Below are 64,306 nucleotides of genomic sequence, written 5' to 3'. Positions count from 1 at the left end.
AGTCAGAATGAAATTGTATACTATGTGTATGCTATTTAACCCATGTTTCAATAAATTTATCTAATTTTCCACAGGTGTGCAGTCTAATGTTGAACTCACCCAGCCAGGTTCCTTGACTGTAAAGCCAGGACAGTCTCTGACCATCTCCTGTAAAGTCTCTGGGTATTCCCTGACTGATAGCAGCTATGCTACAGACTGGATTCAACAGCCTGCAGTGAAAGCACTGGAGTGGATTGGAGCAATATGGAGTGGTGGAAGCACTGCTTACAAAGATTCCCTTAAGAACAAGTTCAGTATCTCCAGAGAGACCTCCAGCAGCACAGTGTCTTTACAAGGACACAGTTTACAGACTGGAGACACAGCTGTGTATTACTGTGGCCGACACACACAGCGTATTAAAGCTACAGCAGGCCTGTACAAAAACCCAACCTGATTAGTATAGCAGTTGAACACAAAAACAATGTTCCCCATACTGTCGCCCCCATTGACTAAATGTGCTGACATGAAGGATTAACTGTACAATGAACTAACATGTACCACAGAACCTCCTGACGAATACATTAAAAACATAATTCAAGACACTGAAATAGTCATCCCAAAACTGGAAAAAAGCTTTAAATGTGAAAAATATGGAAACTTTTGTCTTCAGATGTCAGATATATACATAGATATATACAGATATTTACCAAATAAACAGGAAAATACTGACCCTTCTGAAATAAATTTTAGTCCATTGAACATTCTAACAAGAGGGAAACTAATAGGTCTGTGATGGAGACTCCAGAAGTCCTTAACTGTCCACTCTATTTAAAACCCTTCGTAGATGTACAGTTCTCTCAATGTGATTAACATTAAGTTCCTTAGGGCTGAAGTTTGTAAAATGAATTGAGATAGATTTGGTGGATCACATGAAGGTGACAGATTAATATTACCTTATCCATATTTCAGAAACTGGGAACCAGCCATTACACATCTTCTGAAAGTTATAAGAATTAACTTAGTGTTACTTTTTGATTTTTAAGGCTAAAAGATGAGGTGAAATTTGAAAGAGACCAAATAAAAAAGTCTTCAACTAAGAGGGAAGGTCACTTTATGGTGCCAATAAGACCTCCATAATACTTACATAATGCATTTAATCTCTAATAATCATCTCACAGTAGCAAGTGCAATTCAGTCCTTGTATAATCAGGCGTATTAGAAGACCTGAACATACAGGACACATTGAAAGGGACGGACTTTCCAGTGTCATTAATGTTTGGCTCCACATCACTGATTGAGATCACTGAGGGTGGATGGATGGGGTTGTTGATTGTAATTTCATATGAACACATCCCTCCCCCTGACTCCTCTATTTAAGCCCTGTGTAATCCACCCTCCCAATGAGGAGGAGCTAATGCAAACTCTGAGCTCTTCCTTCTGCATTTATCTCACAGCACTGAGGGAGGAGGGACTTCTCTTGCACACTTCAAGGTGACGTGTTAACAGAGATCACAGCTAATACAACAATGAGTTTACTAACAGGACTGCTTCTACTGACAATATGCTTAGCAGGTGAACATTTTTACTATTTCACTTTAATTTGATGATCACTGGGCAAAGCCTTGAAGTCCAAATGTTTGTTCTTTATTTTTACAGGCGTTCAGAGTCAAACACTAATTGAACACTGACTGAGTCTGAACCAGCAGTTAAAAAGCCTGGACAATCCCATAAACTGACCTGTCCAGCCTCTGGGTTCACATTCAACAGCTACTGGATGAACTGGGTCAGACAGGCATCTGGGAAGGGACTGGAGTGGGTGGCCACCATTAATGGTGATGGTAGCAGCACATGGCATGCTCAGGCTGTCAAGGGAAGATTCACCATCTCCAGAGACAACAGCAAGAGTCAGCTGTATTTACAGATGAACAGCCTGAGAGCTGAAGACACTGCTGTGTATTACTGTTCCAGACACTCACAGTGACAGAGAGTGAGGGGAAAGCCATATGAAAACCTCTTCCTATTCATCAGGCACAGATAAACACATTAAACTGTAGGGTCTTGAATTAAAAGCTGTTGTAAAAACAGAAACATCATTTCCACAGAGCACACAAGTAGGAACTTCAAAGTACATTTCAAAGCTCCATATTGGATTCTACATGTGGGGTGGTGGGAAAAGATTCACTGACTGTAGGACTGTCATAAAAGACAATCAACAATTTGTATGTTATAACTAGATTGTTTCTGCTGCCAGTATGCTTGACAAGTATAAGTCATTTATTTTATATTTGTTGAACTTTTATTTGTATTGACTGTGAGTTAAAACGTTGTTTTCACAGGCATTAAAAATCAGACTCTGACCGTGTCTGAACCAGCAGTAAAAAAGCTTAGAGAATCCCACATACTGACCTGTATAGCCTTTGGGTTCACATTCAGCAGCTATGCAATGAACCGGGTCAGACAGGCTCCTGGGAAGGGACTTGAGTGGATTACTTATATTAGATATTATGAGGTCACCACATACTACTCCCAGTCAGTTAAGGAAAGATTCACCATCTCCAGAGACAACAGCAAGAGCCAGCTGTATTTATACATGAACAGCCTGAGAGCTGAAGACACTGCTGTGTATTACTTGTGCCAGAGAGTCACAATGAGAGAGAGTGAGGGGGGAGCCATACAAAAACTTGTTCCCCTTCATCACACACAGCTACTGTACACAGCCCTGACATAATAGATGAATAAATGCATGAGTAAATGAATAAATACAACTTGTACTTTCTCATCCCAATTAGGGAAATCATCAGATAAGTAATACATACTGTTCAATTGTTACAAAAAACACTGTCCTTTGAAACCATGCACTCTTGTTTACTGTTTTTCCCTGTGTTCCAGCCCTGCCCTGTTCTCCACCCTGTCTCCGTCCAGCTGATTACCTGATCGTCTACACCTGCTTGCCAGCACACCTGCATCCCATCTCCTCATCAGCCTTGCCCTATATCTTCCCTGCTTGTTTCTTGTCTCGTTGCTAGTTCGTCTTAGCTCTCCTGTTTCACTACCAGCCGTGTTTGTCCTGTTCAGCCTGCCTGTTTTTCCGATCTCACCTGTTCCTCTTGACTTCGTTTTTTTTGGATCTGTTTTTGATATTGTTCGCCATGTTTCCCTGGTGTTTGACTTTGCCTGTTTTGACCTCGTTTTCTGGATTCCGATTTGGATTTAATAAACATCCGTTGTGCATCCTGCCTCCCTGTCTGCGCCTGAGCCTTGACAATATTATATAATACATTGATATGTTTTACTGTAAATGAGGTGCAGATAAATATTTCACACTGTAGTCAATCTAAACAAAAAGCAAAACAAAAATTTTAAATATCAATGAGTTCTGTATAATCAACTCATGAATACTTTGAGCTGGTTCTGATCTACCATTATGTATCAGATCTTACAAATGGTTTAGCTTTAGGTTTAGCATACAGTTGGGCAGAATGAACAATTCAAGTAAATACACATAGCAAGAGGCACAGGAGTTCATTTCTTCCATGTCAAATATAGGTGTACAGAGATACAATATAAAACATAAAACAGTTAAAATATAACATATAAAACAGTATAAAAAAGTTACTCCTTTCTCTGAATCCGTCATCAGCGCTGCACTGCTACACTTTGTGTCCAGGATATTACAAATGACTGCAACACAACCGCATCACTGCCTTTTTATCTTCACCAACAGCTCTTCTGACAACAGAACATAGTCTCTGATGAGGAAGAGTCCCAATAAAGGCACTGAACACACACTTCCTGCATTGAAACTCCAGATATATTCAGTTCAACGGGGAACATTCATACTCATCAAACCACCCTATGAGAGTAACAGCTTAAGAAGGAGTCAGTCCTCACTTTAAAGTCTGGATCCAATTCAGTTCTTTGAACATCATACCTGTTACTGTTCTTTTTCTCTAAAGACAGACCTGGCATAACCAACCATGACTGGGGACAGCCTTCAGTTTAAAATTACATACAAATTTTCATCCTCCCAGACAGTGTCATATTGCACTGCAGAGAATTGTTCATACACCAAAAAGACAACATGATCATAACATATAAAAAATGATCATCACTATCACTGTTACCAATGTAATGCTATTTTTCATGTATTACACAATACATACGTTGCTAGCAGGAACTTTTGTTCCATGTCCTGGAACACATACTGTTAATATGAGGTGCTATGAAAAGAGTTCGTTGTAAGAAAACTATAAAATAAAACTGCACTAACTGCCTGACATACGTATATTAGTCTACTACTTTAGTTCACGTACCTATATTACTTTAATGATATTCTAAAAGACACTGAACTCTTAGGCTCTTTATATTCCAAGGCAGACTTCATCTACAACTTTACAGTTATAAGAATTTCATTTTGATATTCACTGTGTAGGTGAAGATTACCATTCTTACTGTCACAATATAGCTAAAAAATCTCCAGACAGGGGTTTAAAACTGTTAGCTGAAAGTCTCTCTCTTTAACAAAATGAAATGTTATCATAATCACCATAACTTTCAGAGGGAAAGGACTGAATTCACACTTTGTTACCTTGTTCCATTACTTGCATCTGATAAACTGCATCAACACTTCAAATTTTCTCATACATCCCAGTAAACCCTTCTTAACACTGAGTGTTTTTACATTGTCTACCACATGCTTTTCCAGGCCAGGAAATTATTCTATTCAAATTCCCCTAGTGGGGAGGGCCATTGCTGATTATTATGGAAATATGATGATTGTACAATTTTACAAAAATATACAATCTTGCATTTTAATTTTCATTTTACTATGCTATTCTATAAGAATCCACGGATTTCCCCTTTTTAAATAGTCACTTTGTATGACTCTTTTGTTAAAAGAGCTGACAGACTGAGAGAAGGCCAATGTCAAATAAGTAAGTACGAAAGCAAAGAATTTGCTGTTGATGTTGTTTATAATCCTGTCCAAATATAAATAAGAGGATGACAACCATAATTGTTGAGAATATTCTCACCTCAGAGTGGATACTTTGCCCAGTGCAGTACAGAGCAGCTCCACTCCTGAACTTCCCATCTGACAGAAGCTCAGATCCAGAGTCTGCAGTTTACAGTTTGGACTCATCAGTGCAGCACTCAGCAGCTTCCCTCCTGATTCTCCCAGGTCATTCTTGCTGAGGTCCAGCTCTCTCAGGGGTGAGGTGTCTGACTGGAGAGCTGAGGCCACAATTTCAAATGACGTCTGTGTAAGGTTACAGTCACTGAGTCTGAAAAGACAAAAGCACAAAAAAGCATTAATGATCAAATATTCACTACAACAAAAGCATTTCTACTTCAAAATGTGTCTGAGAGAAAAGTAACACCCTGATCATGTACATTTGCATGGGAAAGCCCTGAAAACCTCTTACAGATTTAACAATTTTTTTATTAAACTTTTTTTAAAAAATGTATTAATAGCATGCTATTCTTTTATATCCTATTGATGCCGTTGATTTTAATGACTTTTACAGCAGTGACAATCCCACCACAGACTGTGGTGTCGTGTCAGTGGAAGTGTTGGTCCTCCTCCTAGGACTAAATCCTCCATCACTGCTACTGCGCCTGCCTGCAGTGCTGCTGCTGTGAGACTCTCTGCTACTCCTCAGGTTCCTGATAACCCAGCCACCTGCTGCTGCTGCTTCCATTCCCACAGCCTTGCCTTCCCGTTAGAGAGATCGCCACCACATTCTCACTAGCTCGAATCGGCCTGTCAGTGTGGTGACAGACTCTCAGATCACCTGCTCATCTTCGACTCCAAGGTTAGAGCCCAATTATGACATTGTCAAGGAAACAGCAGGATGTTTCTCTGTGGGAGTAATGGTGGTCAATCACCTTTCATCATAGACAAGGAGAGTGATGGTATTTACAAAGATGTGTCAATCTTCTGACACATTTTTACTTCTCATTACTCTCGAAAGACTAACTGGCCTTTAAGCACAGGACTTCATACATGACACATTTTTATACACCACGAGAATGTTACTGTCTCAAAAACATGAGTAAATGATTATCCATTTCATAAATGGATAAAACTAATGAAATTGTTGGCATAATCTTTAGGAACAATAGTTACAAGAACTCAGCTAAAGATACATCACAAGTTAATGTTAAGGCCAGGATAAACCTACTTTCCGAACAAGTCTACAACACCATTGTCCATAACAAGAAATTAACATTAGCTCTATAACTACACAAAATGTTTATATATGATTTTATATTTTGTGATTTTACAATAGTTTTAGCAGTAAAAAGAGAATTGACTGTTAACATGCCTCTATGGTATGTCTACATGTGCTGTATCACATTCTAACATACATGTTCTCAGAATGGCCATGATAGATTAGAGTGACACTCATGTTAATACTCACAGAGCCTTTCTGCAGCACCTCACAGCTGGAACCAGTCTCCTGCGCCCCTCGTCTGAGGTGTTGTATTTCCTCAGGTCAAACTCATCCAGCACCTCCTCTGACATCAGGAGAATATAGGCCAGGGCAGAGCAGTGTGCAGCTGAGATCCTTTCATGACTTTCTGAGCTCAGGTACTTTTGGACCTCCTTCATAAGTGAATAATCATTCAGTTCAGCCAGACAGTGGAGCAGATTGATGCACCTCTCTGGGGAGGGATCCTCCCTCTTCATCTCCTTGATGTATGTGACTGTTTTCTTGATGCTCTCTGAGTTACTTCCTATCTCTGTCAGAATGCCTTTGAGAATGTTCTGATTGGAATCCAGTGAGAGGCCGAGAAGGAATCGCAGGAAAAGGTCCAGGTGTCCATTCTTACTCTCCAAGGCCTTGTCAACAGCTCCCTTGTGTAAGTAATACAGTGAATTGTCGGTGAATAAAAAAATTCGACTTAAAAATCTTCTCAATGTCGTTATCATGTTGCTTGCATATGAGTGAAACACATACAAAGCAGCCAGATACTCCTGGATGCTCAGATGCACAAAGCAGTACACTTTCTTCTGATACAGCACAGACTCCTCTTTAAAGATTTCTGTGCACACCCCAGAATACACTGACGCTTCAGTGACATCAATGCCACACTTTCTCAGGTCCTCTTCATAGAACATGAGAGTGTCATTTTCCAGGTGTTGGAAAGCCAGCTTCCCCAATTTCAGAATCATGTCTTTATCCAGCCCCAGAAGCTTTTGTGGATCTGTCTCATTTCCTCGATGATACTTCTGATTCTTGATGTTGGACTGAATGAGCAGGAAGCGGGTGTACATTCCAGTCAGAGTTTTAGGGATTTCTCCACAGTCAGTTTCACCCAACAGTCGCTCCAGAACAGTTGCAGAAATCCAACAGAAGACTGGTATGTGACACATGATGTACAGACTCCTGGATAACTGTATGTGAGTTATAATTCTGCTGGCCTGGTTCTCATCACTGAATCTCTTCCTGAAGTACTCCTCCTTCTGTGAGTCATTGAACCCTTGTATTTCTGTCAGTCGATGGATGTATTCAGGAGAGATCTGATTGGCTGCTGCTGGTCGGGAGGTGATCCAGAGGAGAGTAGAGGGAAGCAGATTCCCCTTAATGAGGTTTGTCAGCAGCACATCCACTGAGGATGTCTCTGTTACATCAGACAGTATCTCGCTGTGTTGGAAATTTAAGGGAAGTTTGCTTTCATCCAGACCATCAAAGATGAACAAAACCTTGTCAACATCAGACTCAAGGTTTTCAATCCCTCTTGTTACAGGGTGGAAGACATGCAGAAGCTCAAGCAGACTGTATTGTTCATCATTAATCAAGTTCAGCTCCCGAAAAGGAAGAACAAATACGAAATGAATATCCTGATTGGCCTTTCCTTCTGCCCAGTCGAGAATGAACTTCTGCACAGAGACTGTTTTTCCAATGCCAGCGATCCCCTTCGTCAGCACAGTTCTGATGGCTTTGTCTTGTCCAGGTAAGAGCTTAAAGATGTCATTGTAGTTGATTGCAGTGTCTTGTGTGGTCCGTTTCCTGGATACTGTCTCAATCTGCCACACTTCATGTTCATTATTGACCCTCTCACTGTCACCGTCTATGATATAGAGCTCTGTGTAAATATTGTTGAGGAGGCTGTGTTTTCCTGATGTCGCAACCCCTTCAAATATGGACTCAAACCTCTTCTTCAGACTGGACTTCAGTTTCTCTTGGACTGTTTGTGAACATTTCTCTGTAAAAATGGAGGCATTTTCAGAACAGACTGTTGTTGAAGAGTATAAGAGTATTATGTGTTATTAAACAGCAGTAGTGTGTCTGCTGCTGTGAGCCTGTGCATGCATACCTGTGAGCCGGTGCACGCATACATCAGGGTCCGAGGGCATTATGCGGTTCTCATGGGCAGCCACATGGACCGGGGGCCGAAGCAGCTTCCTGCATAAGCGGTAAATGAAGAGCAGCAGGAGGAAGACGGCAAGACCCGGGGCCAGGAGGCGCACAGTGTTCCATCGATCAGCTTCATTTAATCTGGAGAGACACGGCAACACAGCAAAGGAGACATTTACTGGGTATGTTTTTGGGCAGTAACATTGGACAGTGTAGTATAGTGTAATACTTTATTGTGCTGTGTAAATGTAATTTTGTTAAGGATTGTATTGTTAGGTGACGCAACATTTTCTTCATCATATTTTAATTATAAGAGGCAAAAATAATTTATGTAATATGTGACAAAATGTTATGTTGCCTTACACTCATTAGGCTATAGATTAGTTAGTTTTACTGAATCTCTGGTTGAGTATAGCCAGGCTAAGAATTATAAAGGTGTAAGATAAATATCCATGTTTACTCAAAATCAATGTAGAAACATGCTCTCAACTGGTACGCGGCATCATATTAAAACACATTAAAGAGTCATACCTAACAATCCCGCAATGGTAGAGGACATCCTCCCAAAAACCACTAACTGTAAGAGAGGGCATGACTCCTGAAGACCCGTGAAAGGCGGCGTTCTTAGTGTGCACGTGGGCAAAGCCACACTGCAGGGCCAGAAACATGATGCTCATGCAGCAGATAAACAGCATAAACTTGCCGGTTTTCCCTTGGTAAACAGGTAAAATGCAGACACTGGGATAAGGAAAGGACATATTGATGTTCACTAAAGTGAAAAAGCCTGTATATGTTACAAATATGCTCTCCATACAATGTGGAGTGAGGCCAAGTGATAGATTGAAGACACAGCGCTTCTGCGCTCACCTGATCACCTGAAACACTATCACCTAAAGCGCTCTTATGTTTTAAACTTTGTTTTCCTTTTAAAAATTTAAATCTAATGGTTTAATGCACTCATGTCTCTAAAAGCTAGCTTGTATCTTGTGTGGCCAAATATTGAAACTCGATAAATTGGTGAAATGACTCTATTCAGATGACCCTTTTTGATTTGTAATAATAATAATAAAGTTAAAAGCATCTTACTATTTTCTGCTCCCAGGTCCTGATCACTGGAACACAGGGGTGAAGCATCTACAATCATGGACTGCAGAGAAATAAAGACATCAGTTAAACCAGAGCTTAAGAATAAAGAATGAAAAAGATTACATGAAAACTAAGAAATAACTGTAGAAAATGCAATTCAGCATATTAGCAGGAGAAACATTAAAGCTTTTTTCAATGATGTCAGATGAATGAATGAACAAAGGAATGAGTATAAAATATGCAGAGTATGAATGAGTGAGTATGTGAGACAGACAGGTGAATGGCTTTATACTTGACAGAAAAATGAATGAGGGGTTAAAGGACACACTGTCCAGCCAGTCAGTGAATAAGAGGATTACGCAGTCAAATGAATGAGTGAAACCATGTCAGATTCAGGTGAATGAATTAATCCAGGTGCATCACGTTGATGAGTGACTCCAGGTGCAGGTAGATTCAAGTGAATGAGTGAGAACAGGAGCAGATAGATTGAGGTGAATGAGTGACTCCAGCTACATGCAGACTCAGGTGAATGAGTGACTCCAGGAGCAGATTGAGGTGAATGAGTGAAGTCCTTTACCTGCTGGCAGAGTCTCTGCTGGCCCACCTGCTCACACACTGCAGAGCTGGACAGGAGCTCTGGCAGCTCACTGCAGACACAGGAATACATACACAACCAGAGCCCAGTTTGCAAGATGAAAAGGAGAACCAACCTCAAAATATTATTATATGATTAGACACCTGCTCAAAAACATCATGGAGTTTCATTATTTTACCAGAAGGGAAGCTGGTTTGACTCCACAAATAGTCACTGACCTCCTACTGGGATGTAGGATTTAAGGACAAATGTAGCAGACAGAGCAAACAGAAGGGTCTTTATGTTCCAGTGTTTCCTGGCAGAAATGACCTCTATTGCCTTTCATTTATGCACATTTATCTGATCACCTCACCAGCTCATTTAATCATCATGAAGAGCACATGGTTACAGTCTGATTCTGCCCCAGTGCGACTGGGTTGTAAAGTGAGGAAGAGCAGCGATGTGTTGGACAGGGACCACACATGGATAACACAAACACAGTGCTGCCCCCCATACAGGGCCCTCACCCAGCCTACAGCCCCTCTGCTAGTGCTCTCTTATGAGTCCCCCCTGAGGAGCGGGACCATTCGTTTGGGAAAGAACAATTAGGGAATCAGTTCTGCATTTGTTACTCATATCTAAAGTGGAAGCACATTTAGGGGCTCAGTTATTTGTGTTATTCATGTCTAAAAATGAACCTTTTTGACACAATGAATCATTTGAAGCAGTTGTTTCAAAATAGATTCACTGTTTCGAGTTGTTCAAACCTTCCACACTACCACAAGACTCACTGTTACATGGAAGTCAGGGCTAACCAGCCCTCTTATTCAGACCATGCTGAATGTCTATGGTTATATAACTCCAGAACTGGTGAAGATGAGTGTGTCCTTCACTTAATAAATGTAATCTTCACTATTGTGGAGACTCTAAGATGGCACCACATGAGTGGCAGCCTGTTTTAGCAGCTCTTGCTCACTGTGTAGCTTTTCTTTTACATTTAACTACTTTTAGCTTTTTAGCTTTCGCTTACATGAAATTACTTTTTAACTTATCCATGCACTATGGATACTAAATTAGCTGTGTCTGCCTTGGTCTCTCTACTGGTTTGTGCATTGTTTACAACTGTGTGCGGGGATCCTGTGCATAGCCATGGTCCCATTATCTACTCTGGGGATCAGCCAAGAGCGCTCCGGGACACAGTGATACCCCCCAGGGAGAGACCTGATGTTCCCTGCGAGCTGAGGAGGAGGAGACGGGGATGCTGCTGGAGCTGAGCGCCACGCTAGGAAGAGATGTTACAAACCTGTTCTTCCCTTGATCATCATGGGGAACGTGAGATCTCTCCCCAATAAGACGGACAAGTTAGTGGCGCTGACCCGGCACCAAAAGGAATGTGGGGAGTGCAGCATTATGGTATTTACGGAGACATGGCTAACTGCGCTAACTCTGGACACGAATGCTGCATTGGATGGTTTTCAGATGTTGCGGGTGGATAGGACAAAGGAGAGTGGTAAGAGGAAAGGAGGAGGGCTGGCAGTAGGGGTGCAACGAATAATCAATGTAGTCAACTAAAATCAATGACCAAATTAGTTGCCAACGAATTTAATTGTTGATCAGTTGGTGATGTCATCACGCGTGTTTTTCGTGCTGACTCGGAATGCTTAGACATGTAGCCTAAGCTATGTTGCTTTACTTGAGTGAACCATAGAGATGACAACATCTTCACGACCAAAGGCCTCAAAAGTGTGACAGCATTTCAGTCTTAACCCTTGCACACGTAACTTATTTTTATGCTATGTAGCGGCGTGCTACATGGCTCCTTATGTTTTCATTAGCGTTATTAAGCTTCTCATAGTTTTCAGTTAGCATTTGCTATATTTTTTAATGTTAAATCGCTGTTTCCTCAAAGCTAAAATTAGCTAGAATTTTTCCAGTCTAGTTTTCTAATCGTAACGGTTTTAGCATACACACTAATTGGCTAATCACACCGGTGTGACCGTACGCGCAAGAGTGAAGAGTTCAAGTTCAAAGTTCAAAGTTTATTGTCATATGCACAGTAAAGAAACAAGTTCCCTGTACAATGAAGTCCTTCCTTTGCCTTCCACTTATGAATGCCATTAAGAGTTAGAAGTACAATTAAGTAAGAAAATACAAAAATTTAAGAAAGAAAATATATAAAAAGTGTAAGAAAAATAAATAAACTAAATCATATATATATATTATATGTGCAAAAAGGAAATCAGTGCAGTGTAGGATGTGCAATGTTGATGCCAAGTGTGCAATGTCAGTTCCATATACATTAATAATGTACAATATCAGTTCCAAGTATACAGTGTGCAGCAGGAGTAGTAGTGCAATAACCAGTGGTGCAGGTTTATAGTCCTGTCAACAGTTCTGTGCAAAATGCACATTGCGTGCAGTTGGTTGCGGTGTGGGTGTGTGTGAATGTATGCATGGGCTAGGCCGGGGAGGTGTGTATTTGTGTATTTGACCCATTCAAGAGTCTGATGGCTGTTGGATAGAAGCTGTTCCTTAGGCTGGATGTTCTGCATTTCACACTTCTGTACCTCCTGCCAGAGGGTAGAAATGTGAACAGTTCGCACTGGGGGTGGGTGTAGTCCCTGACAATGGAGCAGGCTCTTTTGTGGACTCTTTGATGATAGATGTCCTGCAGAGAGGGTAATGGTGTCTTAACGATCCTTTCAGCAGTCTTTATTACTCTCTGCAGACGCTTATGGTCCATTTCAGTGGTACTCCCGTACTACACCGTGATGCAGCTGGTCAAGATGCTTTCAATGATGCAGCTGTAGAAGTTGCTGAGGATCTGTGGTGACATCCCAAAGGTCCTCAGCCTCCTCAGGAAATACAGCCGCTGTGCCTTTTTGACCAGCTGGGTCGTGTTAAGTGTCCAAGTAACGTCATCACAGATGTAGACGCCCAGGAATTTGAAACAGCTCACCCTCTCCACCTCAAGCCCATGGATGATCAGTGGCTGATGAGTTTTCTTCTCCTTTCTCATGTCCACGATCATTTCCTTGGTCTTGTCTGTGTTGAGGGTGAGATTGTTCTCCTCACACCATGTCACCAGATTTGCCACCTTGTCCCTGTACGCTGTTTCGTCACCGCCAGTAATGAGTCAGATGACAGTGGTGTCGTCAGCAAATTTCAGGATGGTGTTGTCCTTGTGAGAGGCGACACAGTTGTGTGTGAACAGTGTGTAGAACATGGGGCTGAGGACGCATCCTTGCGGGGTGCCGGTGTTCATCACGATGCTGCTAGATGTTGTATTTCCTATTCTGACAGCCTGTGGCCTGCTAGTGAGGAAATCTTAACATCCAGTCGCAGAGTGTGGGGCTGAGACCAAGGTGCAACAGTTGGCTGGTGAGCTTGTATGGGATGACTGTATTAAAAGCAGAGCTGTAGTCAATGAAGAGCATCCTGACATAGGCATCTTTGTTTTCCAGATGGGAAAGTGCTATGTGAATGGCTGCAGAGATGGTGTCCGAGGTAGATCTGTTAGAGCAGTAGGCGTACTGCAGGGGGTCCACTGTTCCAGGTATGCTGCTCTGAATGTGGGCCAGAACCACTGTCTCAAAACACTTTGTGATGATTGGAGTGAGTGCAACTGGCCTGTAGTCATTCAGGCAAGTCACTAGGCTCCTCTTGGGAACTGGGATGATGGTGGTGGTTTTGAAACACTTGGGGACTGTGGCTTGTGAGAGGGACAGGTTGAAGACGGAGGCCAGAACATCAGCCAGCTCTGTGGCACATGCTTTGAGAGCCCTCCCAGGTATGTTATCTGGGCCTTCTGCCTTGCGGGGGTTGATTCTTCTCAGGACTCTGTGTACATCAGTTGGTGAGACAGTGGGGGGGTTGCATGCTCTGGGTGTTGGAGCGCCTCTTCTGAGTATTGCTGCTGGAGATCTCAAAGCGGACATAAAATTGGTTTAGTTGTTCTGGCAGGGTGGGGGGGGGCAGTTGGTGATCTCTTTGGTGGTGCCTTTGTAGTCTGTAATGTGCTGCAGGCCTTGCCACATCCGTCCAGCATCAGCAGTAGAGTAGAAGCCGTCCATTCTCTCTGTACTGCTTTTTAGCCTCCTTGATGGTTTTCCTCAGTCTGTACTTTGCTGTCTTGTACTCCTCCTCGTCACCTGATCTGAATGCAAGGGATCGAGCATGCAGCATGTGGCATACCTGACTGTCAATCCAAGGCTTCTGGTTTGGAAACTTCTTGATTTGTATAGTGGGTACAATGTGGTCAACACAGGTGCTGATGTACCCAGTCACATACTCAGCATGCTCATTTATGTCAATAGAAGAATCCTCCAGTGTGGCTGCAGCTCTAAACACATCCCAGTCTGTCTGTGCAAAACAGTCCTGTAAGATGCTCTCAGTCTCTGGAGACCAGCGTTTCACCTGTTGGGTTGGAACCCGCTGGGTTCGTTTGCTTGAGTCTTTGTCTGTAGGCCGGGTACAAGAACAGGGAGATGTGGTCTGAAGTGGGGGCGGGGGGCAGCTTTGTATGCCTCACGAATGTTGCTGTAAAAATGATCCAACGTGTTCTGATCTCGTGTGGGAATCTTTACATGTTGGAAATATTTTGGAAGCACAGTCCATAGATTGCAGTGGTTGAAGTCTCCCGCAATGATGAAAACAGTGTCAGGGTGAGCTGTTTCCAGCGCCCTGATAGCGTTGTGGAGTTTACCGAGTGCTGCTGATGAGTTCACGGAGGGATGTAAACAGCGGCCAAAAACACAGCGCTGAATTCCCTCGGTAGATAGTAGGGTCGGCATTTCAACAACAGCATCTCTACGTCTGGCGAACAGTGTTTGTGGATAGTTTGTACATCTCCACACCACAAGTTGTTTACGTATACACACACACCACCTCCTTTAGCCTTACTGGAGGCATCAGTGCGGTCTTCTCGGTAAACAGAGTGCGTCTGTAGCTGCACGGCAGAGCAGAACGAGCAAACACGTCTGCCACGGAGGGCGCCATGATGAGCATCATCAGTGGCACGTTGGTTCTCTGGATGATGAAGACTCGCCTTGTTAAGTTAATTAGCTGGCTAGCATAGCCAATGTTAATGTTAAAAGCCATATTACTTCATGTTATGAGCTGCAATGTTTTCTATTTTTAAATACATTTTCTCTTCATCAATAAATTATTAATGACGTTCAAAATACAGTGTAGCAAATAATAACCTATTGTTCACAACAATCCTGTTCACATTCCAAATGTGCCCTGGACATTGACAGTCTCACACACTGTATTATGGACTATATCAACTTCTGTGTGCAGAATGCTGTACCCACCAGGACTGTATGGTGTTTTTCCAACAATAAACCCTGGATTACTCCTGACATAAAGGCTCTCCTGAAGGAGAAACGCAGTGCCTTTAGGTCTGGAAACAGGGAGGAACTGAAAAATGTGCAGAGGGAGCTGAGGAGGAGGATCAGGGGTGGGAAAACCGGCTACAGGAGGAAGGAGGATCAGTTGCAGCAGAACAATGCCTGCAGAGTCTGGAGGGGCCTTAAAACCATCTCTGGTTACAAAGAACCCAACTAGCAGCCTGTGAGGGGCTCGAAAGTGGGTGAATGATCTGAATATTTGCTCTAATAGTCATCTGCCTCTCTCCCTGTCCAGTCCTTCTGGCTGCAACCCCCATTGCTTGCACCCCCTGTATATTTCCCCACCCCACCTCCACCCCCCTTCCCACAACATTCAGGTCACAGCCATTCTGCATATCCACTACATTTCCTGTCCAATGCACTACCCTCCCACATCCTCTAGCATACAGTCCCCCTGCCCCAACCTGTCCCTCACAACAAACCAGGTGGGGAAGGAGCTCAGGAGGCTTAAGGTGAGAAAGGCTGCGGGTCCGGATGGCATCAGTCCAAGGCTCCTCAAGTCCTGTGCAGATCAGCTATGCGGGATAGCTGGGCACATTTTCAACCTGAGCCCGAAGCTGCGGAGAGCGCCACAGCTGTGGAAAACATCCTGCGTGGTACCAGCGCCAAACACTCCGCACCCCAAGGACCTTAACAGCTACATGCCGGTGGCACTGACAGCTGTATCGCACCTGATGAAGACCCTGGAAAGGCTGGTCTTTGTCCATCTCTGCTACCTGGTGATCCTATCAATGGACCCACTACAGTTTGCCTATCAACCTGGCACTGGGGTGGAGGACGCTATCATCTATCTCCTACATACAGTAGATCCCTCTCTCACCTGGAAAAGGCTGGGAGCACTGTGAGAAACATTTTTTTTGGCTTCTTCAATACCATACCGCCCTCGCTCCTGAGGGAAAAGTTGGAGTGCACAGGGGTTGATCACCACCTTACAGCATGGATTCTGGACTACCTCACCAATCGACCACAGTATGTGAGAATACGGGACTTCAAGTCTGACATGGTTGTCTGTAGTATGGGAGCCCCGCAGGGAACAGTCCTGGCTCCCTTCCTCTTCATCCTCTACACTGCAGATTTCATGCATAACTCAGCTAACTGCCACCTGCAAAAGTTCTCTGAAGACTTTGCAATTGTTGGCCTAATTACAGATGGAGACGACAGAGAGTACAGAGAACGGACCCAGAGCTTTGTGGATTGGTGCCCGCGGAACCTCCTCCAGATCAGTGCAGGGAAAACCAAAGAGATGGTGGTGGATTTCCGCAGGTGCAAACACTCTCCTCCTACGCAAATGAATATCCAGGGAATGGACATTGAGATGGTAAAATCTTACAAGTAGCTGGGAGTTCACCTGAATAATAAGTTGGACTGACAATACAAATGCACTATACAAGAAAGAACAGAGCAGACTCTATCTGCTGAGGAGACTCGGGTCTTTTGGAGTGCACGGAGCACTCCTGAGGACTTTTTTTGACTCTGCGGTGGCATCTGCCATTTTCTATGGAGTGGTTTACTGGGGCAGCAGCATCTCGACTGCTGACAGGAAGAGACTTCAGAGACTGGTTAAGAAGGCCAGCTCTGTCCTGGGATGCCCCCTCAACCCAGTGAAGGTGATGGGAGAGAGGAGAATGAGGGCTAAGGTATCTTCCCTGATGGAGAACACGTCCCACCCCATGCAGGATACTCTGATAGTACTGGGCAGCTCCTTCAGTGACAGGCTGCTTCACCCACGGTGTGTGAATGAGAGATACCGTGGGTCCTTTCTTCCTGCTGCTGTCAGACTTTACAATAACACTATACAATCAACACTGCTCCTAGCAGACCACACACATCAAAACTGATAATTCATTCAGAATCAGAATAGACTTTATTGTCGTTGCACGGTGGGGGTGCAACGAAATTGTGGGTGGTCTGCAACAACAGCGCACTGAGGAACATTTATGTAAAAACAATACAAATAAGACACACGACATAGAAAAAAAATATATACAAAATATACAATAAAATACAATAAATACAGTAAAATACAAATTTAAAAAGAAGACACATTGTAAATAAAAAGAAATATAAAGAAAATCTTGTGCATTAATATGGCCTTTTAAAAACTACTTAAAGTGCACAGTGGAATTGCACAGTTGTATTGAGGTAGAGGGTTGGGGGGGGGTGTCAGTGCAATATTAGTGTTTAATGTCTATTAAACTGTGTACTGTCTATTTTTATTTATTTACTACTTACTACTATTATATCTTGTTTGATTACTTATTTTTATTATATCTTGCTCTTTTTTTTTAATGTTGCGCTATCCCCTATGCTGCTGTAACACTGCAAATTTCCCCATTGTGGGACAAATGAAGGATTATCTTATCTTACACAGTAGCACAATGTGGTCACATATGTTTGTGCTCCTTGCAGAGCATAAAGATGATGGTATAATTCTGACACTCTCCACGTATAATCACAATTGAGTGGTTTCAAAATACAAATCTTAATGAGCATAACCCTTTTTACATCATCATTATAAGTTTACTTGTTTAGCATATTGCATTTAATGCAGTTAGCATTGTGTTTATGCTGACTGCATTAAACACAAAGAATGAATTAGTCCTGAGGTAATAGAATAATCACCTATCAGAGATATCAGCTCAAAATTACAAATCTCTACATCAAATAATATCATTAACAATCAGTTAGCATTCTGAACACCCTTAAACAATCAGTGACCTTCTACAGGGATTTAGGCTTTACATTCAAATGTAGAAATTTAAATGACATTTACATTTAGTCATTTAGCAGACACTCTTATCCAAATGTAGAAGACAGAACAATCATAACGCTCTTTATGTTCCACAATATTTCTTTGGTGGGGATTTAAGTCAGTGTTGGTGTATTAACATTAGCTTTGGGCTATTGCTCCATAACAGCAGGCAATGAAAATATAAACCTGCATGAAATATGGATACAGACATGTGTTTTATTATTAAATAGTTATTAAATTTAATTAAAAATGAATTTTTCTTAAGTTACAATGTAATTTCATATACTGCAATTGTGACTAGTAGGAATCAACAGACAAAAGAAGTCCTAGAAAGTATTGGTAAGTTTCTCTGGATAAGAGCATCTGCTACATGACTAACATTATCCCAATAGCTAGATAGGGGGCCCACTTTTGAAAGATCTTTATTTATTTGATATTAAACTTACAGAGTAAATTTCAATTTCTGGCTTACTGCAAGAGCTCATTGTCTTTGTTGTAAACATTAATTTGTGTCCGAGGTGCAACGGAGAGTGTGCAAATTTTTTTTCTTCAGCCAGACAACATGCTGCTCTCAAGGTACGGTTGCCAATAGGGCTGGGTGATATGGCAAAAAATATGATCATGACATTTTTTTTCCATATTGATATTTATCACGATATATATGGCTTAAAGATTTCCGACCCCACGCCAGAAATCCGGCATGCAGAGATTTTATATCATGTAATAAATTATTACTAGCTTATATGGGCTCTGATATTACCAGACTAGAATGCAATTTTATTAAAACCAATCACTGTCGTGGTGTTTTTTTCGGATGAGTTTTAACCAATGGTAGCCTGTTTAGGTGACGAGAGCACTGTTTTATCTAGTTGGCAACTAGTTTCAGCTTTCTGGTAGGTGGTGTCAGGAAGTATTTGCGTGGATTATACCAGTTGATTACTGCACAATAGGCTAGCATGCATTCAGATAGATGGAGCATGGAAGCGAAACTTGTGAAGGTTGGCACAGACACAAGCACAATAGAACGGGGGATGAAAAATAAATGGCGATAGGCTTGGTTAGATGAAAACGGTAATGACGGACAAATGTTCAGTGTATTTTGTGACAAATCAAATGAGCCCGGGAGCTGCTTTGCTCCGTGCGTTCTAAAAACAGTATGGGACAAGCGGCAAAAGGTATTGTCTCGGCATGATACAGATTCGTCACACAAATGAGCTGTTTGGGCTTTTCGTTATACGTCAACATTGATGGGAGGTGTGGCCACTGTAACTGCTGCCGCTTCATCCATCCAAGACCGAACAATCATAAAGTCCGCATTTATAGAACATGACTTGTCTTTCAGGATAGCACCAGTGCTAGCTGACCTGTGCAAAACATCACAGGACAGAACTGCATTCTCCAAACTTAGCGTGTCAAATAAGCAGGCCAGCTACCCATCCACTCACGATGTCAATAAGTTCATGAACATGTCTATCAAGATGGTTTAAAACACTTTATTAACACAAAAAACTCTTTTAGCCAAATATTCTGAAGACCTGAAATATTTTCCAATGCATTTATTGGCCAGCAGGCAAACCAGACCAGGTATCTACAAATGGTGCGTTTCCACCAGGCAGTACAGTACAGTTCGGTTAGTTACGTAACGGTTTGGTAAGGTAAACCCTGGTACGGCTTGTGTCTCCACTGCCAACTGTACCCTACTTAATAGGCGGGGCGTATGCTGGATGGCGATTGCTGTGTCAGCTAGGTAAGTAGCGTGACATCATAAAAACGCGCGAAGAACGTAACACAGCAGAGACGGTTGATGAACTTTTGTCTTTGTATTAGTGTTACAACCCAAGACCCAAGGGCAGAAAATACACAGGCCTAGACGGACTCTTGCTAGCCTGCACTCCGTTAGTCTAGGGGATTCGGTAGCCGCCCTACCTGAGCTTTGGTTGTAACCTAAGCTAATGTGTGCTTTAACGTGGACGTCAGTATGTACGAATCTAATGTTGAAGGTGTAGCACTGAGGGGAAAAGGTGAGCTTACCTCCACCTGGGCAGACGCCAGAGTCGGCCAGCCCTTTTTATGGGTCATTCAGGTTTTTTATTTTATTTATTTATTATTATTAATATTATTATTATTATTAAGGTCAGTTAGCCGAGAGTCCAATCACGGTGACACAACACTGTGATTGGACACGGAAACAAAACAAACGGGTCAAACAACTGAGGAGTCCTTCGCCCGCACTCCCATCTCAGCTTCTCCTTGGGACTCCACCCCCTTTGCCCTTTGACACCACTACCCTCTTTATCCATTTCCTTCCAAGAGGCAAACTTCACCCTGCCCCCCCAGTGCTGAGGTGTGATACTGGAAGTGTGGTGTCTAAGCTAAGGTGCATCCCTATCCGTAATAATTAGGGCTGTCAACGTTAACGCACTAACCCTTCGGTTAAAAAGGGTTAAAATTTCGTTTTAACCCTTTCGCATGTAACTTATTTGTTATGGTATGTAGCGTGCATTACCTTATATGGTCCGTTATGTTTTCATTTCTGTTTCAATTTCTGCCTGTATGCTTCAGGCACCAGCTCGTACGGTGCTAACGCTGCTCGTACGCTGCTAACATGCACTTCCCGTCCCATAATCGGCTGCCTGCGATCCTTCCAGACCAGCATAGGCTACTTGAGCTTTTACAAGAAATACACTCTGGACGAGAATCGCATGGTATATAGCGTACATGGTACGCTATATACCATGCATGGTAGAATACATGGTATGTAGCGCGCGTTACCTTATATGGTCCGTTATGTTTTCATTTGCGTTATTAAGTTTCTTATAGATTTATAGATTATCGCACCAGTTTTAGCATATGCGCTAAACAGCTAATCACAGCAGTGTGACCGTGCGCGCAAAAGGGTTAAAACGAAATTTGCCGTTCAGCACATCTGCGTTTGCCACGCCTTTCAGTAATTCAGCCAGGTAAATATCCGCGTTGGAATTAAGGAAGGGAGTTGCGGTCAAACTTGATAATATGATTAATTTGCGTTGAAACATTAATGCGTTAAAGTTTCCAGATTAATCGTGAACGAGCTAACGCGTTAACGTTGACAGCCCTAGTTTGTATTCACGTTGTCGCACGGAAGTGTCGACCAATCAACGGACAGCAGTGGGTGTAGCTCCATCCTTTACAAGAAGGGTAACAGAAGGGTACCAAAAACCAGTACAGTACGGTATGCTTATTTTGGTATGGTTCACAACTTTTGATGATGGAAACACAAATAACTGCGTACCGTACTGTACAGAACTGTACTGTACTGCTTGGTGGAAACGCACCAAGCAGTTCACACCAGGGTATACTCGCTAACTAATGCTCATTCAAAGTTAAAATACAGTTATGGACCAGTAAGTTCAACAGATAACTAGGCAAATCTAAGTGATTTTACAGCACTCATGGTGATATGGCAGTATCTACATTAATGACAGTAGCCCTGGTAGAGACTTTGTGGTATACGATTCTCTCAGTGAGGCACTCTGGAATAGAAATCAGGAATCTAAGGCCAATGTGTCTGAACACCAATCGAGACACCTTTACTCAGTTTTGTTAACGTAGTGAAAAATATTTTTGAGGCATGCTTGTTGAACTTGGTTTTACAGTGTGGACAGAAATTGCAAGTTGCTAGTAAAACACTAAGAATGTAGAAAAAGTTGTGATGTGTCCTTAAACAAGTCTTAATGCTGCAAAAAAATGTACATTTTAACCATGTTCTTTGTTTTGTTCAGCGAGATCTGGTCAGATCGTATCAGAAAGAAGTTGTTTCGTGGATTTGTTGGGACAGTTCTGGTCCACATGGGCCAGATTCTGTTTGAAATTAAAACAACAAAAACGGACCCATACAGGACTCAAAACTGATACAGATCAGAACCACTCAAGAATCCTTTCACCAGTCTCACTGAAAACCCACTTAACCACTTAAGGTTGATTGTGAACTTGGGTTATGAAAATTGGTTGGACATGGTGAGGCTTCTGCTCTGGACAGTGTGACCTCACCTTAGAGGAGGGGCAGGCTCTCCACCAGCAAAGCCAATAGGATGCTCCATGGACCCGTCACTCTTCACAGACTGACAGCTGGGCACTGGGGACTCTGCTCTCTGTGCAGTGACACTGGTAACAGCACACAGAGAGAGCACGTCATCAAACTCCGCTCAGAACAGTTGCTCTCATCAGTAACATGCCTGTTCTTCAGAAACATGATGTGTTAGTGAATGGGGAAGTGTGTGACATGCTAAGCACATGTGATCCAAACGTGCTGAATGTCCTTCAGGAACACTGTATATGAGACACATAGCACTGAGCACCGTATCAGAGGTACGACTTTAGATATTACCTTACAGCCGTTAGTTCCCGTCCCTCAGGGTAGACACAAAAATACGTGTATTTTTGGAAAATGCCTCGACTAACACATCCATGGAGCTATTGTGAGAATGTTCTACACTTCATACAACTAAAAATATTGCTTCCTGCTTTGCACTAATGAGCCTGTTCCCTAAAAACCAGCAGAGAGTGACAGAAACACTGTGGTCCTACTCAGACTCATGTTTCATCACTGTCTTAAGGGTTCGAGCACTGTTCTGAACACTGATTTGGATTAAATGCATACTGAATATAACTCATAGTCATGTTTACCAACAGGTTCGTGAACATGTTTATCAAGATGGTTTACAACACTTCTTTAACACAAAAGAACTCTTTTAGCAAAATATCCAAAATATCCACTGGTCTCACTGAAAACCCACTTAAGCTTGATTGTGAACTTGATTGTGGGTTATGAAAATTGGTTGGACATGGTGAGGCTTCTGCTCTGGACAGTGTGACCTCACCTTAGAGGAGGGGCAGGCTCTCCACCAGCAAAGCCAATAGGACGCTCCATGGACCCGTCACTCTTCACAGACTGACAGCTGGGCACTGGGGACTCTGCTCTCTGTGCAGTGACACTGGTAACAGCACACAGAGACAGCACGTCATCAAACTCTGCTCAGAACAGTTGCTCTCATCAGGAACTTTAAAATGGCTTAGAGTGTAAAGCTTTGTAGATTCTATGAGTGTAATCATACACTAACGAGTTGGGTCAATACAGAGCACTGGATATTTTGAATAACACTTGAATGGAACGAAACTCTGACTGTGCAAGATTCCTTGTTGATTTCTGAGGTAAAAATGTACGAACCCTATTCATTCATTTCCGGTTTCTCCCTGCCACTATACCGCCATTTTTAAAGTGCTTGTATCGGAGTTGTTTTCCACGTGATAACCATGGATCAAGTTGAGGAGCGTTTAACTGAAGAAGTACGAAAATACAAGCACCTCTACAATTCCTCTTCTCCGAATTATAAAGACTGCCAAATGACGAACAACTCGTAGAAGGAAATTTCACAAAATATTGGACTGGAGGTGACGGAGTGTATGAAGAGGTGGAAGAACCTGAGGGGCAAATATGTTCGTCTCCGAAAAAAGCTGGCATCGAGGAAGCGGTGATCCAGGCGGCAAAAAAGTGCCAGCGTTTTATCATTTTCTGTCCTGGCTGGCACCACATATCAAGCACCGGGAAACGGAGTCATTCAACAACAGCGTTTACTCTAGGTCACTATATCAGTTTACTGCATAGTTTAAGATGGCATGTTTTAGATGGCGCCAAATGGTTGAAAAAAAAAACTATTAGATGATTTTTTTTGCCTATGAAGGAGAGCCCTGTTTATCAAATAATTGAAATCACAAGAGTAATGATAATTGGTATATCATTATTATTATCATTAGTAGTAGTAGCAGTAATAAAGGTTCTTTTCGGAATGAATATCGGCCGATATGTCATTATCGGATTTTCAAGTTCATGAACATGTCAATAACTTCATGAACATGTCTATCAAGATGGTTTACAACACTTTATTAACACAAAAACTCTTTCAGCCAAATATTCTGAAGACCTGAAATATCTTGCAAAGCATTTATTGGCCAGCAGGCAAACCAGACCAGGTATCTACTAATGGTGCATTTCCACCAAGCAGTACAGTACAGTTCGGTTCGTTACGTAACGGTTTGGTACGGTAAACCCTGGTACGGCTTGTGTCTCCACTGCCAACTGTACCCTACTTAATGGGCGGGGCGTATGCTGGCTGGCGATTGCTGCATCAGCTAGGTAAGTAGCGTGACATCATAAAAGCGCGCGAAGAATGCAACACAGCAGAGACGGTTGATGAACTTTTGCCTTTGTATTAGGGCTGTTAACGTTAACGCGTTAACCCTCGTGCGCGATTAATCTGGAAACTTTAACGCGTTAATGTTTTAACGCAAATTAATCATGTTATCAAGTTTTACCGCAACTTCCTTCCGTAGTTCCAGCAGAGATATTTACCTGGTTGAATTACTGAAAGGCGTGGCAAACGCAGATGTGTTGAACGGCAAATTTCGTTTTAACCCTTTCGCATGTAACTTATTTGTTATGGTATGTAGCGCGCGTTACCATATGGCCCGTTATGTTTTCATTTGCGTTATTAAGTTTCTTATAGATTTTAGTTAGCATTTGCTATATATTTTTAGAGTTAAATAGTTGTTTCCTCAAAGCCAACATTTTAAAAAAAGGGTTAAAACGAAATTCGCTGTTCAGCACATCTGCGTTTGCCACGCCTTTCAGTAATTCAGCCAGGTAAATATCCGCGTTGGAATTAAGGAAGAGAGTTGCGGTCAAACTTGATAATATGATTAATTTGCGTTGAAACATTAACGCGTTAAAGTTTCCAGATTAATCGCGAACGAGCTAACGCGTTAACGTTGACAGCCCTAGTTTGTATTCACGTTGTCGCACGGAAGTGTCGACCAATCAACGGACAGCAGTGGGTGTAGCTCCATCCTGTACAAACCATACCACCGTGCTTGGTACCCCAAAAGAAGGGTACCAAAAACCAGTACGGTACGGTATGCTTATTTTGGTACGGTTCACAACTTTTGATGATGGAAACACAAATAACTGCGTACCGTACTGTACAGAACTGTACTGTACTGCTTGGTGGAAACGCACCGTTAGTTCACACCAGGGTACACCAGCTAACTAATACTCATTCAAAGTTAAAATACAGATATGGACCAGTAAGTTCAACAGATAACTAGGCAAATCTAAGTGATTTTACAGCACTCATGGTGATATGGCAGTATCTACATTAATGACAGTAGCCCTGGTAGAGACTTTGTGGTATACGATTCTCTCAGTGAGGCACTCTGGAATAGAAATCAGAGGAATCTAAGGCCAATGTGTCTGAACACCAATCGAGACACCTTTACTCAGTTTTGTTAACGTAGTGAAAAATATTTTTGAGGCATGCTTGTTGAACTTGGTTTTACAGTGTGGACAGAAATTGCAAGTTGCTAGTAAAACATTAAGAATGTAGAAAAAGTTGTGATGTGTCCTTAAACAAGTCTTAATGCTGCAAAAAAATGTACATTTTAACCATGTTCTTTGTTTTGTTCAGCGAGATCTGGTCAGATCGTATCAGAAAGAAGTTGTTTCGTGGATTTGTTGGGACAGTTCTGGTCCACATGGGCCAGATTCTGTTTGAAATTAAAACAACAAAAACGGACCCATACAGGACTCAAAACTGATACAGATCAGAACCACTAAAGAATCCTTTCACCAGTCTCACTGAAAACCCACTTAACCACTTAAGGTTGATTGTGAACTTGGGTTATGAAAATTGGTTGGACATGGTGAGGCTTCTGCTCTGGACAGTGTGACCTCACCTTAGAGGAGGGGCAGGCTCTCCACCAGCAAAGCCAATAGGACGCTCCATGGACCCGTCACTCTTCACAGACTGACAGCTGGGCACTGGGGACTCTGCTCTCTGTGCAGTGACACTGGTAACAGCACACAGAGACAGCACGTCATCAAACTCTGCTCAGAACAGTTGCTCTCATCAGGAACTTTAAAATGGCTTAGAGTGTAAAGCTTTGTAGATTCTATGAGTGTAATCATACACTAACGAGTTGGGTCAATACAGAGCACTGGATATTTTGAATAACACTTGAATGGAACGAAACTCTGACTGTGCAAGATTCCTTGTTGATTTCTGAGGTAAAAATGTACGAACCCTATTCATTCATTTCCGGTTTCTCCCTGCCACTATACCACCATTTTTAAAGTGCTTGTATCGGAGTTGTTTTCCACGTGATAACCATGGATCAAGTTGAGGAGCGTTTAACTGAAGAAGTACGAAAATACAAGCACCTCTACAATTCCTCTTCTCCGAATTATAAAGACTGCCAAATGACGAACAACTCGTAGAAGGAAATTTCACAAAATATTGGACTGGAGGTGACGGAGTGTATGAAGAGGTGGAAGAACCTGAGGGGCAAATATGTTCGTCTCCGAAAAAAGCTGGCATCGAGGAAGCGGTGATCCAGGCGGCAAAAAAGTGCCAGCGTTTTATCATTTTCTGTCCTGGCTGGCACCACATATCAAGCACCGGGAAACGGAGTCATTCAACAACAGCGTTTACTCTAGGTCACTATATCAGTTTACTGCATAGTTTAAGATGGCATGTTTTAGATGGCGCCAAATGGTTGAAAAAAAAAAAACTATTAGATGATTTTTTTTGCCTATGAAGGAGAGCCCTGTTTATCAGATAATTGAAATCACAAGAGTAATGATAATTGGTATATCATTATTATTATCATTAGTAGTAGTAGCAGTAATAAAGGTTCTTTTCAGAATGAATATCGGCCGATATGTCATTATCGGATTTTCAAGTTCATGAGCATGTCAATAACTTCATGAACATGTCTATCAAGATGGTTTACAACACTTTATTAACACAAAAACTCTTTCAGCCAAATATTCTGAAGACCTGAAATATCTTGCAAAGCATTTATTGGCCAGCAGGCAAACCAGACCAGGTATCTACTAATGGTGCATTTCCACCAAGCAGTACAGTACAGTTCGGTTCGTTACGTAACGGTTTGGTACGGTAAACCCTGGTACGGCTTGTGTCTCCACTGCCAACCGTACCCTACTTAATGGGCGGGGCGTATGCTGGCTGGCGATTGCTGCATCAGCTAGGTAAGTAGCGTGACATCATAAAAGCGCGCGAAGAATGCAACACAGCAGAGACGGTTGATGAACTTTTGCCTTTGTATTAGGGCTGTTAACGTTAACGCGTTAACCCTCGTGCGCGATTAATCTGGAAACTTTAACGCGTTAATGTTTTAACTCAAATTAATCATATTATCAAGTTTGACCGCAACTTCCTTCCGTAGTTCCAGCTCCTTTGTGCGCGAGAATGTTTTCTGCCCTCGCGAGAATGTTTTATACGCTCGCGACTTTTGACATAAATCTGACGCCATACTATAACACAAGGAAAGACAAAGGCGCATGGACCAGGGAAAACAAAAACACAACAGCTAGGGTCGAGAGCACTGACAGAGTACCCGGGTTGATTTACTTTTATGTGCAGAATATTTATCCTGCTAACTGACCTGTGACTGCCTGTAGTCACCTTTGGCAGGAGTCTGGCCGTAACAATATTAACAACGTTAAAGATAGGAAAACATCCATTAAGCACTGGGATGTAAGGAAATAGTCAGTGCAGGTGTATATGTTGTATGTGGCAGAAAAAAACAGTCTCTCATGGGGCTGTGTTATTCTCTATATAGGCCTTAGCTAGCAAAGAAAATTGTGTTTTGTAATATTAGTTGTTAATGCACAACATAGTGTTTTACCAACACTCTGGACACTGGTTGTCATGGCAATGTAAATTTCCACAGGTCATTTAGTTCAGATGGGAGACAACACTCAGGTAATTAATACTTCAGCTATTGATTTACTTTCCTAGTTAAGTAGAGATGTACTTCCATATGTAATATTGGACATACATTGCACTCATCTAAAGAAAATACCATTATATGGATAAAAATGGAGTACATGGGTACTGTATGTTTGATCAAAAGTAGGGGGGTAGAGCCAAACAGAGAGACACAGAACCAGGCAGAACAACAGGACTGAGCAACAGGGAGACCTCAGGGGCCTTGTACACCAGCCACCAAATCTAACATGATAATATGACAGATGTCAGGCAAGACCTGCTGGGACAAATGCAATTAAAGGCCACAGGGAAGGAACAAGAATCTTGGCCAGTGCGCTGTCACCTGCAGGGGTAGCATGTTATGGATGCATTCCATGCTCATGAAATTCTCATGAATTTCTCACTCAGCACCACTTTCTCACAGCATGAATTTAGCAACTTGCTTGTGCTTGCTGTGGCAATGCCCTCCTGTCTCACCTCTCTCACCTCTTGCTCTCATGGTCCACAGTCCCCTCCATTGTGCCCTCCCTTTCAGAGCGATTCATTCCAGGTGCCACACCCCCCTCCTCAGAGAGGGAGATGACAAAGAGAAGGGGACAGAAGACCTGTAAATACACCCCAAGGAATTAGTACAATTAGTAGGGAATGAACATACAATGGTCTATTTTCAAAAGAGATAATTGGCTAACTACAACAGGTTTGTAATTGAGGAACTGGTATATTCCTGCATTACTGCAAAGCCCCATTCTGCAGGTATGTTGCATCTCTAAAGTAACCATCACGGCAAACTACCAGCAAAGTGATATGACAGTTACTGTAGCTAAACAGCTGCTCTGCAGTTTCTTTTATATATCAAAGTGTCTTTACTTGAGGGAGCTACACATGCAAATGCTTTGATAAAAACAAAAACTAAACTCAGAAAAGCTGCACATTTTTCACAAGCAGCCATCTTGTTCTTTCATGCAGGGTTCGATATTTTAATGATGGCGCACAAACTTTGGAAACAGTGGAACTAATGACAGGTTTGAGATTCTGCAGGATGAATCCATCACTGTAAGCATAGTCTAAAAAAAGAACCCAGTAATGGCTGTGTTCTCCTGTATATTCTGCTGCTACCATGTACTGGCCCAGGGAAGCAACATTCATATGGAGATTTGAAAACTGGTGCAGGAAAGAGGGGTTCAGGTTTGGGCTTTTCAAATAGGCATAACCTGCAAAAATGCAATTGGGTACACAACAGGTACCCAGCATGGCACAGATACATTGAGCCAATATGTGCTTAGAGTAGCTGAGAATTATTCAGACAAGGGGTGTGAGGGAAGGAAAGATATGTAGGGAATAATGACACTGAATACTTTGCCAAGACAGGTTCAGAGGAATAAATTATGCTTAGCTATAGTTTATTTATTGCACAGTTATGTCGACAATGGTCCCCTTCAGAAAATGATAAATATACACCATGCTGCTCCTCTTTATCGAGGTACGTGTTCATTTGTAGCTTGCTTGCGTAGGTTAAGACGATATGTTATCACACATATACTGTACCTTTAAATATCTTAATCTACGCTATGCTTTAAATCACCTACAGTTGTTTCAAAAAATATATGTTGCTTTTAATCAGTATGTAACTTGTAGAGCTCACTTGAAATTAGTCAGCAATCTGACAGTTGATTTTAAAAGACACATTTCTGAACAAACTGCTATCATATTTTAGGTAGCTAAGCACAATGCTTTATTTGTTGCTTTTACATAAGGAGTTTGTTTAATCATTCATGAAACTGTCAGTGCCACTTGTTGGATCTCAGCTTTGTTGTGTAGATAGCAATCCAAACCCGCCATGCTTTTGCGGGAGGTGTCAGTGCTTGAGCACCTGCATTGCCTCCTTCCCCTTCATGTCCACAGATGCAGTTGGATTGGCTGAAGTGAAGGTGCTCAGGAGTGTTACACCACAACTGTTAAACGCTTGACTGTTTGCATGAGAAGCTCCTCCCTGTTGACTTGCCGACTCAAAACACTGAATAATAAGTTACATTCCAAGTCTAACAAACAATGATCTGAGCAGGGTATCCCTGATCAGTTCACAGGCAAATGCCTGTCGAGGAAGAGGAATAAGCTACCCTGCTGCACCACACAGTTTGTGTAATCATTCACAAAAAGTGCTAACCTCTCTGCAAATACTCACTGTTTTGATTCTCACTGCTTTCACCTCATGGAAGATGTAAGGCTTCAAAAACCATTTTGGTTTCCTGTCTTAAAGTCTTAATGTGATAAACTGAATTCTACCAAGAGCATAACTTACATGTTGGGCAGTGTATAACATTGTATGTTCATCTACTAGAAACTTTCTGTTCATCTGATTGCATCACTAACGGTCCCAAGGACATGAAATTCCCAGGTATCAGGGAGTCACATTTCAGTATTTTAGGTACTTTCATAAAACTTCAGTTGACCAGAATTTACCCTTTTCTTTTCTCCCATAGCTGCTGTCCAAATGAAGTGGCCTGAAAAGAGTTTATTTAGCTCCTAAATCGATCTGTTCACCTCTCATTACCACATTATCACAGGCTTCAATCACAGGGAGGACTGCAGCTAATGGCTAATGGAACGTAAGTTAGAAAAAAATATGAAATAAAATCACTTAAATTATCATTCAGTTACAGTATGTGTAATTCATTTTCAGATTAATTCTGGGCAGTTTGGCTTGTTAGAGGAGGTCAACATTTTTAATAATAATAGTCCATCCATTAATCTGTCAGTCCTTCCGCATGAGGACCTGCTTGTATTGTTCTGTCTTCCTGTCTGTCAGTGTGGGTGTGTCTTTTGTTTGCTTTTTTGTTTTTTCTGTGCATGTGATTTTGTTTTGTTTTCAGCCCATCGCACCACCTCCTTTCCCGCCCATCTGCCCTGCTGCCACACCCACCACCTGAAGCCCATCCTGCACACCTGTTCCCTGTTATCTCATCACCAGTCTGTGTATTTATACCCCTCTGTCTGCTCTGTTTCTCTGCTAGCTTGTCACAGTGTCACTTACATTCCTGTCTGTTTGTCTTTTGCTTGCTCTGGGGTTGACTTTAATTACTTTCTGCCAATTTTTTTGAATTTTGGAACTTGCCTTGTGTTTTGGTTTTTCTGCCTGTGGATTCTCTGGATTTGTCTTGGACTGTTTTACTACAGATTTTTTAAATCTTTGAGGAGTCTCTGCTCTATGGAGCATCCCACTGTGTTCAGAGGGGATGTTCACCGGCCTGAACCAAGATGAGATGGATATACCTTTTTTATATAGATTTGAGACTGCTTGAGTTACTGTGTAAGTGTTGCAAAGTGCATGCACACATTGTGGTTAATAGAGTATAGTGTCTGCTGTGTATCAGCTGTGAAATTTGATTTCTTTTAATTCACTTGTCACATGTATACTGCCTACAGAGTATGTGGCTTGTAAGGGGTGTTAATTTTCATATGTATTCATTTTGTCAAATTCAGTTAGACAAAAATATACTTAAGTACACACACATCTCTCGTCATCACTGCCTATCATACAAGCCCTGTAAATGCTCGGTTAGCTGCTGTGCTATTGTATCTGCATCAAAACTTTCTTCCTGCTTCTCTCCAAGCAGGAGCTGCCCATAAGTGCTGATCTAGGACCAGGCTTATATTTCTCTTAACAGTAAAGGTTAGAATTGTGTCTGGCAAATCTGGTCCTAGATCAGCACTTGCAGGCAGTTTATGCCTTGACATGTCCTAGCAGTGAATGTGTAATTCCAGTAGTTTCAGCAAACGGTTAAAGGCTGTCAAATCTAATACACGTAACCTACGGAAAGCTGGAACATGGTGTACTTTAGTTCATAATATATGCTGGAGTTCAGTTTCAGCACCTCCACTCAAAATTTTATAACCTCCTTGGTTGCAAATTACACTTTAAATTTCAGTACTGTGTTCTGTATTGGTCTTTTACTACTTTTCACACCAACATACAGCACCTTTGTAAATGGGTGAAGGTCAAACTTGTACACAACAGATATTGTGATTACCACAATATTCAACGTACTGCAATAAGGTTTGAATTGCCTCATTTTGGCAACATCTATTAGACAGAAAAACACAACACAAGATTTAAATTGTTCTGAACCTCTCTGCAGTAATGTAGAAGGCCCATTATACACACAATATACTCAGGATTCAGATAATTAATAGCAGAAAATTCTTTCCCCAAAGCAGGGGACTCCCATATTATATCCAATTTATATTAACCCCCTCTGCTCAGATGCCAACAATAGTATTGGAGCATTCAACACATTACAATAACAAACTGACTAGTCATCAAAACTATTTAAAGAAAAAAATAAATCGTGCATAATTGGTACACAGAAAATCTAAAATATCCAATAAATCTGGAGTGTGTATATATATATTTTTTTTTTAAATGCTAATCCTACCACTGTAATACCCTATAACAGTAGGAAATGAGGCCAGAGAGACCCCCCTACAGCCAGCTGATTGAAACCTCTAAAGTCAGCTACACCAAAATCATGACCTTTACAGAAGACAGAGCGGTATAATGCACCAGCATACCAAAAAAGTGAAACCAAATTGCGTTTACAACTGAAATAAAATAGAACCTGTAATGAACCGGAATGACACAGAAATGATGAGAGAACAACCTCTAAATTTCACCACCATTAAAAATCCCAAAAGGAGAGTCACAAGCAAACTGCAGATGTAGAAACAACAATGCTGATGTAGGGACACAAGAATTCCATTACCCCAAAGAAAAGACTGAAGGAAGTCTGAGCAGTAGGAACAGCATTACCTTTTGCATTACAAATAGTTCCTGGACACAAACACCTTCTTCCTTAAACTTAATTACAATCTTCCTGTAATTTCTTCCCCCAAACATGAAAAATTACTGTACATGTGCAGTTGCATTTAAAATACTCTTGGTATAACATGAAGACACTGTAAAATATTGACAGGTTTCCCTTGAACTTCACAGATGTCATGAAGCAGTTGTTGGTTCTTACAACACAGCTCTGATTGACTTCATATTATGCAGATGGTACTAAATGTGCACAAGCATTTACTGGTCTCACTTCACTTCTTATTTTAAAGACTCAACTCACCTGTCACAGCGGCCCTCGTCCAACTTCACTTCATAGTGTACAGATGATACTCCACCCTATACAGGTAGCTGCTCTTCTTATATTATACAGGCAGGACTCATCTCTACACAGACACTTACTGGTTTACTTTAGAGATTCCTCTGTGCTTCTTCTACAATGTTATACTTTCAGTTTTTTAATGAACTTGAGGAAAAGAATGTCACCTGACCAGTTGTTACCAATTATCTTTCTTTTGAATCTGCTACCTGGCATGAACCCAGTCTGACCTCCTTGTATTTTTAGCTTTTGCTTTGGGATAGCATAAATGCAGAAGTTTAATTTTAACTGCAACAGCATTTTCAGTTACCTGTCAGTGATTTCTAATGCTGTACCACTGTGTGCACATGTGCAAAATGAGGATTTGGGCCTGTAACATGATTAGTCGAGGCCCCATAAGTAGAGTCATTGTGAGGGAGAGTCAGCTAGAAAAACAGGTACTGTCACATACTACAGGACTGTGCCCAACACACAAACAGCTGCTCACAGCTTAGACTGGATTGTATGAGTTAGGCTGGATTCGTACTGTCATGTGGGTTAGGCTGGGTTCTTACTGTCATGTGGGTTAGGCTGGGTTCTTACTGGTTTGTGGGCATCTAAATCACATAAAACGGCTGCATAGTGCAGGGAGCTCCAAACTGAAACTCATGAGGCTTTTTAGCAGGCTTTGAACAGTCCTACCACTGTATCTCCCTAAAACAGAGCCACCCAGAGTCCTACCCCTGTATCACCCACGTTTAGCAGAGATGATACCACTCAGGGTTAAAGTTTTGATCTCCGTTTCTAGGGGTCTCAGCAGTGTCCCTCTTTGGGATGATTAGCTGTACAGCTGGACCCCCGTCTCATCGTCCGACGCCATTCCTCCGCACAGCTGCCACTAGCGTTTGGCTGGAGCTCATCTTCCTTCTCCGAATCATCCATACCCTGAGCATCTGTTTCAGATTTTCCTGAACAGTAATCAATGTACCTTACAGAGATAAACACCAGGGGGCACCCACATACAGGCAAAGACACACACAGGCATACATACAGGGCATCTTATTTTGTTTAGCAGACACACTTCAGAACAACTTACATACAGGAGTGAAAGCATATTACATTTATACAGCTGAATGTATGTTCTGATGCTATTTGGGTTAGGTACCTTTCCCAAGGATACATTGGCCCTGTTTCTTACTGCTACAGTCCACTGCTGTTCCTGCACACACACAGATACAAAGACGGACTCAGAGACATACAGAAACACACAAACACATAACGACACACATACTCACAAAGTGCCAGAAACCACACAACAGTTAAAGTCATTTGTTTATTAGATAAAAACACAGGCAAAATCTACCAATGTGGCAGCCATGGTTTAATGTTTCCCCTGTTGTCAGTTTAACTGAACACCAGCCTGCCTACAGCCAAGAGCAGCAGAGAACAGCTTCATATTAAAATACAGTGCACACAGACTGAAGTAGTTTCACGCTAACCTAAAGTGCGCACAGCCAGAAACATCTTAATGCTTAAATCTTAAAAGTACAGTGCACACAGTGTAAATTCTGAGTGTTACTGCATGTACACAGAAACCATTGATTGTACTACCATGTGCAAAGCAAATGCAGTGGTTCAACTTATAGAAAGTAATCATTTTCAGGTGTTGCTGGCACAACAGAAGTAAAAAAAGACTTTACAACTCCACTGCCTCTACCTTCTTTATCCCTACATGTCAATGAGAGACAGGAGAACAGGGTAAGGGGATGGGAAGCACGTGTGCAGGCAGGCAGGTGAAGGTGATGAGGCAATCAGGCGGGTGGAGACCGGGTGGGGAGCGGGGCAGGGCTAGAACACAAGGAAAACAAAAGCACACGGACAGGGAAAAACAAAAACACAACATCTAGGGGGCGGGAGCACTGACATGATCTCTGATTTAATTAGAGTCCACTGATACACTGAGCACAGATGAAAGTGTAAAGTTGAGAAAAAAGCATTTACAACGGGATATTAACTGGGTATAAACAAAATAAGGCAAAATCACTCCATCATAAACTAAAAGGCAGTCACAGAGCCCAGAGGGTATCTGCTCAGAGTACACTTGCGCAGAAACACTGAGTGCTGACTTGATAAAAATAAAAAAGATAACGGATTAAACTTAAGGACTTACACTATAAACCCCCATTCTAGTTAATTAATAATGTTAGTCTTTGGCATCTTACATGTCATCGGGTGAACAGGGGGCAGACGACACCATTTAGGGACGCGCAAGAATTACCAAAACGGTAAACAGAGTCGCGTAATGACGTCAATTAGGAAGTGAGAGTGTGGACCAAGACAGCGTGGCGAAACACCAGAGTTGGTACGTATGTACTAAAAATAGCACATCAGTATTCATAGACGATAAAATTAGCTACACATGTAGACAGATGAATAGATGATGAACTCAACCATGTAATGCGAGTTTATAATGATGTCCTGTGTTTAACGATTCTTTTAGATAGCCGATTGTCACACCGAGCCACATTTTCCACCACGCTGGAAAGCCATCCCTGACAGAGAAGCAGCGTGAGTGCTAAGAGAAAAGTTAGAAAACAAACTAAGTCATGTTGTCCTTTTCGTGTAATAAAGGTTCCTTTATCTCCCTCATTTTATGTTTATGTTTAATTTAGAGGGGAGATACAGGGCCGGGTTACCCTTGCTGAGGAGTTAGCCGAAGTTGGCTACGAGTGAAAGAGTGAGTGCACATCCTCCCACCATACGCTAACTCATGTGTACCATACCATACTGTATTGCCCTGTTGGCAGAACAAACTGTCTACAGTAATGCAGTTGTTTCATCAATCCCATTTATGTGACTGTCATAATGTCAATTTTGACATGCTTTTTGCATTTAGTTTATAGAATCCACAGACTACCACACACTAGTGGCAGAGGAAAGACCTTTAGTGCTGAACAGGAGGCTGCCATTGTAGATATGGTTGTGGCAAACAATGCGATCAGACTGCGTGAAATCCAGGCAGCAGTAATTGCAGATCAGGGAGCATTTAGAAATATAAACAGTGCGAGTTTGGCTACTATTGATCGAATTCTTACACGAAACTGTCAAAATGAAGCAGCTGTACGGAGTTCCATTCCAAAGAAACTGACATCGTGAAGGAGGCAAGACTCCAGTATGTGCAGGTAAGGATTTTTGTTATTGTTATTGATTGCCTTGTCATACCAGACAGTTACATGCAACTGGAATAATTTCCCTTATGAATTTGCTTTTTTCTTAGAGAATAATGGAGCTTGAAGCTGAAGGGGCACATCACATATTCATTTATGTGGATGAAGCTGGCTTCAACCTTTCTAAAGCGAGGAGACATAGAAGGAATATCATTGGACAGAAGGCCACTGCTACAGTGCAAGGTCAGAGGGATGCCAATATCACCATGTGTGCTGCCATCTCCAATGATGGTGTCCTTTGCCACATACCAACTATCAGCCCATACAACACAGAACGCCTCATCACATTTCTTGATGCACCGAAGGAAAGACTGGTTCCACCCAAAGTGAGATGGCTGTTGATGCCTGGCGTGACTCTGTATGTCATCATTTGAAGGCAATGAATGCTGGTTGCCTGGCAATAGGCGCAGAGGACTGCCAGGGATGGATACACCATGCAAAGAGGTTTTTCCTTTGGTGCACTGCAAGGGAAAACATCCAATGTGATGTTGATGAGAACCTGTGGCCTAATTGTCAGGAATGAATGGACTAAATGTGAAGTTCTGAGTATTTCAACTCTTCATTTTGTTTTTTGGATATTTCCACCCATACGTTTCCTTTGGTTTCTTATGTTTATTTTATTTTTGTTTACAGTATTTAGCATTTCTGAGTTTGGAAAGTATGAAAAAAAGAATGTCGTGGAAAAATCTGATGCACTACAATAAAAATTTTTGTTTCTGAGTATTTCTGATTTTGGGTGAAATTCTTTATTGGGTCTTTGGTGAAGAAAGAATGCAGTACAAAAACTGTACCATACTGAGTGTCCGAATTTGTCTAGTCTAGGTGCTTAGTGTAGGTCTTGCATGTCAACGACAGTTCATGGGCACAGAAAGACCTGCACACAAGAATCAAATGAATGAAGAAAACTTTCTTAGAAAATGTCTCTTTTTTACAATATTTCAACAGGGCATCTCAAAAAAAGTGAAAAGTGCAGGTGCAGAGTGCAGGGTTTGTTATCTCTAGTAAAATCATCTTGGGAGAAAAGAACACAATTCATGCTGTGATATGCTTGCTTGCCTTTTTTTGGCACGTACTATAACTATGTAAAGTATCAACAAATGGCACAGGCATATAGCACAAATTAAGGTTGAACCGGTTCATATTGATAGCTGTATTTTGTATTTTCTTGTCCATTGTGTAATGATTGATGGAAAGAATATATTGATTTGACCACAAGTTGTGTTGTTTGAGGGAAATATTTGCTTTTGTGGCATTTTTTTAATGTTTTGTGAGCGTTAGAGCATTTTGAAAAAAAAAAATTGGTGATTTTGGCCAGTCAGCTTCTGTTTCAGCCTGTGTGTTAATTGTTTTGAAAATGTGATGTCAGAGTGGATAAATGTGTTTAAGCAAACGAGAAAAACTGTAAACATGAAGAGTTATAGACACCCTGTCTAGTTAATTAATTGCTTGTTGGTATCTTATCTAACCTATCTAATGAGAAAACCTTGAGATGGCCTTCAGAACCTAAATCAAAACAATGTATTGTCTTGTTCTTGATGTTACCCCTTTAATATCTCAATATTCCCTTTCTAGGTCAGATAACATGTGGAATTAATTACTAAAGCAAAGAAGAGACACACTATTCATACTACATCTCAGCCCATCACAATCCCAAATTATGACCCCTAACTCTTCCAGTGTTGTCACAGTTTTTATTGGTGCATATTTCTTAGGACAACCATGTCCTAATACCCCCGCCTTGTGGTGAATAAGTGTCAGTGCATCCTGATGTTGAATGGAACAATGGGACTCAGCCCTGCATGTAAGACCCTCCTCCTCACATTCGAACTGACAAAATAAAAATACCTGAATATTTTTAAGGGACAATTTTAACCCCACCCTCTCCCACAAAACATAACATACAAATGTCCTATGTACATACATCATCTTTTTATTAGTATATAATAATAATACAAAAGATTTAAGTTTTTTAAAGTAAATTTTAAGTAAGCAATCATTTTCCTTTTATTTACATTTTATTTAATATTGTGCAAAAAAACACTGAGATTGAACTGGACTGAAAGTAACATGATTAACATAACATCAGTAATATCAGTAACAGGATCAAGTGTTTTATAGAACATGTTATTAAAAATATTAATAAAATAAATCACTCATTTACAATAGTGGAATGAATCACAGTAACTAAAACCTATTTAGTATGAACTGAATTAGTGTCTCCAGCAAATTAACATTTTGCAATTTGAAATCCATTACCTTAGTCTGACATTCTAAAATGATAAATCCAAAGGGTATCATGTCACACAAATTTAATTTGGTCTTGATTAGGCCAATTCCAAAACTAATAGCAAAGAAAAGTTAATATAATATTTGAGCATAAATATGATACTGCAAGTAAACGTGTGCCATGAACACTCCAAAATTAAGTGTTCAAAAACTTGAAACAAAAATGTTGAATGGAACAATGGGACTCAGCCCTGCATGTAAGACCCTCCTCCTCACATTTAAGACAGCGCGTGTTTACTGATGTTGGTGGTAGAAACATAAACACACAGATCCAAACACACAACATCACTGGCCTTTCATCTCTAGATAAACAACACAGAACTGACAAAATAAAAATACCTGAATATTTTTAAGGGACAATTTTAACCCCACCCTCTCCCACAAAACATAATATACAAATGTCCTATGTACATACATCATCTTTATATTAGTATATAATAATAATACAAAAGATTTAAGTTTTTGTAAGTAAATTTTAAGTAAGCAATCATTTTCCTTTTATTTACATTTTATTTAATATTGTGCAAAAAAACACTGAGATTGAACTGGACGAACTGGACCGAAAGTAACATGATTAACATAACATCAGTAATATCAGTAACAGGATCAAGTGTTTTATAGAACATGTTATTAAAAATATTAATAAAATAAATCACTCATTTACAATAGTGGAATGGATCACAGTAACTAAAACCTATTTAGTATGAACTGAATTAGTGTGCCCTCCAGTGTTTGTACACTGTCAGAATTAGTATGGAGATTTATGTAGTCATGACCACAGTGAATAATATAACCTCAACTCTTCCAGGATACAGGAATCTATTCCAGCATGCACAGGGACACTGTGCCATTCCAAACTGCAAACCCAGGATAGAGGGGTTGAGTGAATGTGGTGTAGAATTTGTGCAGGTGGGTCAGAGTGTCAGAGGAGACGCTGTAGAAGGACAGAGTGCCGGCCGGCCAATCCAGATACACTCCTACTCTGTGGGAGCGGGAGGAGGGGGTGTGTATGGAAGTGCTGTTATTATTGTGCAGAGCAAAAAACTTGTCACCTCTGCAGTACAGACTCCAGGACTGGTCATTGTATCCAAACATACTGCCAATACCCCGTCCTTTCCTGCTGATTCCTTTACACACCACTGCAATCACAGCCCCCTTTCCACTCCACTCAGCCTCCCAGTAACAGCGAGTCCCAGATAGACCCTCTCTGCACAGTACCTGCTCCACGTAGTTAAATCTCTCTGGATGATTACGATATGGCTCTTCTCTCCCCCGTGTGTGTGTCACCTTCCTGTCCCCCTCAGATAGAGACAGCTCTCTGTGTGCTGTGTTGGGATCCAGTTTGAGCTGGCAGGCATCTGCAGACAAGAAGGAGGTTAGAAGCGGCAACATCTCCAACACAATCTACTGGATCAGAACCAGCATATCAGTACTGCCCTGTGCCTGTTCGTATGTGTGTGTGTGTCCGTTTGTGTGTGCATCTGTTCATATGTGTGTGTATCAATGGCAGAGCCAGAGGGGTGTCCAGGTGGCACTGGACACCCCTGATATCTGATTGGCCACCCTGGGTGCCACCCTAAAATTTCATTTGCTATCACTGGCAGTTTGATGCTGATTGACATCTCATTTCACATCTTGTTGAAAGAAGCGTTCATTTTGACATCCGGTGGCGCCTTTTTCAAATCGAGGACGAGGAAGAGAGAATATTTCCACAGCTCCAAGTCACTCAAGCGACTGACACAACTATGGCAGACCTTTGGTGAAAGCACCATTTTAGTAAGTAAGTTTTAAGGTTTAGCATCGGGTTTAGGTTTCCTGAACAACTGTTATGAAAGTTGAGTTGCTGTGTAGATGCATATTGGCAATTTGGCTCCATAACAGACTGTTCATCAGATAAGAGAGATCAGTTCCCAATTTAGTCTAACGTTTGGCTAGTATGTTTACATCTGTGCTAGTAAGACACGCCACACATATACAGTGCAGTGTCGTAAGTTACAGTATACGAGTGTTTAGCTAGTGTGGGGTAACTAGTACAGTTGTCAGTGTTCAGCAAATTAACATTTTGCAATTTGAAATCCATTACCTTAGTCTGACATTCTAAAATGATAAATCCAAAGGGTATCATGTCACACAAATTTAATTTGGTCTTGATTAGGCCAATTCCAAAACTAATAGCAAAGAAAAGTTAATATATATGATACATATATATATATAATATATGATACTGCAAGTAAAAGTGTGCCATGAACACCCCAAAATTAAGTGTTCAAAAACTTGAAACAAAAATGTAGTTTTCTAAATGAACCCTTACATAAACATGTACCAGAAGAAAAAGATAATTCAGTGTAAATTAGCTGAGAAACAGTAGTAATGGGGGTTAAAGGGTGAAAAGTAATGGGGGTTATAGTAACATTACCATTTTGTTGCAGATATAACTAACAGGACAACAAATGTTACATATGCAACAAAGCCTGTAAAATATATGTAAGCTTGAGTAACAAACAAAAATGCACTCAATATATTTTAAATAGGGATTGTTGTTGAGAAATGTTTTTGAATAAAAACAACCTTGCAATAATTGCAAGGAACAAGTTTGCAATATTGGTGGGCACCAAAATTATTTTTCTTTTTCAAGTCCATTTCTGCTTGATACTATTTTGTGCAGGCATATCTTGTGTTTTCAGTCAGACAGAAAAAAAAACATATTGTTTGACTTGGGGGGGATCAGAGAGGTCTGTCAAAGTTGATCCTACCTGGTATGTCCATTTTCAGTGTGGTTTTTTTGTAAATTTACTTCCATAAATAAACTATGCAAATTATCTCACACACAAATGCTATCTTATCTCCTTGGTGCTTGAGTTTTATTTTCTGAAAATATTTTGGATATTCAACACTTATAGAACCAGATTATATATTCATGAAAACACAATGACCCAAGTCTCTCCAATATGTGTGTACAGTACAGTACAGTGTGTGTGTGTGTGTGCGTGTGTGTGTGTGTGTGAGAGAGAGAGAGAGAGAGAAAGAAATTGAGCTGCAGTTCCGAGGTAGAGACACTGGCTATTCATAGTGTGTTAAAGAATTCTAGTGAAGTAACCCTAGTGGACCACACTATCTGCCACATCGAAGAACTCCTACCTCTAATCAGCAATCATAGCATTTATTCATGCTCCTTAGATGCCAGGTTAGGGTTACACATTAATTTTCTGTCATGGTCTATGGACCCCCTGAAGTAGTCTTGGCCAACCCCTGGCTACCCCATGTATAAAACTCTAGTTCCGCCACTGGTGTGTGTGTGTCCAATTGTGTGAGTGTGCATGTGTGTGTGTTTGTGTGTGTGTGTTTGTGTGTATGTGTGTGTGTGCATGTGTATTTGCGTGTGTGTGTGTCTGTTCGTGCATGTGTGTGTGTCTCAGTGTTACGTTACTCAAAGTGGTGACTCCTAGTGGAGGGCACAAGGATGAGTACTGATGAAATCTAGACAGACAAATCGAAGGATGGAGGAAGAGGAGTGATGAAGATGAGAGAAGAGAGAAGGCAGGTACTGTAGAGGAGAGAGGAGTGGAGGATGAGACACTGGCAGTATAACAGAACCATATTTTACAGTTTTTCCCAAAATTGCCCTCCATCCCTCTTTGTTCTGTTAATCTGCTCTCTCGATTTTAAAGCCTTCAGTACAAACAGACTTACATTTCCTCAGTCCTGGTCTGAGCCTAATCTCTCCTCCATGGTCCACACTGTAGGAACAGAAGAACAGAGACTGAGAGTCTGTCTATGAAGTGCAGTGTGGAAACTCAGAGCTCTTTAACAATGGGAGAGCTCCACACACTGCCAGGACTCTACTGATCAGATGAGAACACTGGGCACCATCTTACACATCTCACTAGGTTTTCCATTAACACGCCAGATGTCTACACACACAAAGGAGCAGAACTCTGCTTACAGCAGTGTCTCCAGTTTAAAGCTGGGGTCCTCCACTGAAGTAGAGAGCGCTCTCACTCCTGAGTCTCCTGGGTGGTTGTAGCTCAGATCCAGCTCTTTCAGGTGTGAGGGGTTTGAGTGCAGAGCTGAAGCCAGAGAAGCACAGCCTCTCTCTGTGACTAGACAGCCTGACAGCCTGCAGAGAGAAGGAGAGAAGAGCTCTTCACTGTCACAGCTCTGGAGGAAAAGCTGGAGAAATTACCAGAATATCTGACACTCAGGGCTCTGATTATGATGGTCATAATGCAAATGGAAAATGCAGCACAGAACAATAATATTAATGCATGTGAGTGGAACCATTGCAAAAGTGTAAATTTACCCTCACAAGCAAGCAAGCAGAAGCAAGACTGAAGCATGAAGATAATCTAAACAAAATGCAGTTAGCTAAATCACACAGCTTTTGATTTCACATGTGCACTCCCTTCTAATTGGTCTTGCCATTGTACTCCCATTCTCACACTTCTTAGCCAAGCAAATGAGAGTGCATTGAACACAAAGTGAACATGCCCTGCTACTATGTTAAATTAAATCTGTTTCCACAGGACATTACCTCCATTATCATCACTGTCCTTTTACCTGTTATGATTATAATAATGCAATACACACAGAACATTTGCAACTAATTCCATAATCTCTGGTGCAAGGACCCAGGGGTTACACTAATATAGAAGAGATTATTCCATTTATCCTTATAGTCTGGGTTATTAGAGATAATAACTGAAATAATTTGATAAACCTCTCTGCATTATGTTCATGACATACCTTAGACCACTGCCTAGAGTGATAGTTTATTTTTACCTTCCACAAAGAGCCCTTCATTCCTAAAATGCCGAGTTTCTCATCGTTCCAAGAGTGGACAAAACTACAATAGGAGGTAGAGCCTTTTCCTATCAAGCCCCTCTCCTGTGGAACAGCTTACCCACCGAGATTCAGGGAGCAGACTCTCTCTCCACTTTTAAGTCTAGGCTCAAAACATACCTATACAGTAAATCCTTCAGCTGAGGGACATGGCCTGGAGCTGGCGTGGATCATAGAGTCTATGGTGGACTAAGTGGTCATTGCTCTCACTTTATCATGGACTCTGTGCCATGATCTGGTGTTGACTGCCTTAGGGTCGCCCTCATCACTATGCCGGTCCCTTGCCTCCCGTCCCCTAAGTATGCTGCCATAATGTTAGCCTGCTGGGGGTTTTTTTCCCTGTTGCACACTGGCACCTTTTTCCCTGGCCCTCCTCTCCTGCCTCTCTGTTGTACATTCCTGCCATTCTTATCATCCACTAATCACTGTTTTCCATTTGTTTCCTAGCCCTGCTCCGGGCTCCTGCCTGGAGCTTTAGCCCAAGTGTCACATCGCAACTTCCAGTCCTGCGCTGCCCTACCAAGTCAGATGCGAACCGGACATCCTTGGAGACATTTGTATAATTACTCTGCTGTTAATTACTGCTGCCTACCAATCTCAAATGTCTTAAAGTACATTGTACAACTTTAAGTTTTGTCTCTAATTCTATCTGCCCAGTGCCGGCCAGAAGCAGATGGGCTCCCCCTCTGAGCTGGGTTCTGCTCAAGTTAATTAGGGAGATTTTCCTGCCACTGTTGCCTTAGGCTTGCTCTCAGGAGGTCTCAGGCCTGGAAACAATGTAAAGCTGCTTTGTGACAACTTGTGTTGTAAAAGGCACTATACAAATAAATTGAATTGAATTGCATTGAATAATTAGTGATGTGAGAATAAATATATTTAACCAATCCATACAGACTTGCTTTCACCTCTTAACCTAATTTTAGACTTCATTGTATTTCTTCAAGCTGCTGGTGATTGAAACTTTCAGTATTAGGTGAAACTAGCATTCAAGCCTACATCTAAGGAACATTTATGCCATACATGGAGTTTAACAATAGCTCAGATATAGCTCCTGTAATTGTGTTATGGAGCCAACAGATATACCTCCTACGGGTGAGGGAGCCAAAGCAATACTGAGAGAGAGACTAGTCACCTATGCATCAGCGAAAAAAACCTCAGAAAGACCAAGCATTGGAGGTCTACCACTGGAAAAGCCAATGAGGAGACTGGAACAGCAACACTAAGGGAAATAATCTGCTGCCAGCTTAGCCCAGCTAAATGAAGCTGAGATGGCTATTAACTCTTTAATATCAGAAAGAGTGGAGAGGAATTTAAAGCTCCTCCAACAAAGGAGGAGACATTTACGGGACTCGGACAGTAAAGACACCTGTTCCGAGCGAAGGCTGAGCCCTACTGCCTGAGCACAAAACCAGCTCCATCATCTGCTGACAGCGACCGGGAGCCCTCAACAGCAGAACAAAGTGGCCTCCTTCCAGCAGGGTGTAGGGGTAGGCAGGTTGGCCAGGGTCCCCCATCCCCCAGCGGCGTGCTAATATGCGTAGGCTCCTTAATGTTACATCCCAGCCTGTAGCATGTGTGGCACTAGCACTGTATGATGTAAAAGGCACTGGGCCCCATGACTTCACCACTTCTTTTTAAAACAATACAAAGCATTACATTACATTCAACTTCTGTACTCTTCTCCTTAATCAAAGTTAGCAGTAAATGACAGCTTCTCACAACGATTCCAGCAATGGTGGTCCATCAGGGCTTTCAGGGTATTCTCTGAATACCCTACTAGATTGGATACATCAATGCATGTTTCTAATAAATAAAATAAAAGTACAAAAATTGTGAACTGTATTACTTCTATAAGTTATTTTTTACATTTCTATTTTTTACATTTTTACATAAACTGTTCGAATGAACTGTGAAGGCTAACAGCAACACCTGATGGCTGATGATAATATAGCAGTGTCTCGTTGGTCTCACTCAGCACAGGGGATTCTCCAAGACCAACAGAGTACCCTTGTTGTGCAATACAGTGCCAGTAAAGTCAAGAGTGACAGTAATACCAACCAATCAAAATTCCTTGTGTAGGGACGGGGTATGCTGGATATTCAGTAGCGGACCCTGTGATCATGTTTTTATTGACCAATCAGAGGCTTGTGCAGGCTAAAGTGAAGTCGTTAGCTAGCAGGCTGTAATTAAAAAAATGGCTGATGGAGATGTTGTAGAGACGGCAACGGAAACTGATTTTGTCAGTAGTTTGTTAAGTGTACCATTTATTCCGAGAAATTTCACTGAGAAGCTTGAAATTGTTAACAGGGGGAGACCAAAACCAAAGCTGGGACTCCAGCAGCCAGGCAAAGGCATTTTAGCAAGGCTAATTGTGCACCACGTTTTAGTTTATAATCTCTTCAGAGTGACTTTTTGTAACTTTCTGTAGCTTTATGCCATAGCTATCATTCTAGTGAAACCCAGTCCAGTTGTGAATGTAGGTGTAGCCTACTGAGGTGGCAGTTTGGCTGTATTGTTTTGTTTTCAGCGGGGGTGCTTGCGCATGGTTGGGGGGTTGGGGGACGGGGGTGTGGGGGCGGATTTTTGAAATTGAAGGCCCACAGTGAGAGGATACAGCCCGCCACTGCATTCCGGTAAAAAAGGGGCCCAAGGCAGGGTTTCACTCTTTTCTGCTTTTAATCAAGGGCATAGGTTTGCATATGGATGGTAGGAACATGTCCCTACCAATATTTTGGGAGGACAGAATTGTCCCTACCAATATTTGAGTGAACTCGTTTGCATTATCTTTGGAGTAAAGTCATAATTCTGATGTGCCCTCGGTCATGGGCGTAAATTACAGGGGGGATCGGGGGGTTGTAACCCACCTAATAATCAAAACCGGCCAATACAACCCCCCCAAATAATCATATTCATGGAGACCTCAACCCCCCCCAATGTTCAACACAAAGTTGCACCCTTGTCCTCGGTTGTTGTGTCCCTACCGATGTTGAGACCAAACCTACGCTCTTGCTTTTAATCCCCTCAGTGTAGAACTTCCCGCATAATTAATAAGAGATAATTAATAACAATAATAATAATTAATTAATAATAATTCATAATAATTAATAAGATGTACGTAAGCTGTCAATGGCCTCTTATACATATGCAATCATTTAAATTCAACATCTAAGCCAATGACATTCCATGGAATTTTGGATTCTACTTTAGGCTTCAAGGTAAATGTTACCAACATAAAAGAATCAGCCACGAATACACTGATCATTCCCAGGTGAGTTCCTAAGGGTAGTATGACACATTCACAAAATTGATACATAAAATTAGGGTAAACCCTTGCTGTCATATGGGAGTGTTTGGGGAAGGGCTCAGTCTAACACTCACCAGCCATTCAAATTGTAACTTTATCAAAGGGGCATTTGGATTCCTAGTATTGTGCATATTACTACAGGTATGTTTCTCAGAACATGTTATTTCATATTTGAAGTTATTTGCCTATTTAAATGGTAGATATACACAAAAACATTAAAGTAACATTTTGTTGATCATCTGTGTCACAGCTCCATTCCATAAAACCAGATAATCAGGAGCTGAGTGTACATTATTATGCTCCTCACCCCAGTCTCTGTAGTTTACAGTTACGATCCTCCAGTCCAGCAGAGAGCACTCTCACTCCTGAATCCTGCAGGTCATTGTTTCTCAACTCCAGCTCTCTCAGCTCTGAGTGGTGTGAGCGCAGGACTGAGGCCAGATTATCACAGCAGCTCTCTGTGAGATTACAGCAAGATAGTCTGTGGAGAAAAGTAGACATAATCTCTGCTCATTATATAAATACATATGTACTCATTATATAAATACAAGACAGACCAATGGCAAGGAACATTATTTGGAGTATCAGAGAATTTGTGATGTAATGCAGTAGGAATATTGGGGAAGAAGTAGAAGATAAGCAGGAAAGTGCAACATGGTACAATTTTAGTAATTTATTGTCTGTTGTATGTAGTTCTCTGAATTCTGTAATGATATATGGCACAGCAGTAATGAGTCAGACATCCTTGTGGGTATATCTGTGGACAAGTCCCTGAAAGAGCCTAACTCGTGCTGATGTAAAGGTATGAGAAACCCCGTGCCAATCTCTAAGTGCAGTAGGCAGATGTTATACCTGCCATCCTAATGTGCTTTCCAGTGCTGATACCATCACCCCCTACAGACACATCATTGTTACTTCACATTTGCTTTGCATATCTGATTGGCTAAAGGAGAATTTAGTAGCTTAGATCACACAGGTGGAGTTCTACCTATGGCCCATTTCACAGTGGTGTACTGTGTTACATGCAGTGTGAATAATAGCTGCTGGCTGCATGTGAGTGTATCAGAGGACTGCATTTGCCTCAGCACTCCTATGTGAGTCCAGAGGCTGTCGCAGTGAGACAAGCCTAACGTGCAACTGGTGATTCCAAAAACAGGGTTGCATAAAGAGGGAATAGTCTTTCAGCATAAAAAAGGAGAGTGACGGTATTCACAACGAGAATTATTTTTCTTTGTGAAGATGTTAAGTGTTTCACGGATAATATGTTCTATTTGGTTTTGACAGACTAATTGCCATTTAAACATTTTTAAACATATTTTTTTTACATCCCTTACCACTACACACACTGGGCTGTAGTGTAGCATGGTGGTAAGGAGCAGGTCTCACAAAACCAAATTCTAGATTACTGAATAAAGGACAATTATTAGATCTGATACAAACTGAAAGACCATATAAATTCCTCAACAAAATGATCAATTGCTCAAATGTAAGCGAGTATTTATTAACTGAGAAATTTTAACCCTTTCCTCCCAAATGTTTCTGTGGGCCTTTACTGCCAAAAAAGCACACAGAATCCTTTAGTAAATTTGGCCCTGAGTCTTTTCTCACAGTTGGCTGAACACACTCATGAGAATGGCCAGTCAGGGGTTACTCAACCTCAGCGTACAAACATTTCCGTATTATTCGATATGACCAGACATTTTCATTCTTCAAGTCAAAACTGATTTTTTCATGGAATCTTTCAGGCATTACTTAATGGATGAATTCAATGAAAAACTGATAAATCAGGATTATCAAACAGCATCACTCACCTCAGAGTCTGTAGTTTACAGTTTGGACTCATCAGTGCAGCACTCAGCAGCTTCCCTCCTGATTCTCCTAGGTTATTCTCGCTGAGGTCCAGCTCTCTCAGGGGTGAGGTGGCTGACTGGAGAGCTGAGGCCACAATTTCAAAGGACTTCTCCGTAAGTCTACAGTTACCTAGCCTGAAAAGAGAAAATAAAACGGCATTTATGACCAAATACTCGCTATAACAAAAACATTTCTACGTCAAAATGTGTCTGACAGAAAAGTAATCACGTAATCCTCTTTATTTGTATGGAAAAACTCTGAAAAGGTTTTAACAGATATTTGTTTTTATAGCAGTGATCATCCCAGCACTGATTGTGTTGCGATGTCTGTGGAAGTGTTGGTCCTCCTCCCAGGACTAAATCGTCCATCACTGCTACTGCGTCTGCCTGCAGTGCTGCTCTGAGACTCTCTGCTACTCTGCTACTGAGGTTCCAGATAACCCAGCCACCTGCTGCTGCTTCCATCACCACAACCTGGTGTTCCGGTCAGTGAGATCAGGTGGCAGTGTAGCATAGCGGTAAAAGAGCAGGGCTTGTAACCAAAAGTTTGCTGGTTCATTCCCTGCTGCTGTACCCTTGGGCAAGGTCTTTAACCCAGAACTGCCTCAGTAAATATCCAGCTGCATAAATGGAATACATATAAAAACTCTAACATATGTAAGTTGCTGTGGATAACAGAATCCGCTTGTAGCAAAGGGCGAGAGCAGTAGGGGTGGGAATTGAGAACCGGTTCCAAATTGTCCGATCCATCGGAATCGTATGCCTCCGAGGTTATCGATTCCTTTTATCGATGCCGGCATGTTTTTCTGGCAGTTGCGCATAGGTTCTTTGCAAAAAATAAATAAATAAATAAAAAATAAAAAATAAAAAATATGATGTCACAAACCGGCACACATTCCAGATGGACGGCTAGCGATTGGAGGCAGGTTCTGAGGCAAGTTAGCAACGACCACCAACACTGCAGCAATGCCTATGGTTTGCGCTGTTTTTGGCTGTTCCAGCCGATCAAATCGGGAGAAAAAACAAGGGCTACTTTCTATCCCGAAAATAGTGGTGCACAAAGGGGAGAAGTTTAAAAAACTCACAGAGAAATGGCAGCAGACATGGATCAAAAACCTCCGTCTTAAGTCTGGTGGAGCGGAGTCCGATAATGCTCATGTATGCAGCGACCACTTCGTAAAAGGTAAGGCTAACGTCATTTTGCTACCTACACAGCTAGCTAAAACTGACAAAAATACAGACTAGGGTTGCGATATCGCAGGAAACATAGCTAGCTACATCAGCGAAATACTAACTTCTGCAGCTATACTAACTTCCTGAAAAAAAAACAACCTTTGCAAACCAGATTGTTAGGAATTGAATGTTACCGTCCCACAGACACGACGCAATCAGTACTGTGGGATGTGTAGTAAGTATTAGGAGTTCCGCAGATGTAGCTATGTTTCCTGCGATACCACCACCCTGGTCTGTATTCTTTGTAAGTTTTAGCTAGCTATGTAGGAAGCAAAATGACGTTAGCCTTACCTTTCACGAAGTGGTCGCTGCATACTGTACATAGAGTTGTCACCCGTTCCGGTTTTCCCTGGATTGTTCTTTTTTGAGCGACTGTCCTGGAAAATTAATATTCTTTCCCGGGATACGAATTGCCCCGTTTTTGTTTTTTTGTGAAAATGTACTTCTAATTTAGAATTTCAGTTTCAAATAAAACCTCATTTGGTTTCCTTCTCCTGGTATTCTGATTTCTTCCTGGTTATGTTTATACACCCAATTCTGTAAACCCGTAAACGGGTGAAAACGGGTAAAACACAGCGACGATTGGCTGAGGTTTGAGAAATACACATGGAAAAAGAGGTGAGAAATGTGTTGGGTTGCCCAATTCATTAAGTTAAAAAGTTGTTTATAATCTATTATAATACATCTAATCATGTTTTCATTGCTAAAAAGAGTATACCTTTGGACATATGATTAGACTTTATAATAGACTATAATTAGACAGTATATGTTTACACGTTAAAGTAAAAAATCTGTATTGAAGAGGGACAGCAGCAGACAAAGGAGTCCACAGAGTGAGTGCAATGTCAGGGAGTATGTCTGCGTCAGGACAAATATAGGTAAGAGAGGCAATAGGGAGTCCTACAACTGTTAACATAGTATATTTGCAAATATGGTTTAACCATATTTGCAAATTTGCAAAAATTTTGCAAAAATTGCAAAAAGTATTTGCAAAAATTTGTCTGAGTGTCCCGGGTTTTCACAAATCAAAGGTGGCAACCCTATGCATACACCAGCATTGTCGGACTCCGCTCCACCAGACATAAGATGGAGGTTTTTGATCAATGTCTGCTGCCGTTTCTCTGTGACTTTTACTTTCTGAAGCCGGGTTTCCCACTTCTCCCCTTTGTGTACTATTATTTTCAGGACTCGTAAGGTTGGATCGGTTGGAAACAGAAGTGGGAAACCCGGCTTCAGAAAGTAAAAGTCCTGTCACGTATTTGTTCTAGCCATTCACTAAACAAGGTGATTTCACTAATTATCTCCTCTACCTGGCTGAAGAGTTGTGCTAATTAAATTCAGCTGGTGTAGTGCATGGGTGGGACAAATACGTGGCAGGACTTTTACTTTCTGAAGCCGAGTTTCCCACCTCTGGTTGGAACAGCTGTAAACAGCGCAAACCATAGGCCTATAGGCATTGCTGCACTGTTGGTGGTAGTTGCCAACTTGCCTTGCAGTTTTAGTTAGCTAGCTAGTTAGAATCGTTAATTTTATCAATCAGTTTTATATTTGTTTTCCAAGTTTTATCCTTTTAAGAAGAGGAGCATTGTAATTTATTTTAACATGTTCAAATGTTATTAGGCAGACATTCTACACTGTGTTCAGACTCAGAGATAATAAAACAACAGCTTTGACGCTGAAAACCTGTGTAGGCCCACTTTTTTCCACACAGAAAATTGATTAAGAATCGATAAAGAATTGAACCAATAAGCAGAATCGATAATGGCATCGGTATCAATAAAATCTTATCAATTCCCATTCCTAGAGAGCAGTCACCCCACCCGGCCTCGACCCTAGGTCTACGGGATACCAAACCTGTAGCTTGACTGCTATGCCAAAGAGCAAGGCCATAGGGTTCTATAAAATTCCTTGCTTCAACAGAGACTGTTACATCATCACCTGGTCAACCGGCTCAGTATTTGTTCTTATGGGGGAGTTGAATTGGGACTGGTTAGCATCCGATTCCATTAAAGACAGACAGCATGTGACACCTTAAAGTCTGTTTGAAGTTTGTTCAACAAACACTTTGAAGTTTGTTGAAAACTATGACATGATTCTGATTCTGTTAACAAAATGAATCTTAAACCCAGATACTGCCTGTCAGTCTTGAATAAGTATGCTCCTATCAAAAAGGGGGAGGGACAATCCCCTAGTTTTCTGCTGAACTCTCAGAGTTTATTGAAAAAAAGAAACCTTCTCTGGACTAACTGACAAAGACAAATTCCTGCTATGATTGGACTACTTTCAGATATTTATGCAACAAAAGTAGTAAAAATCTGAATTTTATTTAAAATATTTCCCCTGGTTGTCTAATGAACTCTTATTCACCAAAGGAAAGATTTGTTGGCCAAAGAAATACAAATGTCTCATGTGATTTGACTCATTTCAGATATTTATCTGAAAAAATGTATTCATTTTAGGAGAAAATCAAAATCAGAATTTTATTCAAAATCAGTTTATATGTTTATACAAAATTATTGAGAATCAAAGCAACCCAACAATCTTTCCAAATTCTGGAAAATGACTAAATCACTGATGGAGACTAAGTCTCTTCCACCCTCCCTCAGCAAATTTATAAATATATATGAATATATAAATATGATTCTTTTTAAATAACATGTTATATCTGTTAGTTCCCTTTTTACAGTTTTAAAAAAGTTTGGGGGAAAAAAACACTGAACCTTGAAATGGTCCTCATACCTTAACTTTAACTTGCCTTTAAAACTTGCTGCAAATTTAATTACCAAACCTATCTCTAAGCTTTAATGCTCAGCTAAACATAATGCTCAGGGTAAAGCTCTGTAAAATCCATTCTTACATGATAATAATACGATGCAGCACAATCAGGATTTATGTGTGGTAATAGCAGCATAACTACAGCTTCTGTAGTTGTCAGTGATATTGAACAAGCTCTACAGAATGAACAGCACTGTGCTGCCTTATTGAGTGCACTCCACTGAGTACCGTATTACAAATTGTATATGAACTGAAACTGATTCTCAAAAATCGATGGCGTGATTTTAACCAATGGGTTTTTAAACAGCCCATTACTGCGTATTACAACATCAAAATATGAAATGTGTGAGCAGACCATGGAGTCTAATTCCTTAAAATGAAGTTGTTCAAACAAAAGGAACAGCTGAAGAAATGAAGATGGCTACACGGTAGGCATGTCACAATACCAGAAATTTAGTAGTCGATACCAGTAACAGTGAAATTCCACGATTCTCGATACCAAATTAGATACCAAGGTAAAAAAAAAAAAAAAAAAACAAAACAATAAATCCCATGTACTTCAACATACACTCCTTTATTAAAAACATCTGAACATTACAAAAAACAACAGTTGCATGTAGCCTTCAAGTATTTAAAACAAACAATACTGTGCTTAATTACAAACAATCAACTTTTTATGATGGCACAGCATTTCAAATGCAGTACCTGGCCAAGACATGAAAAAAATGGAAATAATAAATAGGCCTATATAATATAATATAATATAATATAATATAATATAATATAATATAATATGTGTGTCTGAAAAGCTTCTGATATGGTTGGCTGTGTATATGTTTTTTGACTTTGCTCCTGCCTCTCCTGGTTGACATCCTCCTCTGGCTGATACTGTGAAAGGAAAATTATGAGATTTCAGTTATCAGGTATAGCTCAAAGGCTGCACACACAATGTACTAACACACACACACACACACACCTCTATATACTCATAGTGCAAGCAGTAGTTTAAATTTATTGACATGGTGACAGATCATTAGTCCAGAAATATTTATTTAAAACACTAACGTTATATTTTGATGACAGATGACACAGACTGAAGGGTAAGATCGGTAGTCTGCTACTAGCTATGGTTACATTGTTAGCCTAAACACGGTAGCCTTTGGCGTTTAGCCACTGCAAACATCGTATGGAACATAGTTGGCTACACAGCAGTATGCCATCTGTCTCAAACAAAAATAATGGTAATGTGTATTTCAGGATAAGGATAACACTTTGGATACATTGTTAATTTAACGTTAACGTGAATTGATACTCACTCACCTTGAATTCTTTGAATAAATCTCGATGTCTGTCTTTGAGGTGCTTTGGAAGTGTTTCCTCTTGTCATCTGAAAAGTTTGATGGCACCGTTTGCATACTGGTTTTTGTAAATTTATCATTAATCGCTGATGACCTGCCTCGAAGGCAACGTAAGCTACTTCCATACACGACTCTTACTATTTTTGGTTTCGACGAGTCGAGGCGGAGCAATCCATCACAGGCACACACAGGTTTCATGCTTTCCCAGCTAGGGTCCTTCACTGTGATGATGCACAAGAAATTTGAGGAAAGCCACATGAACACAGGGACAAGGTGCAAACTGAATGCAGACGAACCCCGAACTTCAAACCTCCATAATGTAAGGCAGTACTGCTACCCATTTGCACCACCGCACTGCCCCCCACTACACATATGTCAAACTTAAACATAAACAGTGCCATAAAATGCAGTGTCCCTTCTTGGGACATTGCAATGAGAAGTGCCAACGCTGTTGGAGGAGTGCAATTTTTGGGTATTTGAAAAAATCCAAAATCATGGGAAAAATGGCAGAGAACATACCATATTAGCTGAATATAATAAAATGTCCCTGATTAGAAAAGGTTTTTAACACCTTTTTGACAAAAGACTTTTTGAAGATCAAATCTTATTTATTTAAAGAAATAATTTCATTTGATACCACCAGACTTCTAAATAGCTTCATACCCCAGGCTGTGAAGATCATGAACACTCCCCCCCTCCCTCACTGAACCATTAATCCCCCCATAGGACCACACAGACACTATTCTGCACTAGTGCAATCCATTTCATGCTGCACCTGGCACTTTTTGTACAGACAAAAAAAAGATCATTTGTTGACAGTACATGCTGATACTCCCCTCCAAATATGCCATAAAGACATGCTGCCATAGAGTCATGCTGCTATTCCCCTCCAAATGTTTGCAAAACTGAGTGTATTGTTAATGGATATATGTTGTTTTAATTCTCTTTGTAGTTATAAACGCTGTTGATATAGGAGAAACCGCATTTCATTCTTGATTGTACACAAGTGCATGATAAAATGACAATAAAGGAAATCTCAATCAATATCAATTTAATAAAATACACTGAATAAAACAAGGTACTCTGATATATATTTCTACATCTGTTAGATGAAATTACCACATTTAAACTAAAAATAAAAATAAACTAGTCTACTGGGATTTCTAATACCACTCATCACTTTCAGATAAATGGCGCCATCTGCTCTTCTTAATGTATAATGACATTAAAAAGTCTAGTCCTCCCATGTAAGACAACCCCACTGTTCAGATGTAATTTCTGAAGTAGAAAAAAAACACTGTCTAACATTCAGGCCAATATAGAAAGTCCAAGTATTTCTTCAACAGTATTTAGTGTATTAGTTGTGGCAACAGGTCAAAAGGTGCAGGAGATGTGCCTATTTTAAGTGCTACAAATTGATTGTATCTTAGCAGCCATGCCATTTGGACACTGAACTATGTGTTCATTTTCCAGTTAGGACCTGATATGTAATGACGTAATGACCTACAAAAAATTGGTCGCAATATCTGCTTTTCTTTGTGTGGTCTGTGCCTTGTGATGTCCATTAGAACAAAATGTCATTAAAAACTAAGTACATGAACACATGGGTGTTTAAACCTGTTCTTCAGTATAGCACCCCAAAGTGGCCAAATTTCACTAAACTTGCTGTGTGGCACCCAGGCCTAATTGTAAGGATGTGTATCAACTTTCATGCCAATGAACAAAAGCATTGCAGAGATATGGTACTCTTCCTTTATGGCGACTTCACGGCTGAATTTGTGGGTACACCGCGGCCACATTGTTCACCCTGGCAACTATCCTTTAACAACTGCTAAAGACAATGGTCCAAAGAGGTAATACACAAAACCTCGTTGTGCCATAACTCTAGGAGTAGGTGGTTAAATGTGTTTTTGACAAAATCAAAGATGGATGAAACACAAAATGGCTGATGTGGAGGTTTCATAAGTTCCCAGATAGGATCCTTAACTTTGATGAAGCACAAGAAATTTAGTTGAGATATCTGCTTTTCTGCCAGAGTAATGGGTATTTTAATGATTTTTAATGGTATAGCGCCCCCAAGTGACCAAATTTCATGAAACTTGGTGCATACCCAGTGTTGCTAATACCAACAAAGTGTACCAAGTTTGGCATCACTCCAACAAAGCATTGCTGACATATGGCTCACTTCCTGTTTTGGTATCTTCACCATGGAAATTCATTGGACGCCAGCGGCCACATCGTTTGCCCTAACAGAATTCTTTGAATAACTTTTGGTCACACCCATCTGTAGATTATACGTACCAAATTTGGTGGTGATAGGATCAACAGCCTAGGACTAGTTTGCAAAAGTAGGTTCTTCAAAAAATTCAAAATGGTGGAAAATCCAATATGGCGGACTTTAACACCAATGGGTGCATTCGAATCGTCATGAGCCAAGGATTCAGGGGGAAAAAGATCACAACACTAGGACAAACGGTTCAAAAGTTATAAGCAAACTTTATATATGACGTTTGGTCTGTTGGTGGCACTACAGAGATGGATGGATTGACCCCAAGTTTGAGGCCTGGATACTTTGGACTGTCCTCTATCAATGTGCCACATTTCGTAAAAATCCACCAAGGGGTTCTATGGGCTTTTCTCCCAGAGGAGAAAGTATAATAGTGAAAAATTCTAACAATAACAATAGGTGCCTAGCACCTTCGTTGCTTGGCCCCTAATAATAGTGAAAAATTCTAACAACTACAATAGGTGCCCAGCACCTTCGGTGTTTGGCCCCTAATAATAATAAGAAAGATCCTGAGAAAGAACAGTAGTTTGCATACTTCACATGCAAACTAATAATAATAAGAAAGATCCTGAGAAAGAACACTAGTTTTCATGCTTCACATGCAAACTAATTACACTCAAAAATTCAATATTCCAATGTAACATTAAAGTGGAAACAGGCCACATTTCTGAACTACTTTATACTGTCTTGCCAGTACAGGCAGTTTTAATATTATCTCTATGAATGTTATTTGATTTTTTTTTATAATTGTGTGAATCTTTAATTGTTTGAGCATTGAAAAGACAATTGAAAGAGATTTTAATTATATGGCAATGTATGCATACAGTATCATATTCTAACATACATGTTTTCATGATAACCATGGTATATTAGAATGGTGATACTGGTGATGTTAATACTCACAGAGCCTTTCTGCAGCACCTCACAGCTGGAACCAGTCTCCTGCGCCCCTCGTCTGAGGTGTTGTATTTCCTCAGGTCAAACTCATCCAGCACCTCCTCTGACATCAGGAGCATATAGGCTAGGGCAGAGCAGTTCACAGGTGAGATCCATTTACCAGAACAACTTCCTGAGCTCAGGTACTTTTGGACCTCCTTCATAAGTGAATCATCGTTCAGTTCAGCCAGACAGTGGAGGAGATTGATGCACCTCTCTGGGGATGAATCCTTCTTCTCCAAACTCTTTATGTACGTGACTGTTTTCTTGATACACTCTGAGTTACTTCTTGTCTTTTCCAGAAGGCCTTTGAGAATGTTCTGATTGGAATCCAGTGAGAGGCCGAGAAGGAATCGCAGGAAAAGGTCCAGGTGTCCATTCTTACTCTCCAAGGCCTTGTCAACAGCTCCCTTGTGTAAGTAATACAGTGAATTGTCGGTGAATAAAAAAATTCGACTTAAAAATCTTCTCAATGTCGTTATCATGTTGCTTTCATATGAGTGAAACACATACAAAGCAGCCAGATACTCCTGGATGCTCAGATGCACAAAGCAGTACACTTTCTTCTGATACAGCACAGACTCCTCTTTAAAGATTTCTGTGCACACCCCAGAATACACTGACACTTCAGCAACATCAATGCCACACTTTCTCAGGTCCTCTTCATAGAACATGAGAGTGTCATTTTCCAGGTGTTGGAAAGCCAGCTGTCCCAATTTCAGAATCATGTCTTTATCCAGCCCCAGAAGCTTTTGTGGATCTGTCTCATTTCCTCGATGATACTTCTGATTCTTGATGTCGGACTGAATGAGCAGGAAGCGGGTGTACATTCCCGTCAGAGTTTTAGGGATTTCTCCACAGTCAGTTTCACCCAACAGTCGCTCCAGAACAGTTGCAGAAATCCAACAGAAGACTGGTATGTGACACATGATGTACAGACTCCTGGATAACTGTATGTGAGTTATAATTCTGCTGGCCTGGTTCTCATCACTGAATCTCTTCCTGAAGTACTCCACCTTCTGTGAGTCATTGAACCCTTGTATTTCTGTCACTCGGTGGACGTATTCAGGAGAGATCTGATTGGCTGCTGCTGGTCGGGAGGTGATCCAGAGGAGAGTAGAGGGAAGCAGATTCCCCTTAATGAGGTTTGTCAGCAGCACATCCACTGAGGATGTCTCTGTTACATCAGACAGTATCTCGCTGTGTTGGAAATTTAAGGGAAGTTTGCTTTCATCCAGACCATCAAAGATGAACAAAACCTTGTCAACATCAGACTTGATGTTTTCAATCCCTCTTGTTTCAGGGTGGAAGACATGCAGAAGCTCAAGCAGACTGTATTCATCATTAATCAAGTTCAGCTCCCGAAAAGGAAGAACAAATACGAAATGAATATCCTGATTGGCCTTTCCTTCTGCCCAGTCGAGAATGAACTTCTGCACAGAGACTGTTTTTCCAATGCCAGCGATCCCCTTCGTCAGCACAGTTCTGATGGCTTTGTCTTGTCCAGGTAAGAGCTTAAAGATGTCATTGTAGTTGATTGCAGTGTCTTGTGTGGTCCGTTTCCTGGATACTGTCTCAATCTGCCACACTTCATGTTCATTATTGACCCTCTCACTGTCACCGTCTATGATATAGAGCTCTGTGTAAATATTGTTGAGGAGGCTGTGTTTTCCTGATGTCGCAACCCCTTCAAATATGGACTCAAACCTCTTCTTCAGACTGGACTTCAGTTTCTCTTGGACTGTTTGTGAACATTTCTCTGTAAAAATGGAGGCATTTTCAGAACAGACTGTTGTTGAAGAGTATAAGAGTATTATGTGTTATTAAACAGCAGTAGTGTGTCTGCTGCTGTGAGCCTGTGCATGCATACCTGTGAGCCGGTGCACGCATACATCAGGGTCCGAGGGCATTATGCGGTTCTCATGGGCAGCCACATGGACCGGGGGCCGAAGCAGCTTCCTGCATAAGCGGTAAATGAAGAGCAGCAGGAGGAAGACGGCAAGACCCGGGGCCAGGAGGCGCACAGTGTTCCATCGATCAGCTTCATTTAATCTGGAGAGACACGGCAACACAGCAAAGGAGACATTTACTGGGTATGTTTTTGGGCAGTAACATTGGACAGTGTAGTATAGTGTAATACTTTATTGTGCTGTGTAAATGTAATTTTGTTAAGGATTGTATTGTTAGGTGACGCAACATTTTCTTCATCATATTTTAATTATAAGAGGCAAAAATAATTTATGTAATATGTGACAAAATGTTATGTTGCCTTACACTCATTAGGCTATAGATTAGTTAGTTTTACTGAATCTCTGGTTGAATATAGCCAGGCTAAGAATTATAAAGGTGTAAGATAAATATCCATGTTTACTCAAAATCAATGTAGAAACATGCTCTCAACTGGTACGCGGCATCATATTAAAACACATTAAAGAGTCATACCTAACAATCCCGCAATGGTAGAGGACATCCTCCCAAAAACCACTAACTGTAAGAGAGGGCATGACTCCTGAAGACCCGTGAAAGGCGGCGTTCTTAGTGTGCACGTGGGCAAAGCCACACTGCAGGGCCAGAAACATGATGCTCATGCAGCAGATAAACAGCATAAACTTGCCGGTTTTCCCTTGGTAAACAGGTAAAATGCAGACACTGGGATAAGGAAAGGACATATTGATGTTCACTAAAGTGAAAAAGCCTGTATATGTTACAAATATGCTCTCCATACAATGTGGAGTGAGGCCAAGTGATAGATTGAAGACACAGCGCTTCTGCGCTCACCTGATCACCTGAAACACTATCACCTAAAGCGCTCTTATGTTTTAAACTTTGTTTTCCTTTTAAAAATTTAAATCTAATGGTTTAATGCACTCATGTCTCTAAAAGCTAGCTTGTATCTTGTGTGGCCAAATATTGAAACTCGATAAATTGGTGAAATGACTCTATTCAGATGACCCTTTTTGATTTGTAATAATAATAATAAAGTTAAAAGCATCTTACTATTTTCTGCTCCCAGGTCCTGATCACTGGAACACAGGGGTGAAGCATCTACAATCATGGACTGCAAAGAAATAAAGACACCAGTTAAACCAGAGCTTAAGAATAAAGAATGAAAAAGATTACATGAAAACTAAGAAATAACTGTAGAAAATGCAATTCAGCATATTAGCAGGAGAAACATTAAAGCTTTTTTCAATGATGTCAGATGAATGAATGAACAAAGGAATGAGTATAAAATACGCAGAGTATGAATGAGTGAGTACGTGAGACAGACAGGTGAATGGCTTTATACTTGACAGAAAAATGAATGAGGGGTTAAAGGACACACTGTCCAGCCAGTCAGTGAATAAGAGGATTACGCAGTCAAATGAATGAGTGAAACCATGTCAGATTCAGGTGAATGAATTAATCCAGGAGCATCACGTTGATGAGTGACTCCAGGTGCAGGTAGATTCGAGTGAATGAGTGAGAACAGGAGCAGATAGATTGAGGTGAATGAGTGACTCCAGCTACATGCAGACTCAGGTGAATGAGTGACTCCAGGAGCAGATTGAGGTGAATGAGTGAAGTCCTTTACCTGCTGGCAGAGTTTCTGCTGGCTCATCCGCTCACACACTGCAGAGATGGACTGGAGCTCTGACAGCTCACTGCAGACACAGGAACACACATTTAATTAGTGCTCAGTTAGCAAGATGGGAAAAGGAAAACCAATGTAAGTCGCTCTGGATAAGTGCGTCTGCTAAAGGCAGATAATGTAATGTAATTAAAACAAAGCTAAATTTTATTATATGATTACACACCTGCTTAAAAGCATCACAGAGCTTCATTATTTCCACAGAGTATTTCAACAGAAGGGAACCTGCTTTGGCTCCACAAATATCACTGACTGTCTACCGGGCTGAAGGTTTTAAGGGAAAATGTAGCAGACAGAGCAAACAGAAAGGAATTTATGTTCCAGTGTTTCCTGGCAAAAATGATCTCTATTATGGCATCAGATTTATGTCAAAAGTCACGAGCGCAGCCACCACGCGCGAGAGAGTTTCTGCTTGGTGAGCACTGGAGGGCATGTGCGCTCACGCGGGTTAACTCTGCTCTGTCAGTGTTGGTGTATTAAACATTGAAAATATTATTGATTTTAATAACGACTGAAGGGATGCATCATGAACATACATGAAATATAGATACAGACGTGTTTTTCAGGCAATAGTGCTCACAAAGAAGATGGGAATATAAAAATACAGATAACAATTGAAAAAAAAACATCTGGAGGAACAAAAAAACAGTGGAGGCCCAAAACGCGTTGTGGCTTCCTATAGCGCCACCATCTGGCCAATCGGGGTAATTTTTTTTTACCTGAGTAGTGGGTGACCATAGGAACCTATCTACCAAGTTTGGTAGCTCTAGCATCTATAGTTTTTGCTGTGTAAACACTTTTAGGGCAGAAAAAATAATAATAATAAAAATCGGAACAAACACAATAGGGTTCCAGTGCTACGTGCTTGGACTCCTAATAATAATAATAATAATAATAATAATAATAATGTGAATATGAATATGAATAAATAAATAAAATAGATAAAATATTCTGTAAGGGTCAAGAAGTAGGAATTTTGGTACATGAGATTAAAAATTAAATTTTCTTCAGCTGCAATTTAATTTTATATACTGCAATCATGACTTCTAGGAATCAACAGACATTTAAGAAAAGAAGTGCAAGAAACTATTGGTAAGTTTAGTCTGGTGCATAACTAACATCTAAATATCTAGGTAGAGGGCCCACTATTAAGAGATCTTTGTGTTTTTTGATGTTAACATTACAGAGTAAATTTCAATTGCTGGCTTGCTACAAGAACTTATTGGCTTTGTTGTAAACATTAATTTGTGTATTTCTATTCTCAGTTGAATCATCTACGAGTTAAGAGTCCAGGTCTGGAAAATCCATCCCTGCTTTTGTTTCCAAGGTGCAACAGAGAATGCACACATTATTTTTTTCAGCCAGACAAGACACTGCTCTCAAGTGTGGTTGCCAATAACTGTATAGTGAGTGCCCTGCCTTCTGACCACTTACAGGCTTACTGACATTATTTCCCTGGCTTGGACTTGATATATAGCTACACATATATCAGTGTGTGTGTGTGTGTGTGTGTGTGCATATATACACTGATGAGCCAAAACATTATGACCAGCTGCCTAATATGCTGTTGGTCCTCCGTGTGCTGCCAAAACAGCGCCGACCTGCTGAGGCATGGACTGTACAAGACCCCTGAAGGTGTCCTGTGGTATCTGGCACCAAAACATTAGTAGCAGATCCTTCAAGTCCTGTAAGTTGCGAGTTGGAGCCGCCGTGGATTGGACTTGTCGGTCCAACACATCCCATAGATGCTCAATCGGATTGAGATCTGGAGAATTTGAAGGCCAGGGCAACACCTTGAACACTTCATCATGTTCCTCAAACCATTCCCGAACAAGGTGTGCAGTGTGGCAGGGCGCATTATCCTGCTGAAAGAGGCCACTACCATCAGGGAATACCATTGCCATGAAGGGGTGTATCTGGTCTGAAACGATGTTTAGGTAGGTGGCACGTATCAAATTGATGTCCACATGAATAGCCGGACCCAGGGATAGCCTTTGTTGCCCTTGCGCATTGAGGAGCCTTGGGCACCCAACACCCTGTCGCCAGTTTGTGGTTTGTCCCTCCTCAGACCACTGTCGGTAGGCAATCACCACTGCTGACCGGGAGCGCCCCACAAGCCTTGCCGTTTCAGAGATGCTCTGACCCAGTCGTCTGGCTATAACAATTTGGCCCATGTCAAAGTCGCTCAGGTCTTTACTCGTTGACTACGAGACCTGATTGTTTGCTTACAATCTAATCTACCCAGACCTTGACATGTGCCCTTGACTGGAGATGATCAACGTTACTCGGTTCACCTGTGAGTGGTCATAATGTTTTGGCACATCGGTGTATATATATATATATGTAGATATAGATATATATGGATATCTTGAGCTCTGCATCACATTCTGTATAGCAATGCCCCGTAGCCATATCAATGTACATAGACTGTCATACCATAACACTTTATTAACAATTTATTACACATGACAGTCCAAATGATGGCTTACTACAAGAATCTCTTCAAAGAGATGGTAAATGTCTCCTTTTTCAGCTACTTAGTGATGCTGGCTGGATATGTTACAATAGCTATGTTTGCCAATGATATTAATACGATGTACAAAACTTCCACTTATACGTGGTAATCCAAACATGCTGGAACGTGCTTCAGGAAAACTTTATATGCAACACGTGACACTGAGCACCAAATATTACCTTACAGGACACTTCTTCCTGTCTCTCAGTGAAAATACATGAACATCTATATGTTTGGAAACTGTCTCTACTAAGACATCCTGTCAGGACTGTGGCGTCTTAGCCAGTTGTTTTCTTTTCCCTGTCACTTCCTTTTCCCTGTTTGTTCTTCCCTGTGTTTCAACCCTGCCCTGCTCTCCACCCTGTCACCGCCCACCAGACTACCTTTGCTGTGTCGCTACTCGCCGTTTGTTTTGTGTTTGCTTGCCGGTCCTGTTTCTTTGTCTGTTTTTCCTGACTCGGTTCCTCATTCTTGCCCTGTGGTTTTGGTCGCCATGTCTGCTTGGATTTTGACTCTGCCTGCCCAGACTTCGATTTCTGGATTTCCCTTTTGGATCAATAAACCTGTTTGCATCTCCTCTGTCTGCGCTTGAGTCCCTGCCCGAGTTCTGACACATCCATGTAGCGAGTGTGAGAATTCTACTCTCAACACAGAACTACAAAGCATTATTTGCTGCTTTGCACTAATGAGCCCGTTCCCTAAAAAACAGAAGAGAGTAAGAGGAACACTGTGGTCTTGCCCAAGCTCACATTTCATCACTGTGTTAAGGCTTCAAACACTCTTCTCAAAACTAATTCACATTACATTCATGCTGAATACAATTCACAGTCATGTTTAACAACAGCTTCAATAACACTGCTATGAAGTCTGTGTATAATACTTTTTATCTCAAAAAACTCCTTCAGCCAAATATTCTGAAGACCTGAAATATCCTCCAATGCACT

At 41.1% G+C, this 64,306-nt stretch overlaps 2 protein-coding genes across 2 annotated transcripts; both read right to left on the bottom strand.

The window, feature by feature from the left end:
- Positions 1-3,794: 3,794 nt before the first annotated feature.
- LOC118790655 (protein NLRC3-like) lies at positions 3,795-15,000 on the bottom strand. The gene is made up of 12 exons (XM_036547650.1): positions 14,905-15,000; positions 14,419-14,462; positions 14,087-14,158; positions 13,364-13,842; positions 12,765-13,113; positions 10,006-10,075; positions 9,429-9,489; positions 8,874-9,054; positions 8,302-8,483; positions 6,402-8,190; positions 5,182-5,261; positions 3,795-3,832 (listed from the first exon to the last, which is right to left on the bottom strand). The coding sequence occupies exons 1-12, from the start codon at positions 14,998-15,000 to the stop codon at positions 3,795-3,797; spliced, it is 3,441 nt and encodes a 1,146-aa protein (XP_036403543.1).
- A 24,453-nt stretch (positions 15,001-39,453) lies between these two features.
- LOC118790588 (protein NLRC3-like) lies at positions 39,454-60,817 on the bottom strand. Its single transcript, XM_036547543.1, has 10 exons — positions 60,791-60,817; positions 60,214-60,274; positions 59,659-59,839; positions 59,087-59,268; positions 57,184-58,975; positions 48,589-48,762; positions 47,085-47,258; positions 42,578-42,751; positions 42,325-42,371; positions 39,454-39,992 (listed from the first exon to the last, which is right to left on the bottom strand). The coding sequence occupies exons 1-10, from the start codon at positions 60,815-60,817 to the stop codon at positions 39,454-39,456; spliced, it is 3,351 nt and encodes a 1,116-aa protein (XP_036403436.1).
- Positions 60,818-64,306: the final 3,489 nt, after the last annotated feature.

This window comes from Megalops cyprinoides, chromosome 1, assembly GCF_013368585.1.
Source record: "Megalops cyprinoides isolate fMegCyp1 chromosome 1, fMegCyp1.pri, whole genome shotgun sequence".
NCBI classification, from domain to species: Eukaryota; Metazoa; Chordata; class Actinopteri; order Elopiformes; family Megalopidae; genus Megalops; species Megalops cyprinoides.
This window is presented reverse-complemented; position numbering and strand designations above follow the sequence as displayed.

Bases quoted from the DNA above. Each gene is read 5' to 3' on its own strand.
- LOC118790655 (XM_036547650.1), bottom strand. From the start codon at position 15,000: ATGGCGCCCTCCGTGGCAGACGTGTTTGCTCGTTCTGCTCTGCCGTGC. The intron at 13,843-14,086 runs GTACAGAGAGAA...TGATGTACACAG, and splicing joins ATCAAGGAGGCTAAAAAGCA to AGTCCTGAGAAGAATCAACC. The intron at 3,833-5,181 runs AGCTGGACCTCA...TTACTCTCATAG, and splicing joins AGACACCTCACCCCTGAGAG to GGTGGTTTGATGAGTATGAA.
- LOC118790588 (XM_036547543.1), bottom strand. From the start codon at position 60,817: ATGAGCCAGCAGAAACTCTGCCAGCAG. The intron at 60,275-60,790 runs GTAAAGGACTTC...ATTTCTTTGCAG, and splicing joins AGCAGAAACTCTGCCAGCAG to TCCATGATTGTAGATGCTTC. The intron at 39,993-42,324 runs GTAAGTCTGTTT...TCTTGTCTGCAG, and splicing joins CAGACCAGGACTGAGGAAAT to ATGCCTGCCAGCTCAAACTG.